The following is a 72,089-nucleotide window of genomic DNA, read 5'->3' as shown; positions in this document are numbered from 1 at the left end:
AGAACTCTTCAGTGGGATCTGCTGGACAAATGGTCCGGATCGCATCTTTAGATGCATCAGCGGATAACCCTATATCCAAGGACAAGGGTGTCTCTCCTGTGGTGATTACAGAGTGCTCATCTTCTAGAGGGCCGCAGATTCGGCATTCAGGATTGGATGCTCGTGACCACGGAGGCCAGCCTGAGAGGCTGGGGAGCAGTCACACAAGGAGTGTGATCAAGTCTGGAGAATTCTCTCCACATAAATATACTGGAGCTAAGAGCAAATTTATAATGCTCTAAGCTTAGCAAGACCTCTGCTTCAAGGTCAGCCGGTATTGATCCAGTGGGATAACATCACGGCAGTCGCCCATGTAAACAGAAAGGGCGGCACAAGAAGCAGGAGGGCAGTGGCAAAACTGCAAGGATTTTTTGCTAGGCGGAAAATCATGTGATAGCACTGTCAGCAGTGTTCATTCCGGGAGTGGACGACTGGGAAGCAGACTTCCTCAGCAGGCACGACCTCCACCCGGGAGAGTGGGAACTTCATCGGGAAGTTTTCCGCATGATTGTGAACCGTTGGGAAAGACCAAAGGTGGACATGATGGCGTCCCGCCCGAACAAAAAATGGGACAGGTATTGCGCCAGGTCACGAGACCTTCAGGCGATAGCTGTGGACGTCCTGGTAACACCGTGGGTGTAACAGTCGGTGTATGTGTTCCCTCCTCTGCTTCTCATAACCAAGGTATTGAGAATTATAAGACATAGAGGAGTAAGAACTATACTCGTGGCTCCGGATTGGCCAAGAGGGACTTGGTAACCGGAACTTCAAGAGATGCTCACAGAGGACTAATGGCCTCGGGAGCTAAGAAGGGATTTGCTTTCAGCAAGTACCATGTCTGTTCCAAGAGGAACCGTGGCATCGGCCTTTAAGAAAGGACCTGCTCCAGCAGGGACCTTGTCTGTTCCAAGACTTACCGCGACTGCGTTTGACGGCATGGCGGTTTGAACGCCGGATCCTAAGGGAAAAGGCATTCCGGAAGAGGTCATACCTACCCTGGTCAAAGCCAGGAAGGAGGTGACCGCACAACGTTATCACCACATGTGGTAAAAATATGTTGCGTGGGTGAGGCCAGGAAGGCCCCACGAAAAAATTTCAACTAGGTCGATTTCTGCACTTCCTGCAAACAGGAGTGTCTATATGAGCCTCAAATTGGGGTCCATTAAGGTTCAAGTTTCGGCCCTATAGATTTTCTTCCAGAAAGAATTGGTTTCAGTTCCTGAAGTCCAGACGTTTGTCAAGGGAGTATTGCATATACAGCCCTTGTGTGCCTCCAGTGGCACCGTGGGATCTCAACGTAGTGTTGGGATTCCTCAAATCATATTGGTTTGAACCACTCAAATCTGTGGATTTGAAATATCTCACATGGAAAGTGACCATGCTGTTGGCCCTGGCCTCGGCCAGGCGATTGTCAAAATTGGCGGCTTTGTCTTACAAAAGCCCATATTTGATTTTCCATTCGGGACAGGGCAGAACTGCGGACTCGTTCCCAGTTTCTTCCTAAGGTGGTGTCAGCGTTTCACCTGAAACAACCTATTGTGGTGCCTGCGGCTACTAGGGACTTGGAGGACTCCAAGTTGCTAGACGTTGTCAGGGCCCTGAAAATATATATATATATATATAATTCCAGGACGGCTGGAGTCAGAAAGTCTGACTTGCTGTTTATATTGTAGGCACCCAAAAAGCTGGGTGCTCCTGCTTCTAAGCAGACTATTGCTCGTTGGATTTGTAGTACAATTCAGCTTGCACATTCTGTGGCAGGCCTGCCACAGCCAAAATCTGTAAATGCCCATTCCACAAGGAAGGTGGGCTCATCTTGGGCGGCTGCCCGAGGGGTCTCGGCTTTACAACTTTGCCGAGCTGCAACTTGGTCAGGGGCAAACACGTTTGCTAAATTCTACAAATTTGATACCCTGGCTGAGGAGGACCTGGAGTTCTCTCATTCGGTGCTGCAGAGTCATCCGCACTCTCCCGCCCGTTTGGGAGCTTTGGTATAATCCCCATGGTCCTGACGGAGTCCCCAGCATCCACTAGGACGTTAGAGAAAATAAGATTTTACTTACCGATAAATCTATTTCTCATAGTCCGTAGTGGATGCTGGGCGCCCATCCCAAGTGCGGATTGTCTGCATTACTTGTACATAGTTATTGTTACAAAAAAAATTGGGTTATTATTGTTGTGAGCCATCTTTTTTAGAGGCTACTTCATTGTTATCATACTGTTAACTGGGTTCAAATCACAAGTTGTACGGTGTGATTGGTGTGGCTGGTATGAGTCTTACCCGGGATTCAAGATCCTTCCTTATTGTGTACGCTCGTCCGGGCACAGTACCTAACTGAGGCTTGGAGGAGGGTCATAGGGGGAGGAGCCAGTACACACCATGTGATCCTAAAAGCTTGCTTTTGTGCCCTGTCTCCTGCGGAGCCACTATTCCCCATGGTCCTGACGGAGTCCCCAGCATCCACTACGGACTATGAGAAATAGATTTATCGGTAAGTAAAATCTTATTTTTCTACATGCATGCTGGTATATAGAAGTAGTCCCTTCGGTGATGGGTATCCGGTCTATAGATCGATGGTAACTAGGTTGACCACTATTGGACGACAGTAACTAGGTTGACACAGTTTCTAGATCGACAGGGTCTCTAAGTCAACATGTTGTAGGTCGACAGGTCAAAAGGTTGACATGAGTTTTTCACATTTATTTTATTTTTTTTGAACTTTTTCATACTATACGATGGACTATGATTGGGAACGGTAACCTGTGCAGAGCACAGCGGTAGCAGAGCGAGGCACACTGCCCGAAACTTGGTGAGCAAAGCGAGCCATGCGAGGGGACACAGTGCACTAATTGGGGTTCCTGGTCACTATACGGCAAAAATGACACCAATTTTTTTTAAACTCATGTCGACCTTTTGACCTGACCTGTCAACTTAGACCATGTCGACCTAGAGTCCCTGTCGACCTAAAACCCCTGTCGACCAATAGTGGTCGGCCTAGACACTGTCGACCTAGTTACTGTCGACCTTGCATACCACACCCTTAGTAATATGAGACCTTATGTGTTTGGTACAATTGGTGCAATGATCTTCTATGCCCCACATTCAGTTACACCCCAACATTCTCATATAGTTAGCGGTATGCACATATATACATTTAATATAAGAGGTCACTCTCGATCATATTCCCATCATTATATAGTTAGTTTAGTTTAGTAGTGACAGCACACGGCTAGACCACCGATGCGCATTTTGCTTTATATTAAAGCTTTCTCAGGGCTCTAGCATGCGGCGCCTGCCTCTTTCGACATATAAATAGGGTAAGGGAACCAATCAGAACATCTTTAGTGCTCTAAGTCTAATCATGTTGATGGGCGGGAGGTTTTCAAATTTCCCGTCTGTTGATGCATCAATTAGCAGCTTAGCTGTGTGCTCATCAGTAATCTACATGGAGATCATGTTCCCCAGGTGTATTAATTGATCTACCAACCCGTTGGTTCTTTCCTTGTGACTAGATAGGGTACCCTGTAACCTGTATATGCACTGATTAAAGAGACTGCAGTATGAGGATTTTATTGTTTAGCCGTTTCCTTGTATATCCTTGAAAGTGTATTTGGTATCATAAATGGAATATGTATACAAATATACAGGACTTTATCATTTGTTACAGTTTTAATCTATGATTTAAAAATCTTATATAAATCTATATGTAATATCTTTGATTCTAGAATGTATATGGATATGTGAAATGTATGCATCAATGATAGTATTTCCTATTCCTTGTAAATTAACTCTGTCATTTAAAAAAAATACTTTTGTATTTTAAGTCAAAGTGCAAAACCTAGTCATATAAAATTATTGTCATCCTTGTGTACAAATATTTTATAATTAAAAATTGTAACAGAGCTCAATAATCTTATACATGCATACAATTACATTACTACAGATAGCCTGAAGAAGGTAGTACTTCTCAGATACAACTGTTTTAAAAAAAAATCTCAGAAGTTGATTTAAACAATAAAGTTCGACAATAAATTTATTGGACCGTGTAGTAAAATACTGTACAGTGATCTTAGAAAAAGAATACAACAGGCTTTCAATTGAATGAATATCACATTATAGAAGCATGTCATAATTGCACAGAAAATAGTTACAATTAAGTAAATAATAAGTGACTCTTAATATCAACTTTACTTCACTTGTAAGAAGGGAGATCATTTCCTAATAAGAGAAATATCAGGGACATCACAGAATTAAAGATGACAGACATCCTTGTTTTTAATATCTTTTTATTACTTTTTCACACAGGACAGATCCTTGTCAGAACATTTTCTTATCACATTTTTCTATTTTCTTAAATTTTATATACTTCGCTTTGTATGACCTTAAATATAGGTCATAATGATACAACATGTGGGATATAAAAAAAATCATTCATTGTGGGTATTGGTATTCTTTAATATTTTAAAATTATATAGAAATAAAAGGAAATGATTTTACAAATAATTATACATTATTTAATGTGAATAGGAATGAGTGCACCCAGATAAAAACTGATTCCTGTCTGTCTACTATTTGTTCTTCATTTACTTTTTGGATCAGTGGGTAGCACCGATGTATTAAAAGACATGTGGATACAATAAACATATGAGGTAATAAAAATATAAAACATTTATTCCCTAGAACTACAAACAATCATAAATAGTTTTAGTGCAGGATTTTCCTTCCTTCCTAAACAGAACATATTACACCAGATAACCCCTTATCATACCTCCCAACTGTCGCGATTTTCGCGGGACATTGTAATATTTTTGGGACTGTCCCGCTGTCCCACCCACGGGGCAGTTGGAAGGCTAATGTCACTCACTGCTCTGCTAAAGCAGCGGTAAATAGACATTGTTACAGGTGACAGAGGGAGAGAGGGCATGCCAGCAGCTCACAGAGTGCTGGGCATGTCCCTTCAGTGACAAAAACAGGGGGTATGGCTCGCAATTGTGGCACTCCTGTGAAGCCACGCCCCTTTCACATAGGCCATGTCCCTTTATACAGGTGCAGCTTTCCCATGCAGTTGTCCTGGACAGCAATTCACAAATGTTATACACATTACACCAGGCAGCCCCTACACGAGAGAGAGAGAGAGAGAGAGAGAGATAGAGAGTGTGAGTGAGAGACTGTGTGTGTGTGTGTGTGTGTGTGTGTGTGTGTGCAGTGGCGGATCCAGGGGGGGGGGCGCTTGGGCCCGTGCCCCCCCTGTCATTTGTGCCTCCGTCCCCAGTCCCTCCGTCCCCCGTCCGTCCGTCCCCCCCGGCGCCGCACAGGGAGATGACGGGCGCCCGCTGAGATTGTGTTACCAGCGGGCGCCCGTCTCCCTGCACAGCGGCAGCCGGAGGCAGGAGCTCAGTACTGAGCTCCTGCCTCCGGCGCTGTCACTGTGCGGCGTGCGCTATGGGAGAGACGTCAGTCATAGTGCTGAGGAGAGGATGCCAGGAGGAGGAGTACTGCAGCGGTCTGGAAGTGGGAACGTGGCTTGGTAAGTATGTTCTCTTTTCTCTACCTCAGTGCAGTGGGGGCATCTACTGGGGGCAAACTAGGGGGGGACATTACTACTGGGGGCATCAACAAGGGACATTACTACTGGGTGGGGGGCATTACTACTGGGGGAGCATCTACTGGGGGCATTACTACTGGGGGGCATCAACAAGGGGCATTACTACTGGGGGGCATTACTACTAGGGGCATTATTACTGGGGGGGCATCTACTGGGGGCATTACTATTGGGGGGTCATCTATTGGGGGCATTACTACTGGAGGCAGCTACTGGGGACATTTTCATCCACTAGGGGTCACTGGAGTACTATTGGGATATGGACGGCTTCCACAGGAAGAAGGCACTGAATAAATTAATTTTGAAACTACTCCTCCCCTCCATATCCCAGAGTACCTCAGTGTTTTTTCTGTGCTCGACACAGTTAGAAGGCTTGTGGAGTTTGTCAACATTTCATTGGAATTATTGCCGCTTCGGGCTCCCTCTCCACCATAGCCCGGCTCCGTGTATAGAGAACGGTACACGGAGCACGGGGGGGGGGGCACACAAATGAGAGTTGTAAAAGGCAGGCTCCATAGCCTAGTGAGTAACTTTGCTGCCACAGTGATGTTCCCTGCACACAGAAATGTCAGGGTCACTGGATAAAATCTCATGATTCAACTCTTATTGATAAAGGGAATACAGCAGCGCTGCATATGTATTACAATAGGCTATGAAGTCTTTGTTAAACAGGATACAAGTTATATGTGCAGGTTTGAATACAACATAAGATGTTTATTAAATCTGCTTACATAATTATAAGTCGGCACTTTGTGTTATACTGTGAGCATGGGGACATATTAACCATGCTTCCTTTTGTTTTTCCTGTTGTATTTCCAGAATTTCCTGTGTTACATCTCTCCTCCATTGAAGGCGCAGGGGTGTTAAGGGGAATTTGGATCAGGCATATTGCTGGCGTGCACTGCACTTGGCCAGATATATATTTATAGAGACACCTTAGTGCTATTTACTGAGTCGCGCAAGTTGTCTGTCTTTGTATTTTTTTGTATTGTCTGTCTGCATAATGAGTAAGACATCAGCAATTACTAATAAGCAGTTTCCCTGCCATGTCTAAGAGTGAATTGCATGGATATACACTCACTTCTCTTACTATTATTTATATCATAACTGTTTATAATGATATTATCCTAAAGACTGCAAATCTAAATCATAGCCGTGGCAGCCAAATACTGGCTTTGTTCACTGTTGTAAAGTAAGATATGTTATAACAATTGGTCAGCACATGGTGCTTATAAAACAGTATCTGTGGAGCACTGCAAGCATTGTGAGTTCAGGTCTCACCTGCAGCAGCTTTGGCTTAATTCACTTGGCCACACCACACTGGATACGCCCAATCTCATCTGATTTTGGAAGCTAAGCAGTGTTGGGCCTGGTTAGCCACCTGGGAGTACAAGGTGCTGTAGGTATTTTTAATCTACAGCCACACCACACTGGATACGCCCAAACTCATCTGATCTTGGAAGCTCAGCAGTGTTGCATATTGTTTTGCCATCTGGGAGGAAACTGGTGATCCAACTAGATTGCATACATACATTCTGGTTAGCTCAGTTTGGGCTTACACTATCAATATAAACCTACCATAGGTTTTACAGTCATGATAGCTCCCCAGAGTGTGCTCCCGGCGCCGGCCACTAGATAGGGCCCATTAACTAAGCTGCGGTTAAGCAGCAGTCATCTCAGGTTTTAAGCCTGTGTGAGGTCACATTTAGTTTCAGAATTCTAAGAATTATTATACCTCTGTATCAGGATATATCTGGATATATGTATATGGGTATATAATATATATGTGTATGTATGCATATATGGAATATATATATATATTTATTAAGGTCTGAGTATGTGTGAATATACATTGTTGTATGTATGAATAAAAATAAACTGAATCATCCGGCACTAGCATTTAGAAAGCTGTATTTGCTCCGGTTCCCTCCATAGGGATTTGTTCCCAAAGCATATGCTGGCAGGGTGGCAGCACTCAGAGTCTTTACTCACGTGAGTAAAGACTCTGAGTGCCGCCACCCAGTCAGCATTTGTTGTATGTATGTGTATATATATATATATATATATATATATACATATATATATATATATTTATATATATAATATGCTGACATTAAAAATCTATTTTGCATTAAGCAAGACTAATTGGTCAGCACACAGTGCTTATTAAACAGTATCTGTTGAGCACTGCAAACATGGTGAGTTCAGGCCTCACCTGCAGCAGCTTTGCTTATTGTTTTTACAGGTGGCTCTGTAGCCAAGTGGTTAGGCTTCCCGGCCACAGTGAACATTGTGATTGCATGGACACTGGTTCAGATCCTGGTTTAACAGGTGTTTAAAAAAAAAGAAAACATGGTAGGACACCATTTTTTAACGTTACTTCCTGGTTCTTTCCCGGAGGTTGCTGCCCTACAACACTCAGCCTCTGGAGGAGCGGGGTGTTGTTAGGAATTTAATTTATTAATTGTTTTTGTACAGCATGACTCTACAGGAATATTCACTATTGCTGGTAACCACATGCACGGTAATGCAGGTTTATACACACGTTACTTCCGTGGTGTACTTACTGGTTGGGGTACATGATCACTAAGTCTAATGCATAGTCAAACAAGCAGCTTCGCTGCAAAGTCGGTCACACAGTGTGTCGGACAAATACGAATCTGGGCCAGTGGCGCAATGTATAACGCATCTGACTACGGATAACAAGATTGTAGGTTCGTCTCCTACCTGGTTAGTTTAAGTTGCCGTGATCGTATAGTGGTTAGTACTCTGCGTAAGAACTGCACAGACAGACCCTTACCGGTCCTCTTTGGGGGAATGCGGGGGCATGTACTGCCTGAGGAAAAATTTTTTTTTTTTTACTGTTTCAGTTAGAGTGTTGCGGTTGATTCGCCGCCAGCCCTCATAGCACCAGGCCAGTACGTCAGGTTCTCAGCGAAGGCTGAACAATTTCCAATGAGAGACAATTGCAATTATTGGGCGTTTAACTACCTATCGGAGTGTACCCTACACAGCAGTAGGGCTGTTGCTTCGCCCTGCTTTGGTAAGGGTTTGAGGTAACAAGGCTGTAGTGGCAGGGCACTCCAGTTCAGGTTTGCCCTAAATAAAGACCACCTTACACTTCTTGCTGCCTACAGCTTCTCTGGACGTTGGTGGTTGGTTCTTGCGTTTTCAGCTTCGCTAGTGGCGCATAACGTCCACTTTGGCTACGTTCCTAACAGGCGGAGTCGGATTCCAAACGAGATAGATCGCAGACCAAGTGGGGGGGGAAATCTGATTTCCTACCATTGTCTACGCAAATTCCTGAATGATTCCGTCTCAACGACTTCAATTCCTAGGTATGATTCTCGATACGGTAAATCAAAGAATTTACCTACCCGAACAGATAGTACAGGTCATTCGTCATCTGGTACAATTAGTGCTCAAGCCATGCACAGTCTCGGTTCATTTGTGCATTCGCCTATTAGACACAATGGTGGCGGCTTTCGAAGCGCTTCAGTTCGGAAGACTTCACTCACGTCCTTTTCAATTGGATGTGCTAGCACAGTGGTCGGGCTCGCATCTGCAGATTTACCGCAGGGTGAGGTTGTCTCCAAGGGCCAGAGTGTCTCTACTCTGGTGGCTCAAAGTACAGAATCTAACCTCAGGGAAACGGTTCGGCGCCTGGAATTGGATAATTCTCACGGCGGACGCGAGTCTCAGAGGTTGGGGAGCTGTAGTTCAAAATTATCAGCTCCAGGGTCTCTGGGCGGATCACGAAAGATTGCTGTCTATAAATGTCCTGGAACTCCGGGCAATTTACAATGCGCTACAACAAGCAGTGCACATGCTGCTGGCTCAGGCTGTTCAGGTGCAGTCAGACAATGCGATGGCGGTCGCATACATCAACAAACAAGGAGGAACGAAAAGCCGTATGGCAATGCGGGAAATGTAGCTTGAATCCTCTATTGGGACGAGTATCACCAAATGATATTGTCGGCAGTATTCATTCCGGGAGTGGACAACTGGGAAGCGTATTATCTCAGCCGTCGGAATTTCCATCCAGGAAAATGGGCATTAAATCCAGAAGTGTATCACATGCTGGTCCAGAGGTGGAGTTACCCGCAGGTGGGCCTGATGGCATCTCGCCACAATCATCAAACGCCCCAGTTCGTGTCCAGAACGAGAGATCCAAAGGCAGTGGCGGTGGATGCTCTCACAATCACGTGGCCATACAGTCTCGTGTATCTGTTTCCACCGTTTCCGCTGCTCCCTCTGAGGCTAAAACGGATCAAAGGAGAGTCCGTCACAGTCATACTAGTGGCGCTTCTTTGGCGGATCTCCGCGGTCTACTCGCAGTCGGTCTTTGGCCGCTCCCACTACGTTCGGACCTGTTACAGCAGTGTCCGTTCCTTTACCCCGATTTAGCGCGGCCGCGTTTGACGGGGTGGCTGTTGAGACAGCCCTCTTAAGAAGAGAGGGCATTCCAGAATCGGTTATACCAACCATGTTACGAGCTAGGAAGCCGGTTACGGCAGCTCATTATTACAGAATTTGGCTTGCCTATGTAGGTTGGTGTGAAGCTCGGAAGTTTCCGACATCATCTTTTAAGTTATCCCGTCTTTTGTTATTTCTACAGATGGGGTTAGATGGAGGTCTGAGTTTATCCACACTAAAAGTGCAGATATCGGCGTTGTCAATTTATTTTCAAAGTAGATTAGCCCTATTGCCGTCGGTTCACACCTTTATGCAGGGTGTCCTCAGAGTTCAGCCTCCATTCACTCCACCTACTGCGCTATGGGACTTGAATCTGGTTTTAGATTTCTTACAGTCTTTTTATTTTGAACCCTTACAACAAGTGGATATTAAATTTCTCACTTGGAAAACAATTTTTCTTTTAGCCTTAGCGTCAGCAAGGCGTGTTTCAGATTTGGGTGCTTTGTCGTGCAAGCCACCGTATTTGGTGTTTCATGATGACAGAGCGGAACTTCGGACGAATTCCGCTTTTCTACCAAAGGTAGTGTCATCTTTTCACATCAATCAACCAATAGTAGTTCCTGTGTTAACAGGAGACTCTGTTAGGTTGGATGTGGTACGCGCATTACGTATTTATGTATCCCGAACATCGACAGTTCGTAAGACGGATACGTTGTTTGTTCTCTATGATGCTGCCAAGATGGGTTGGCCAGCTTCTAAGCAGACCTTATCCAGATGGATTAAACTGACAATACGTCAGGCTTACCTTCATGCTAGGTTACAGCGGCCTACATCAGTAACAGTTTATTCCACACGTGCTGTGGGAACGTCATGGGCAGCGAGTCGTGGAGCTTCTACGACACAGCTTTGCCGGGCGGCTACATGGTCTTCGGTGCACACGTTTGTGCGCTTCTACAAGTTTGATATGTTTGCGGCATCAGCATCTAGCTTTGGCCGCCTAGTGTTACAGGTGCCAAACAGCTCTCCCGCCCACGGGGGAAACTTTGGTACGTCCCAAGAGTACTCCAGTGACCCCTAGTGGATGAAAAAGAAAATAGGATTTTGGTACTTACCAGGTAAATCCCTTTCTTTGAATCCATAGGGGGCACTGGACGCCCACCCAGAGTAGTTTACCTGGTTTAAGGTAAGTTCAGTAGATCTTATGGTAACACATTTTCACCGACTGGTTCAGATTAACAAGTTCTAATCGGTTATGGTGTCAACTAGTTGTCAGTAATGTTGTGTCAACTTTATTGTTGTCCGTTATGTTATATGTAATTCTCCATTGTCAACCTCTCTATCGCTCCTGTTCGGCTCAGTAAAAAACACTGAGGTACTCTGGGATATGGAGGGGAGGAGTAGTTTCAAAATTAATTTATTCAGTGCCTTCTTCCTGTGGAAGCCGTCCATATCCCAAGAGTACTCCAGTGCCCCCTATGGATTCAAAGAAAAGGATTTACCCGGTAAGTACCAAAATCCTATTTTTACTGGGGGCCATCTACTGGGGGCATTATTACTGGGGGGCATCTACTGGGGGCATTACTACTGGGGGGTCATCTATTGGGGGCAAACTCCTAGGGGGCATTACTACTGGGGGCAAACTACTGGAGGACATTATTACTGGGGGGGCATCTACTGGGGGCAAACTACTGGGGGACATTATTACTGGGGGCAAACTACTGGGGGACATTATTACTGGGGGCCAACTACAAAGAAGCTAACTACTGGGGGTATACTACAGGAGGGCATTACTACTGGCGGCGTAACTACAGGGGCATTACTACTTGGGGGCTAAACTACAGGGGGGCCAAACTACTGGGGGCATAACTACAGGGGCCAAACTACTGGGGGATAACTACAGGGGCCAAACTACTGGGGGCATTACTACTGGGGGCTAAACTACAAGGGGGGCATAACTACAGGGGCTAAACTACAAGCAGGCAAAGTACTGGGGGCATTACTACTGGGAGGCTAAACTAAAGGGGGGGTAAACTACTGGGGTCATAACTGCAGGGGCATTACCACTGGGGGCATAACTACTAGGGCGCTAAATGACTGGGGGCATTACTACAGGCAACATTACTACTGGGGGCAATACGGGCATTGCATAAGGGGCACCACTACTATGGGGTCTATATAAGGGGCACTACCAGTACAGTGGACATTGCATAATGAGCGCTACAACTGTGGGCATTGTATAAGAAGCGCCACCTCACATGCACCGAAGCTGCACGCAAATGTACTTGCCCCTTCCATGGTGCCCCCCCTATCATTTTCTTCTGGATCCGCCCCTGTGTGTGTGTGTGTGTGTGTGTGTGTGTGTGTGTGTGTGTATATGTGTGTCACATACACCATGGTATACAGCATTTCTTCAGCTCAACCCACAGCTCCTCCTCTGCGAGCAGCACCAGAACCCACCGCTCCACATTGGGGATTACAATCAGTTTGCCCAGCACTGCCTGCTGTAATATACACAACAGGCAGCACTGCAACTGTCAACAGCAATGCAGACAGAGCTGACCAAAAAGAGTAAGTGCAGATGGTGCACATGCATGAAAACTGCTATGTGCAAAGCTCCATCTGCCCTACCATTGTTATGGCCCTGCGCATTGCTGTCACCATCCCCCATCACCCACTTCTGTCATCCTTTCCCTGGCGTCATCCTCTCTGTGTCAACCACTGCTTGTCACTTTCTCTCTCTCACTCACTTCCTGTCACCCTCTTCCCGGTGTCAACATCTCCTTGTCAAACACTGCTGTCTCCTTCTCTCTGTCACCCACTTTTGTCACCGTCTCCCTGGTGTCACCCACTGCTGCCACCCGCTCCCTGGCATCACCCTCTCCCTGTCACCAACTGCTGTCACCCTCTCCCTGTCACCCATTGTTGTCACCCTCTTCCTGGCATCACCCTCTCCCTGTCACCCACTGCTGTCACCCTCCCCCTAGCATCACCTTCTCCTTGTCACCCATTGTTGTCACCCTCTTCCTGGCATCACCCTCCCCCTGTCACACACTGCTTTCATCCTCTCACTAGCATCACCTTCTCCCTGTCACCAACTGCCCGTCACCCTCTCCCTATCACCAACTGCCTGTCACCCTTTCTTCAGCATCAACCTCTGCCTCTCATTGGTATTGCCCTCTCCCTGTCACCAACTGCCTATCCCTGGCATCCCTTACTGCCTCTTCCTGTCATCCTCTGCCTGTCATACAGTACGGTCACCTTCTCCGTCACGTTGTCTTTCCCTGGCACCACCCACTGCATCTCCCTGGCATTGCTCACTACCTATCTCCATCACCCTTTCTGTCACCCCCCCCCCATCACTCTCTCCCTGTCACACACTGCTTGTCGCCATCTCCCTGGCACCCACAGTCTATCTGCCACTCTTTCAATGTGACCCTCTCCCTTCACCCACTGCCTCTCCCTGTCACCCTCTCCTGGTTACCTACTTCTTCTCCCTGGCATTGCAAACTGCACCCTGTCACTGACTCCATTACTCTCTCTCTGACACCCACTGCATCTACAGTCTGGCACTCTACGCAGCCACGTACTCTGCATATGCGTCGGGCCAGCCCTGGGAATTGGATCCCAGCATATGACACAAGTCTGCAACAGAGCATTTGCATGTGTTCTCTTTCTGAACGCACACATTATGAAATGCTGCAAATAAACCCTACTACTTGGCATTGTATTTACTTTGCATCAGACACTGGCCCCGATTCAGACCTGACCGGTGTTGAGTGAAATCGCACAGCAGCCAATAATCAAATGACTGCGCATGCACCGCAATGTACAGGTACATCACCAAACAGAAACATAATGGTGTGAATATTTAGATTGCAAGGCATTTGCAAGGTGATTGACAGGAATAGGACGTTTGTGGGTGGTAACTGGGCATTTTCAGGGAGTGTCAGAAAAAACGCAGGTGTTCCCAAGCATTTTCAGGGAGAGGGATGTCAGCTCCAAACCCAAACAGCCTGTTTGTATCGCACTGTATGAGTAAGTCCTGGGCTACGCACAGACTGCACAGACTTGAAAAAAACATTAGATGGTGAGTGAGTTGTGAAAGGGATTTGCAGCTGTATGCTGTCTGGAGGAATATTTGCACGCCGTACACACGCATTTACACACTTGCACGGGGCGGGTTATCACTCTCTATGGGTGGTGGCTATCTGATCTCAGACTACTGCAAAAATGCACAACAGTAATCAGGTCTGAATCAGGCCCACTATGCGCCAAATTCTGAGTCACAAACAATTTGCATACAATGCCAATGTCCATGTATATGAGAGATCATTTGCAACTGTGCACGTGCAAATATTTCTGGAGACCCCTACTGCACATGCATTACACAAAGTGTTTGCACAGAGTGTGATTGAAGCACACCGTATCAGAAAGGTGGCAGAAATGTTATGGGTGCTCCTGGGTAGTGGTTGTGAGGTTGCTAGTAGTGCATGCAAAAATGTTGCAAAAGAGTCAATGCCAGCAGCTGCATTAACAGACACACACATGCAAACATAGTATGCAGTAGACAAATGGGTAAACCGCACATGCCATAGGGCTAGTGCAATGTTCAAGGATGCACTAATTGGTATTACAGCATGCACAGGAGCTAAAAGAGGGTGTCTCAGTCATTGCACATTTGCCCGCATGGATGCACACAAGTGAAGGAGATTGTATCCTATTTGCATAAACTCGCAGATGGGTGGCAGTCAATACATGTTGCTGTGTTTACTTTTTATTCAGACTCAGAATCAAACCCTACTGTATGTGTCATCACTATGCAAAGTAGAGATATGCACAAACTCCTACATTTTGGATATTATTCTAAAACCATCTTTATATTTTGATATTGGTTTTAGCAAAACTTCCTTATGTGTTTTGTTTTAGATCTGAATTTAATGCAAAAAAAAAAAAATGATAAAGAAAACCTGGCAAAAGCATGTTCTATTTGTCCCTACTGTACAATAGAATGTATAGCATTATCATTAATTTACAGTCATTTAGAGCCAATATACTAAATGAACTGAGGTGTTCATTTACTGTTCATATTTTCCCCCAAGAGCTGGCTGGAGGCTTTCAGCCGGGGCTGCAAACACAAGCAAGTGGCCCTGGCTTTTATATAAGCACATTGTAATGTGGGCTTGGTTTATCTAAAGTGGGTGTGGTCAAAATAGCCAACACAATGAGGGATGTCCTGTGTTACATTAATAAGGAGATAGTGGTGGTCATGGTCATTCCGAGTTGATCGCTAGCTGCATTTGTTCGCGGTGCAGCGATGAGGCAAAAAAACTTCTGCGCATGCATATGCGGCTCAATGCGCACGCGCGCCGTACTATTACAACGAACGATGAAGTTTCACATAAGGTCTAGCGATCCTTTTCAGTCGCACTGCTGGCCGCAGAGTGATTGACATGAAGTGGGCGTTTCTGGGTGTCAACTGACCGTTTTCAGGGAGTGTTCGAAAAAACACAGGCGTGCCAGAAAAAATGCAGGCGTGGCTGGCCGAACGCAGGGCGTGTTCGTGACATCAAAACAGGAACTGAACAGTCTGATGTCATCGTAAGCACGGAGTAGGTATTGAGCTACTCTAAAACTGCACAAAAAAACTTTGCCGCCGCTCTGCGATCCCTTAGTTCGCACTTCTGCTAAGCTAAACTAGACTCCCAGTGGGAGGTGGCATAGCGTTTGCACGGCTACTAAAAACAGCTAGCAAGAGATCAACTCGGAATGACCACCAGTGAGAGAGACTGAAGGACAAAGGGGGACTGTGGGAAACTACCTGAAGGGGAAAAGAAGATAGTGGCAGAGTCTGCAGGGTAAATGGAGTACCTCTGTGCTGTGTGCAGCTACAGACTCAGCCATCTGCTGTGCTTGCAGTGTCAATGGAAGTAGGACTGAGGAGAAGAGAAGAGGAAAGTTAGAGGCAGAGCTACTGAAGAGCTGAGGAAGGATAGCTTGTCTGATGGGGTCCTGAGGAAGGAAGGTACCTGTCAGTGAGAGAGGTTTCCCTGGCCAGGATCCTTCATCATAAGCTGATGGCACCCTGCACACCAGCCCAGTCTGCCACTGTTTTCACCAGTATTGAGTAAAGGCTGAAAAATGGCAGTTTAATACAAGAAACATCACTTAGCAAAAATTCAGGCAGGTACTGATTAAATTATATGATTTAATAAAAAGAAATTAAAAGTAGCAGCAGTAAGAGGTCACTTGAAAAGAATGGAAAAATATTACAGTGGGCCTTGCCAAGAATTAAAATGGTTTGAGAAAAAGAAGAAATGTCTTTCAATCCTCATCATGATGCAGCATGTGAAACATGCAAAGAGATATAAGTACAGCAGCAGTATGAAAAAGAAGGTTGCTTCAAAATTAGCAACATCATGGTAGGACTTGCCAAGAATTAAAATGGTTTCTTGACATTCTCAACACTATACATAAACAGTGCAAGGGAATAGAGTTGAGGAGTCAAGAGGCTAGGGATTAGAAGACTTAAAAATATAAATTAGTTTTAATGGCATGTTTGAAGGCTGGGAGGCTACAGGCAAGTCTGATTAGGAACATAATAGGAGTTTAATGGGGTAAGGAAAGGCAGAGGGGAAGTCCCAGAGATGAGAGTGGGAAGAGAAAATCAGGGAGTAGAGGCGGTGGTAGTTGGCAAAGAGAAGTGGGCAGAAATGTGTGTGAGTGAAATAGAGGCTGGATATGTGGGAAGGAGCACAGTGGTTGAGTGCTTTGTATGTGTGACAAAGGCGTTTGAATTTGAGTCTAACTGGGATAGCAGCAGCAAGAAAATGAAGAAAGAGGTCAACTGTCAAAATAAGAAACACCATAGTGTGCATTTAAAATAAATTAAATTATGTGAGAAAAACATTGGATGTAATTCTCAGCAAATGTGTAGCATGCAGATCATTGTGTTATACACCAACCTGTCTGGCATACAAACAGAGATATAGCAGTGGCAGAGTGATTATTTAAAAAGGAAAAACAATATGCTGTATCTGGCATGCAGACAGTGGCTGACAAATTAACATGTCTTGCATACAAAGTGATGAATTCATAGCAACAGCAAACTTCTCATTTAAAAACCATTAGATATTGGGCCAAGCTTTTTGGCAAAATAGATTGAATGAATTGACTCTTTCTTGTTCTAAGTATCATACAGTCTCACATTGCAATTCAACTGATGGCTTAAATAGGCTAAATTGAAGACATCCCCAGGAAGCTGGTCCGGATCAATAAATTGAGTCCAAAAGAAAATGAAACTCCATCTCACTTTATCCTCCTGTAATAGTTGCAAAAGCTTGACCCGTTTTCCATGACTTCATCAGAAACATGTTCAAAATGCAACATACACAGATACAGTATCTCCCCCCTAATCCAGCCCATGTATGGGCCACACATGCATTCGAATTGCGATTGTGACTAGCCGTGGCAGGCTGCAACCCGTTCACGGGAGTGTACACAACCATGCAATGCCATGGATCACTGGTGCATGAGCTGCTGGCACACTATTCACATCACACAAACCATGCAGCCATGGGTTAGATGAGGAAGTACCCATCTGTACTGTACATTTCCAATCTTATCACTTGATCCACAAATGCTGTAGTAAATATCAGTAACACATACTGTATTATGTTTACCGCACAGTGGTGATCGACTTACTACTAAATACTGCACAGTGTAAGAGAGCGATGGTGACGTGACTATTTTATTCTCCCTCCAAGGGGGGTTGTGGACCCCCACGAGGGAGAATAGCTGTCGGTATGCCGGGTGTCGGGCTCCCGGCGCCGGTATACTGTGCGCCGGGATCCTGACATTCGGCATACTGAAGACCACCCGGTGATGTACTGTACTTAGTCAGTGGAAATTAGGCATCAAATGCTACAATATGCATTTACAGTCTTCAAAGAGAGGATTTTGTGGTTTCCCTCCCTTCATTCCTTCACTATACCATAGATTAACCATAGCCATAATTACAGGAGCTTTTGATTTTCAGACCGACACTGCTTTGTATTTTGATTGTGCACATATATTTATTCTAAGATTTATCACACATGTATGAATGTGTGGGTAAAATGTAAGGATAACTGGAGAGTCAGGACTTAGTGAATAGATTTTGATATGTATTTCAGGACTCCGCCGGTCACAATACTTCCCCCTACATACCACCCCCTTAGAATACTGACAGTCGGCATGTCGACTAGCAGGGATTATTCCCACTTGTGGGTGTCCACAACACCCATAGAGTGGGAATAGAACCTGTGGTGAGCACAGCTCGCCACCGAGCCCGCAAGGTGCTTGTTGCGCTCGCCCCCCTGTTGGTCATCTTGATGCCGGGATCCCATCGTCAGTATGGTGACCGGTGGTCTCCTGACCGCCGGTCATGAATACCCAAACCACCATGGGGTGCCTCAGGACACTTGCAAGGGTACCTTGGATTGGTGGTCTAGGGCCAATTCAAATTTTTTACGGTAAATGTAATAGGCAAAACAAGTGCTGATGACTGTCTATCATATTACATGTGGGCAAACAGAAGTGAATCCTGTCCCTCAGCGCATGACCCAGAAAGTGCATACACATGGTGAGATATTGACTATGGGGTCTATTTACTAAGGCTTGGACGGAGATAAATTGGATGGAGATAAAGGGGCTCATTCTGACCCGTTCGCATGCAGCGGTTCTTCGCTGCGATGCGAACGGGCCAGAACTGCGGCTGCTTGGCGCCCGCATTGCGCACCTGCATCATTGCCCAGTGACGTAGTCGCTGGGCAACGACGTCAGGACTGAAGAAAGTGATCGCATGCCCAATCGCAAGAAGATTGACAGCGGGAAGGAGGATCGGGGTATCTAGCTAGTGATGAGCACCGGAAATTTTTCGGGTTTTGTGTTTTGGTTTTGGGTTCGGTTCCGCGGCCGTGTTTTGGGTTCGAATGCATTTTGGCAAAACCTCACCGAATTTTTTTTGTCGGATTCGGGTGTGTTTTGGATTCGGGTGTTTTTTTCAAAAAACCCTAAAAAACAGCTTAAATCATAGAATTTGGGGGTCATTTTGATCCCAAAGTATTATTAACCTCAATAACCATAATTTCCACTCATTTTCAGTCTATTCTGAACACCTCACACCTCACAATATTATTTTTAGTCCTAAAATTTGCACCGAGGTCGCTGGATGGCTAAGCTAAGCGACCCAAGTGGCCGACACAAACACCTGGCCCATCTAGGAGTGGCACTGCAGTGTCACGCAGGATGGCCCTTCCAAAAAACCCTCCCCAAACAGCACATGACGCAAAGAAAAAAAGAGGCGCAATGAGGTAGCTGTGTGAGTAAGCTAAGCGACCCTAGTGGCCGACACAAACACCTGGCCCATCTAGGAGTGGCACTGCAGTGTCACGCAGGATGGCCCTTCCAAAAAACACCCCCCAAACAGCACATGACGCAAAGAAAAATGAAAGAAAAAAGAGGTGCAAGATGGAATTGTCCTTGGGCCCTCCCACCCACCCTTATGTTGTATAAACAGGACATGCACACTTTAACCAACCCATCACTTCAGTGACAGGGTCTGCCACACGACTGTGACTGAAATGACGGGTTGGTTTGGACCCCCACCAAAAAAGAAGCAATTAATCTCTCCTGCACAAACTGGCTCTACAGAGGCAAGATGTCCACCTCATCATCATCCTCCGATATATCACCGTGTACATCCTCCTCCTCACAGATTATCAATTCGTCCCCACTGGAATCCACCATCTCAGCTCCCTGTGTACTACTTTGTGGAGGCAATTGCTGCTGGTCAATGTCTCCACGGAGGAATTGATTTTAATTCATTTTAATGAACATCATCTTCTCCACATTTTCTGGATGTAACCTCGTACGCCGATTGCTGACAAGGTGAGCGGCGGCACTAAACACTCTTTCGGAGTACACACTTGTGGGAGGGCAACTTAGGTAGAATAAAGCCAGTTTGTGCAAGGGCCTCCAAATTGCCTCTTTTTCCTGCCAGTATAAGTACGGACTGTCTGACGTGCCTACTTGGATGCGGTCACTCATATAATCCTCCACCATTCTTTCAATGGGGAGAGAATCATATGCAGTGACAGTAGACGACATGTCCGTAATCGTTGTCAGGTCCTTCAGTCCGGAACAGATGTCAGCATCAGCAGTCGCTCCAGACTGCCCTGCATCACCGCCAGCGGGTGGGCTCGGAATTCTGAGCCTTTTCCTCGCACCCCCAGTTGCGGGAGAATGTGAAGGAGGAGATGTTGACAGGTCGCGTTCCGCTTGACTTGACAATTTTGTCACCAGCAGTTCTTTGAACCCCAGCAGACTTGTGTCTGCCGGAAAGAGAGATCCAAGGTAGGTTTTAAATCTAGGATCGAGCACGGTGGCCAAAATGTAGTGCTCTGATTTCAACAGATTGACCACCCGTGAATCCTTGTTAAGCGAATTAAGGGCTCCATCCACAAGTCCCACATGCCTAGCGGAATCGCTCTGTGTTAGCTCCTCCTTCAATGTCTCCAGCTTCTTCTGCAAAAGCCTGATGAGGGGAATGACCTGACTCAGGCTGGCAGTGTCTGAACTGACTTCATGTGTGGCAAGTTCAAAAGGTTGCAGAACCTTGCACAACGTTGAAATCATTCTCCACTGCGCTTGAGACAGGTGCTTTCCACCTCCTATATCGTGCTCAGTTGTATAGGCTTGAATGGCCTTTTGCTGCTCCTCCAACCTCTGAAGCATATAGAGGGTTGAATTCCACCTCGTTACCACTTCTTGCTTCAGATGATGGCAGGGCAGGTTCAGGCGTTTTTGGTGTTGCTCCAGTCTTCTGTACGTGGTGCCTGTACGCCGAAAGTGTCCCGCAATTCTTCTAGCCACCGACAGCATCTCTTGCACGCCCCTCTCGTTTTTTAAATAATTCTGCACCACCAAATTCAAGGTATGTGCAAAACATGGGACGTGCTGGAATTTGCCCAGATTTAATGCACACACAATATTGCTGGCGTTGTCCGATGCCACAAATCCACAGGAGAGTCCAATTGGGGTAAGCCATTCTGCGATGATCTTCCTCAGTTGCCGTAAGAGGTTTTTAGCTGTGTGCGTATTCTGGAAAGCGGTGATACAAAGCGTAGCCTGCCTAGGAAAGAGTTGGCGTTTGCGAGATGCTGCTACTGGTGCCGCCGCTGCTGTTCTTGCGGCGGGAGTCCATACATCTACCCAATGAGCTGTCACAGTCATATAGTCCTGAGCCTTCCCTGCTCCACTTGTCCACATGTCCGTGGTTAAGTGGACATTGGGTACAACTGCATTTTTTAGGACACTGGTGAGTCTTTTTCTGAGGTCTGTGTACATTTTCGGTATCGCCTGCCTAGAGAAATGGAACCTAGATGGTATTTGGTACCGGGGACACAGTACCTCCAACAAGTCTCTAGTTGCCTCTGCAGTAATGATGGATACCGGAACCACGTTTCTCACCGCCCAGGATGCCAAGGCCTCAGTTATCCGCTTTGCAGCAGGATGACTGCTGTGATATTTCATCTTACTCGCAAAGGACTGTTGGACAGTCAATTGCTTGGTGGAAGTAGTAAAAGTGGTCTTACGAGTACGACTTCCCCTCTGGGATGACCATCGACTCCCAGCAGCAACAACAGCAGCGCCAGCAGCAGTAGGCGTTACACGCAAGGATGCATCGGAGGAATCCCAGGCAGGAGAGGACTCGTCATAATTGCCAGTGACATGGCCTGCAGGACTATTGGCATTCCTGGGGAAGGAGGAAATTGACACTGAGGGAGTTGGTGGGGTGGTTTGCGTGAGCTTGGTTACAAGAGGAAGGGATTTACTGGTCAGTGGACTGCTTCCGCTGTCGCCCAAAGTTTTTGAACTTGTCACTGACTTATGATGAATGCGCTGCAGGTGACGTATAAGGGAGGATGTTCCGAGGTGGTTAACGTCCTTACCCCTACTTATTACAGCTTGACAAAGGCAACACACGGCTTGACAAATGTTGGCCGCATTTCTGTTGAAATACTTCCACACCGAAGAGCTGATTTTTTTGGTATTTTCACCAGGCATGTCAATGGCCCTATTCCTCCCACGGACAACAGGTGTCTCCCCGGGTGCCTGACTTAAACAAACCACCTCACCATCAGAATCCTCCTGGTCAATTTCCTCCCCAGCGCCAGCAACACCCATATCCTCCTCATCCTGGTGTACACTGACATCTTCAATCTGACTATCAGGAACTGGACTGCGGGTGCTCCTTCCAGCACTTGCAGGGGGCGTGCAAATGGTGGAAGGCGCATGCTCTTCACGTCCAGTGTTGGGAAGGTCAGGCATCGCAAACGACACAATTGGACTCTCCTTGTGGATTTGTGATTTCGAAGAACGCACAGTTCTTTGCTGTGCTTTTGCCAGCTTGAGTCTTTTAATTTTTCTAGCGAGAGGCTGAGTGCTTCCATCCTCATGTGAAGCTGAACCACTAGCCATGAACATAAGCCAGGGCCTCAGCCGTTCCTTGCCACTCCGTGTGGTAAATGGCATATTGGCAAGTTTACGCTTCTCCTCCGACAATTTTATTTTAGATTTTTGAGTCCTTTTTTTACTGATATTTGGTGTTTTGGATTTTACATGCTCTGTACTATGACATTGGGCATCGGCCTTGGCAGACGACGTTGCTGGCATTTCATCGTCTCGGCCATGACTAGTGGCAGCAGCTTCAGCACGAGGTGGAAGTCGATCTTGATCTTTCCCTATTTTTGGAACCTCAACATTTTTGTTCTCCATATTTTAATAGGCACAACTAAAAGGCACCTCAGGTAAACAATGGAGATGGATGGATACTAGTATACTTATGGATTGATGAGCGACTGCCGACACAGAGGTAGCTACAGCCGTGGACTACCGTACTGCGTCTGCTGCTAATATAGACTGGATGATATTGATATAAAAAATATATATATATCACTACTGCAGCAGGACAGGTATATACTATATAATGACGGACCTGCTGGACACTGTCAGCTCAGCACTGCAGACTCCTAAAGTAAGCTACTAGTAGTATCAAGAAGATAGAAAAAAAAAACACCACAGGTAGGTGGTATACAATTATGGATGGACTAGCGACTGCCGACACAGAGGTAGCTACAGCCGTGGACTACCGTACTGCGTCTGCTGCTAATATAGACTGGATGATAATGATATAAAAAATATATATATATATCACTACTGCAGCAGGACAGGTATATATTATATAATGACGGACCTGCTGGATACTGTCAGCTCAGCACTGCAGACTCCTAAAGTAAGCTACTAGTAGTATCAAGAAGATAGAAAAAAAAAAAACACCACAGGTAGGTTGTATACAATTATGGATGGACTAGCGACTGCCGACACAGAGGTAGCTACAGCCATGGACTACTGTACTGCGTCTGCTGCTAATATAGACTGGATGATAATGATATAAAAAAAATATATATATATCACTACTGCAGCAGGACAGGTATATATTATATAATGACGGACCTGCTGGACACTGTCAGCTCAGCACTGCAGACTCCTAAAGTAAGCTACTAGTATCAAGAAGATAGAAAGAAAAAAAAACACCACAGGTAGGTGGTATACAATTATGGATGGACTAGCGACTGCCGACACAGAGGTAGCTACAGCCGTGGACTACCGTACTGCGTCTGCTGCTAATATAGACTGGATGATAATGATATAAAAAAAATATATATATATCACTACTGCAGCAGGACAGGTATATATTATATAATGACGGACCTGCTGGACACTGTCAGCTCAGCACTGCAGACTCCTAAAGTAAGCTACTAGTAGTATTAAGAAGATAGAAAAAAAAAAAACACCACAGGTAGGTGGTATACAATTAAGGATGGACTAGCGACTGCCGAAACAAAGGTAGCTACAGCCGTGGACTACCGTACTGCGTCTGCTGCTAATATAGACTGGATGATAATGATATAACAAATATATATATATATATCACTACTGCAGCAGGACAGGTATATATTATATAATGACGGACCTGCTGGACACTGTCAGCTCAGCACTGCAGACTCCTAAAGTAAGCTACTAGTAGTATCAAGAAGATAGAAAAAAAAAAACACCACAGGTAGGTGGTATACAATTATGGATGGACTAGCGACTGCCGACACAGAGGTAGCTACAGCCGTGGACTACCGTACTGCGTCTGCTGCTAATATAGACTGGATGATAATGATATAAAAAATATATATATATCACTACTGCAGCCGGACAGGTATATATTATATACGTATATACTGGACACTGTCAGCAGAATGCGTTTATAGAATAAAAACACCACACGACGATTACAATATACTGGTGGTCAGTGGTCACTGGTCAGTCACACTGGCACTGGCAGTGGCACTCTGGCAGCAAAAGTGTGCACTGTTAAAATATGTACTCCTGCTATAACTGCTCCCCAGTCTCCCCCACAATTAAGCTGTGTGAGCAGTGAGCACTCAGCACAGTCAGATATACAGTATTACATAGATGATGCAGCACACTGAGGGCACACTGAGGCTGAGCACAGATATGGTATGTGACTGTGTCACACTGTGTATCGTTTTTTTTCAGGCAGAGAACGGATTAATTAAACTGGTGGTCACTGGTCACACTATCAGCAAGTAGTAGTGGTCACTGGTCAGTCACACTGGCACTGGCAGTGGCACTCTGGCAGCAAAAGTGTGCACTGTTAAAATATGTACTCCTGCTATAACTGCTCCCCAGTCTCCCCCACAATTAAGCTGTGTGAGCAGTGAGCACTCAGCACAGTCAGATATACAGTATTACATAGATGATGCAGCACACTGAGGGCACACTGAGGCTGAGCACAGATATGGTATGTGACTGTGTCACACTGTGTATCGTTTTTTTTCAGGCAGAGAACGGATTAATTAAACTGGTGGTCACTGGTCACACTATCAGCAAGTAGTACTCGTCCTAATATGCTCCCCAAAATTAGTAAATCAAGTGTCTCTAGACTCTCTACTCTCTACTCTACTCTAAACGGAGAGGACGCCAGCCACGTCCTCTCCCTATGAATCTCAATGCACGTGTGAAAATGGCGGCGACGCGCGGCTCCTTATATAGAATCCGAGTCTCGCGATAGAATACGAGCCTCGCGAGAATCCGACAGCGGGATGATGACGTTCGGGCGCGCTCGGGTTAGCCGAGCAAGGCGGGAAGATCCGAGTCTGCCTCGGACCCGTGTAAAAAGGCTGAAGTTCGGGGGGGTTCGGTTTCCGAGAAACCGAACCCGCTCATCTCTAGTATCTACTCACCATTTCCTGGGCGTGGTAAGGCGAACGCAGGCATGTCCAGACGTTTAGAGGGGGGATGTCTGACGTCACAGCCGGGACCTTCATCGCTGGATCCGTCGCACAGGGTAAGTAGCTGCAGGGCTAGACTTGTTCTGCATAAAACTTTTTTAGCATAGCAGGGCTGCACAAGCGATCGCAGCCATGCTATGCTAAAATACACTCCCCCATAGGCGGTGTCTAGTTGATCGAATGAGCAGCAAAAAGTTGCTATATGTGATCAACTCGGAATAACCCCCAAAGTACGAGCCAATCAGCTCCTAACTGCCATGTTAGTGGCTAATAATGACAGTAGAAATTAATAATGACAGTAGGCGTACCATCTCATTGGCTGGTACTTTATCTCCATCCACTTTATCTCCAACCAAAGCTAAGTTAATAAACCTTTAAGTGCCAATTTTGACTTTGCGATTTCCCTTAAACTCCCTGGAGCCCAGAACCACCTATTTTGACTATCTTTACTTGTGATTTTGACTATATACAATTTTGACTTTACTAGAAAGTAGATTGTACACAATATAGTCAAAATTGCCTCACCTGCACAGTCTATTTTTTCTTGCGATACCAACCCAACAGGAGCGCGCATCCGTAGTGCAAGCTGTGTACACATGGTGCATTATGTGCTAACTTTTCTTACGATTTTGACTATTTAGTCAAGGTCATAAGCAAACATTGCACCATGTGTATGCACCTTAAGTATGATATACAAACACAATTTACTAAATAATATTTATTTCTAAATTTCTCAGTAATAAACTTTTAGCCTAGGATGCTGTGTAAAAAATTCTGATTCTCTAGGGCGCTGATTCAAAAAAGTTTTGGGACCACTGGTTTAGCATATAGATATATTGGACTGTAGATGTAGCACTTTAATCAGCCAAAATATGTGTTCAGGTATGTGGGAGATTGGAAACTGAAAACAAAATAGCACCTGGTTATGACAGATAAAAATGTCACAATCCCAATATATTGCCTATAAGGTAGATGATGCTGTTTGTGTCGCAAGTTAGAAAATGCTAGATAGTATGTATTCTTTAAGTTTGTGCAACAAAAAGTGGCTGTAGAGGTTGTGAGATAGGGTTAAACAATTGGATTTATAACTGATTAAAGCATCTGTTTAAAAAAAAAAAATGATGTTAAACATATGCAGTCACACATCCGCAGCAGCTTTTTTCTAACAGAGATGTTATGATACTGCCTCTCACACAACAATGCAAGAACTAAATCATTTTTTGGGGTTGGTGCTTTATTATAATAAAGAATTGCAGTATTTAGTTGTTTTTTTTTTTTCTTTTGGATGCAAATATAAATTGAAAAATGCAGCCAAAGGGAAAAGTTGAACTTTGCAATTTATGAGTTGGCTGCAGATGCGAAATGAAAGGTTCCCGGCAAAATGAAAGGAGAGTGTTCCTGGCTGAACTTGGACGTTTTTTTTTAAGTTATTCAGGGAACCCGCACCTTCGACCAACTCGAACTTAGGGCCTAATTCAGCTAGGCTGAGTAGAGTGAAGTATTAAAGAAAATAAATAGAAAGAAAAATTGTGACAAGATTAGTGTGATAAAGAATATATGTGTATTAGTGAATAAAGTATTAAAAATACACTGCTCAAAAAAATAAAGGGAACACTAAAATAATCCTAGATCTGAATGAATGAAATATTCTTATTAAATACTTTGTTCTTTACATAGTTGAATGTGCTGACAACAAAATCACACAAAGATTATCAATGCAAATCAAATTAATTAACCCATGGAGGTCTGGATTTGGAGTCACACTTAAAATTAAAGTGGAAAAACACACTACAGGCTGATCCAACATTGATGTTATGTCCTTAAAACAAGTCAAAATGAGGCTCAGTAGTGTGTGTGGCCTCCACGTGCCTGTATGACCTCCCTACAATGCCTAGGCATGCTCCTGATGAGGTGGCGGATGGTCTCCTGAGGGATCTCCTCCCAGACCTGGACTAAAGCATCCGCCAACTCCTGGACAGTCTGTGGTGCAATGTGGCGTTGGTGGATGGAGCGAGACATGATGTCCCAGATGTGCTCAATTGGATTCAGGTCTGGGGAACGGGCGGGCCAGTCCATAGCATCAATGCCTTCGTCTTGCAGGAACTGCTGACACACTTCAGCCACATGAGGTCTAGCATTGTCTTGCATTAGGAAGAACCCAGGGCCAACGCACCAGCATATGGTCTCACAAGGGGTCTGAGGATCTCATCTCGGTACCTAATGGCAGTCAGGCTACCTCTGGCGAGCACATGGAGGGCTGTGCGGCCCCCCAAAGAAATGCCACCCCACACCATTACTGACCCACTGCCAAACCGGTCATGCTGGAGGATGTTGCAGGCAGCAGAACATTGTCCTTGGCGTCTCCAGACTCTGTCACGTCTGTCATATGTGCTCAGTGAGAACCTGCTTTCATCTGTGAAGAGCACAGTGCACCAGTGGCAAATTTGCCAATCTTGGTGTTCTCTGGCAAATGCCAAAATGTCTGCACGGTGTTGGGCTGTAAGCACGCACAACCCCCACCTGTGGACGTCTGGCCCTCATACCACCCTCATGGACTCTGTTTCTGATCGTTTGAGTAGACACATGCACATTTGTGGCATGCTGGAGGTCATTTTGCAGGGCTCTGGCAGTGCTCCTCCTGTTCCTCCTTGCACAAAGGTGGAGGTAGCGGTCCTGCTGCTGGGTTGTTGCCCTCCGACAGCCTCCTCCATGTCTCCTGATGCACTGGCCTGTCTCCTGGTAGCGCCTCCATGCTCTGGACACTACGCTGACAGACACAGCAAACCTTCTTGCCACAGCTCGCATTGATGTGCCATCCTGGATGAGCTGCACTACCTGAGCCACTTGTGTGTGTTGTAGACTCCGTCTCATGCTACCACTAGAGTGAAAGCACCGCCAGCTTTCAAAAGTGACCAAAACTTCAGCCAGAAAGCATAGGAGCTGAGAAGTGGTCTGTGGTCACCACCTGCAGAACAACTCCTTTATTGGGGGTGTCTTGCTAATTGCCTATTATTTCCACCTGTTGTTTATTCCATTTGCACAACAGCATGTGAAATTGATTGTCAATCAGTGTTGCTTTCTAAGTGGACAGTTTGATTTCACAGAAGTGTGATTGACTTGGAGTTACATTGTGTTGTTTAAGTGTTCACTTTATTTTTTTGAGCAGTGTATATAGCTTGTATTCTAACAGGAGCCAGAAATGTTATTAGGGAATGTTATAAATTAATAATATTCACAAGAACGAACAGAATTCAACCTAGCAATAGGCTGAACAGTCAAAAATATATAAGCCCCACGGGTTATCTGAAAAGGGTGGCATGTTAATACATAGATTTTAAAATAAACCTAATAAACTGTATTTTAAACAATACACTTTAAAGGGACGGAGTGCACCCACCTAAACCCGATTCTTTTTCTTGTAAAATTTCTCCAACCTGTTGTTTAATTGGATGGTAGCACCCACAAAAGTGGTCATAATCAATAAAAGATCATAACCCTATAAAATAGGACCACCATTCCCTGAATTGAAAATTAGTAACATTGTCTCTGGTGCAGATGAAATTCTTTCTTTTTGTTCTCAGCCACAGATATACCTAAAACCTGGACCGTTAGGGTGCCTTGAGGACCGTGTTTGAGAACCTCTGTCCTAGGGTGCTGCATGTGCATGTTACCTATATAATAAAAAGTACATTGTAAAGAGACGCACATGCACACTAAACAAGGAAAAATAAAAGAGCCATAACTTCAGTTTGGAACTCTGAACAAGTTTCTCTGTTTCTCTCTCACCATACACTGCCTGTCACTTACACAAAACTGCTCCTCACTATTAAACCCTCTGCATACTTTATATAGTAAAATAGCTACAAACAGCAATAAAGAGAAGTATACCTGTATAAAGAAAGCTCACAAGGTACAAGATTTGTGGTTCAGTTATTTTTTGCCTCACTTTGAAATCCAATTATTCAACCCAGTTCCCAAAAGTTCAGTTCTGCTGGTTCTGTCTGGATCCACACTGCCAACATTTATACAAAGCATCTTGGAGATACATTTACTAATGTTTAATTAGTAACAAATGCATAATTCTAAGAGCTGTTCAACTCATTAACTTAAACTTTTCAGTAAAATTGCAAGGGAATCTTACTGCAACTTCTTTTTTCCCCACTGAAAATAGAAAAAGCATAGTACGTGGAACATATTACAGTACAGTACATTTCATAAGCGCAACACTTTGACCAAGACTTGTTCTAATGGACTATTTCCAAAGGGCACATTATAATAGTAACATGACTTATCTTTCTTTGTTAAGAACGTATAAAAATTGCAAGAACACATTTATCATGTCTGTATAACAATCTTGAATGTGTGTCTAATTTCCAAAGATATAATTAACTTTAAATAAATTGTACAAGAGGTGACTTAATTTATGAATATAAGGTTACCAACACCTAACTTGTAAGGAGCATTGTGATTTACTGCCAGGAGTGCTGAATCACCATTTTAATAAATACACAAACCATAAAACAGACCAAGTTGCTGTAGTCATTAGCAGGACTTTTATGCTTAGTATAGTACAGTTAGTATATGAGGGAGAATGGAATAATAGGAAAGAAACCTACATAAAGGGTAGATTAAGAAATTCAACAGAGAGATTTAAGTATTTAGGATATGCTGAGTTACAAACTACGGGGGAAATGTAATAGGTTGTGAGAATCAGAAAGTGAGAGATTTTGGGAGATTTCTCCTGTTTTTTTAAAGTGGCAATCATTTACATGGAAAAACTAGGTTGATTTTGCCATGTAAATGATTGCCACTTTAAGAAAACAGGAAAAATCTCCCAAAATCTCTCACTTTCTGATCCTCACACTCTATTACATCCCCCCTTTCCCTATGTGTGAGTCTGCAAGAAAGATATAAACCAAAAACAGTCAGCGCTAAACATAGTTATTTGTGGTAATTCAATAAAAGATATACATATACCAGGAGTCAGATTTCCAAAGCTAAACATCTTATTTTAGTAATATGGAAAACTAACTACTGTAACTGCACTCCATTGTTCTTATAATAGATACAATAGCAATCTGTCGCTATATTAAAGATGAGATTTTATGTAGAGACTTTGCTATTTAATTATTAGAGAAACTATGTCTTTCTGGTTTGGGCTTAATTTGTTTTTTGCATTCTGTATTCCTAAACACGATATCCCGCCACCTCTGCTCGATAATCTGCTTTTGATGTCAACATAGTCAACGTGGCACTCTGTGCGCAATAAATGTAATATCCGTACCTCCTATTCAGTACACCTCCCTTTGCTGGGTAATAATACAGTAGCTTTCAGAATGGATTGGCTGCTAATACATTCCAAATGTGGGATGCTCAGGGACTTCGCACTGTCAGACATTTCACTAATTCCTCACTTAAACATCCTTAACATTTGAGCAGGCTCACACACAAAATAGGATTGTCTAAAATCTTGTGATTTAGCATTTTTATAGGCACAACACTATACTAGTAAGGGTCTATCTTTTCTATCTCCTTTGGGCTAGGACAATCAGTTGGATGCTGCTTTCTTGTCCACTGCCTATTCATACAGAGCTGTAGCTTTTTTTTAATTATTGTATGCTAAGAATTCCTTACATTATGGGCATGTTCACCACAGGCATCACTAAATGGCAGACATGCTATCCAGATTTGTCAGAGGCTACTATTTTTTGGACTTTCTCTGAACGCTTACTGCTTCCACCGATAGAGAAATTATCTCTAGACTCTTTTATAGAGGCTATCATTCCACCAATTGCTGCCACATGGTAGGCATAGCAAAATCATCAGCGTGTCCAAAATGTTCCCAGGTGGAAGCATCTTTATATCATTTTCTATGGGACTGTAATGTCATTAAAAAATTCTGGATTGAGGTTAAAGATTTGCGTGAGATGAACTAGTAACTATCTTCCACTGACCCCCAGAATGGGTGGTTCTGGATAATCTTCTGTAGGGCTGTGATAAACTATTATTGGTCCTCTCAGCTGTAGCCAAAAAATTAATTCTTAAACAGTGGATTCATCCTACCCTCCCTTCTTTAGCTATATTCAAAGAGAAATTGTTCTTTTTATATTTTTAAAATGGATTGGGTAGAATCTTCCCTATATTAAGAAGACAGAACAGTTTTTCTCAATTTGGGAAAGCTTTTTTTTACACTTTAAATATTTATATAAAAAGATAAGCATTGTACAACATTGTTTTAAATCAACACAATGGTACAAAACAAGACTGGTATTACAAGACCTCCCAATTGTTTACACTTGAGATAGTGTTGGTGCTGGGCCTAGGCATACATGGCTCATCTTTTTTCCCCCATTTTCCCTTCTTTTTTCCCTCTTCCTTCTTTTTCCTGCCACTCCTCCATCCCTACCTTTCTTTCTATTTCTTTTCTTTTTATTATTGAAATTGTTACTTAATTTTTGCATATTGGTTGGAAAATTTGAAAATAAGTGGTGAGGTCTCTGCCTTAATGCCTCAAGATGGGTGTATATACCAGCTTAATTGATGATGTTGATGGAGCGCGAAGACAGATAACATAGCCTTTGAACCTCACTTATTCACATTTTACCATTTCTCAAGATACAGTAATTCGGTTTTTCTGGACACCTACAGTATATTGCTATCATAGAATAGCAATCTAATAAAATTTTGATGACATTTGTATTGTAGTAATTTGCCTCCTCTGACATCAATAAAAACATTTAAGAAAAAATTATGTTAAGCTCTTGTACTGAAGAAAACAACCTTGTACCTTCAGTAATTATTAATGGAATGGAAGACAGCAGGAAGTAAATATAATAATAGCAATCAGGTTTATACAGACCAAGCAGTGTAATATATGCTCAAAATTATCCAAAATTCAATTGATGGTGAATGAGTCAAATGGTCCACAATGGGGCTAATTCTGTAAGGATCGTAAAAAGTACAAATTAGCAAAAACTGCGACCAATCGCAAAATTGCAAAAGCACGCCCAAACGGAAAATCTGCAACACTAATTTAATGTTACAAAAAAAGTGGACTTGTCAAATTTGAAAATTTTGCGATTAGATTTAAAAATCTGCATCTTTTGCAAAAAAAACTTACACTTAGTCGCATTCTTTGCGTAAAGGTTTCTGATGTCACAATTTAACATCAGCCACACATAACATTGAGCCAACCGTGCCTACTGACAGGATGCTTCAAACAACAAGACGAGCTATTTCCACTGGTGAATCCACAAACGCAGGCGGAAAAAGGGAAACAAATATTTTTTTTATGTTGAAAGTTTACATACATGACATATTAATGTTTCTTTGTTATTATTAACATTCCTTATGTTATTGTTTAATGTGAAAATATTTTAAAAAAGTGCATAATTAAAATGTCCACAAAATCACAATTATTGTAGTGATGGTTATTGAACATAGGTTTCTTTGTCAAAGGGGAAAAAAAAACAAAAAAACCTTACACATGTATGTGGGTATGATTTTTGAAGATAATAATTGTTTGTTGCTTTAAATCATAAAAAAACTCAGCTTTTAAACAAAAAGCCATTAACCAAACAAAAAAAACAACTTGCTTTTAAATGTTATTGTACATGTTTGTAGGAAAACAAGTGTGTTCTTGACAAACCTGCATTGTTAGTAACTTAAAGACTTATTAGGTTCCTACTAACATATATTTTAGAGTAATACATGTGTTAAATAGTTTAAAGCTCCCTTACATGTTGATAAATTTCAATGCAGCTGAATAACCTGAATTGTGGTCAGCAGCGTGAGCTGCTTCAGCTGGGTGTAATAAAGCAATGATTGCAGTATACATTGAACATTCTACAACTGAGGTCAGCTTGTGCAGATTTTAAGGTTGACCTGTAGTCACTCAGAAACTGCACACCATAAATGTGCGTTTAGTTGCAAAAAATGCGTATGCTCCGCCTATCTAAAATCTGCATATGCCCACAACACGCCCCTGCTCGTAGTTTTTGTGAGTCCAGCCCTTCAGTACGCAACCTTCGCGCCTAGTTTTCGTCGTGCATATTCAGTTTTTGCTATGTCTCAGAAGTTGTATTTTTTGTCTCAGATTTTACATATTTTCTCAATTTTTGTGATTTTAGCAGTTTTGCGTTCCTTGTTGAATTAGCCCCAATTAACACTATTGTTCTGAAACAGTAGGATGTTCTAAGCATGCTATTCAGTTGGCAATCTCAACTATTCAGCTAGGATTAAACAAATAAAGATGGAGCAACTTGCACCCCCTAACTGCGGGTCCGTCCAGACACTCAGGGGCACCACTCTGTGATCAGCATGGAATACAAAAAATTATCAATCCTATAGTCTTCAGGAAAGTAGAATTGAAACAAGGAAACCACATATGTTAATCTTCACAGAAGTCAGACTGCCTCTAAACTCAGCTCTATACAGTGAGATGCATTCATCAAAATGTTTCTTTGGTGCTTCTAAATAGGCAAATCGCTTGCCTAATGAATAGCTGCTACGTTCCTCAAAGGGTATCTTTTATTCATAACCATATGTGAGAGCAGGTCCTCGTCCCCAGTATTATTGTAAAGATGATAATTACGTATCTTCAATACCAGCGGAAAGCATGGATATGCGCTGATCTAAATTGCTCAGGAGACACTGGCTAGCACCAGAGCCAGATGTACATGCCAAAGGGTACATCTGGGCATTATACACAGGTGCAGCAGTTTATACTTCTGGAAATTTGGTGAGTTTGATCTGAGATGTACGGAAAAGATAGGCAGTTGAGGCAGTGTCTCAGCTGCCATAGACTTTTTACTCCACAGTTTTGGCTATAAAAATGTTTAGAATAATGCAAAGAAGATATTTCAAAAATATTCTTTGTATTTTTCATATACTTTATACAGTCAAAATTCTGGCACAAATGTTAGTATGACAAGAAAGGCTCTGCCTCACTTCACTGCATGTCACTGGCGGAAAGAAGTCCAGATGTCAGTATATAAACAAAAGTGGTTTATTTACAAATAAAATAAAAACAATCCACACAAAGTAATCCACAAAAAAATAATAAAAATAAAAATAGCATCCCCCCGAAATGCAACATTTCTTCCACCTTATACCATAAAACCCAAAACCCAGAGAAAACCATTTTGATCCCAGGAAGAATGGGATAAAAGGAAATTGAGCAGATTTAAAACTTGTACCATAATTGTGGACAAAAACTTAGGGTGTCCTGATATCACTAGCATTTTTTGGATTGATTAATCCTTCCTCAGGATCTCACACACTGCTAACAAGCCATTCAATGGTTCTCCATAGTCCTTGCACCGATGGAGAGCTCCATTTGAAACCGGGAGCTTCACAAGCCACACTTCTGTGTGAGATGCTTAGCTGACAGGTGTCAATCACTTTTGGGAGGCAGTCGAGAGCCACTGCAGAGGCTGATTGGGACATATCAGATTAAAAACGGGTAGATGGTAAGCAGATAGATGTCTTTCCACATGAAAACACATTTCTCTGCTGAAAAGCACTGGACGTCTCTTCAGAGTAAATAGTCATCAATCCCATACTCCATATGTTGATCACACTAGTACACTGAAGGTGTATTTTAACCCTTTGTAGAAATAACATTTTTGTTTTTCTACAATTTTATAATTGATCATTGGTTAAACTAAGCATTTTTTTTTTTTTTGATGTTTGTCTATATAATCATTGGAGTGCAGCAATATACGTGCTTTTCTGTTCTCCATTCTCTTTAATCTGATAATTCTACAAAGGGTTAATACACACTTTCATTTAAGCATGCATTAAGGATTCAAGTACACTTTTGACTGCTGAGTTTCATCACTTGATCTATATACTGTATATTAGATTACTACTATTATATTTACTGCCTGCCATCTTCCATTCCTCTAATTGATTAGTGAAGGTGCAAAGTTGTTTTCTTATTCAGTACAAGAACTTCAGATACATTTTTATTTATTGCAATATGTAACCTATTAGCCCTATTGCTGTTTTTAGGATTTTGAGATCAATGCACACTACTGTATCTTTGTTACAGTGTTAGGTTTATATATGTTACTAGAATACAATTTTTATCTTTTGTATTCTGAGTGCTGGTATGTGATTTTTATTGTATATGTTCAGCACTTACTGATTGTTTTGGGTTAATGTCTGAACATCAAAACGCAACATACAGACTGGATGGAAGGTACAGTACAGTACAAGACAACTGGCCAAGATAAAGACAAAAACTGAGACTAAGAAAGTAATGCAACACATGCAGATTTAAGAATAAAGATCAATGGTGTATAAAGGGATACTGTATACCACAAAATGCTCCAGCAACCTCCAATATTTTAGTAGGCATTACAGTATGTACTCTTGCTGGCATTATGTATCCTATAGGTTGCAGGGAATTTACTAAGGCTGGGCTTGTTAGGACTCAGAATACAGATACATAATGAAGAGTGTGAGAACTGATGTCAGAATATCCAACGAGCAAGACTCCATCTTGATGCAAAATGGCGTATTTATTCATAAGTGAAATTACAAGAGAAGTTTTGTTTCAGAATAATGAATGTTCATAATATACGCCTAGATAAGGAATGTTCGGCAAAACACATTGGAAAAACATAGATAAAGGGAGCACCTGCCAATTAAAAATAATTAGGATAAGATAAAATATTTGGGATGTGCTCGACGTTTGGAAAAAGATTATATGACCTGAGCAAAGTTATAAACAATAGATAAGGAAATACTTAATTGCTTATTAAAAGTGATTGATGTAAACACACAAGATGACACGTATGCATGATCTAATATGCACTGTATGATCCTATAAAAGGGATAACTGGACACCCATTAAAGCCAGTGAATATTTGACAGACAAACGATTGACTTGTATTATTCACTACGATTAATCGTTAAACAAAGATGACTTCCTGAAATCATTCAACTTGGTATATTGAGCTTGTAATAACAAATTTGAGAGCTGAAGGTCCCACCAAGACTCCTGATAAAGCTTACTGGACGGAAGCCTGGACATTTGACCCCAGAGCTCAGACCTCAACAAACCCGTGCAAGCAGAATTTGTTTTCTGCAGGTTGAAACTCTGAATTTTGGGGTCAGATTGTCATTTCTATCTGGTGTCCTTAAGCATGGAGAACTACTGACCTGGTGATTTCAGGTACCATAGAAATGTTTGTTTGTGTAAACATTTATGTTGTGACTACTGCATTTGTCAGATAAGGGTTTTATTTTAGTTATTTTCTAACATGCCTCCACATCTTAGAAAACCTAGTAGCTTACCAGACCAATCTGTGCTTTGTATATATTTTGGAAAGCCCTGGTATACATACAAGAGAATTGTGATATTTAACCTCCAGAGTTAAATGTTACTGCAGATACAGTATGCTGGAACTGTTATGTTATTGCAGATACAGTATGCTGGAACTGTTATGCTGATCTTTTGTTCAAAACCTCCAATGACATCTCTTGTGTTTGTGCAAAGTTTAAACGTACTGTGTTTTTTACTTGCAAAAGAAGGGTAACATTGTTTCAGTCTATTAGTTACATTGCAAAGTGATTAATTTGTGTGCATTAGAAATTGGTTCCGATTTTGAACTTTGAACTTTTCAGGCTGCATGCATAGATACTTCTTGAGCTGGTGTGATGAATGCAAATGACCGTTAAGAGAGGTAACTATCTTTTTAGTTCCCCAGGAATTTCTGCAGTTCATAAAAGTTAATTTGACTGTCAGCTAGGAGAAACAGTGTGTGTCACGAGGTTACCGTGACAGGATTTATTGATCAAGAGGTTACATTGTTCAAAGAAAAAGAACATCAAAAGGTTACATTGACTTCCAAGATATAGGTATGAGACATACCAACAGATAGCACCCTTGATCCCCATGGAGATGTGTGCAGATTTGGGGGGGAAATAATGTCAAAGAGACAAAAAGGTCCCCCGCCCAGAATAAGTTTTGGTAAAACCTGCAGACACATTGGGTTTGGTAAACCCACAGACACATAGGGTTTGGTAAAACCTACAGATACATAGGGTTTGGTAAACCAACAGATAAATTGGGTTTGGTTAACACAAGATTCAGTCAGGGGGCACAGTTAACACTTTTAAAAGATAGTTCTTTTGACAAAGACGTGTCACACCAGAACACAAAAACGGACACAGAATGATTGCTGTTCAGGATATATTATAAGCACACTTGAATACAGAACATAAAATGAATTGAAATCTTTAACATGCAGCGTGAACGTGAGCTTAAGTCACATTAAATACAAAATTAATTTAATGATTCTTGCAACTGATTATGTGTTTTCAGTGCTAACTCCACGGATTTGATTTGATTTGAAAACACACACACTGACAAAGGTTTTGGTTTCTGTTTTGATAACAAGATGTATGTTGCTGAGGAAGGTGAGCTGTAAGCTCAGTGCTATCATTTAATCCTCTGAGAAAGTTTCTAATGGCTTAAAGTCTGTTGCTAAGTATATGAGTTATTTGTGATGTTTAAAAGTTATTTGGAACATTTCTGTGCATTCTGTAAGGATTGTACATTCTGCATGTTCTGCTTCTGCATTTACAGCTGACCTGCACCTAACAAACCAGTACTTTCAACTAGTCGTGTAATTTAAACAAATGTTTTTGTTGCAGCTTCAATACAAATACTTTTGTCACAGTCACAGGTGTTACCTCTTGGGTGATATCAGATGAGACCACACTCGCCCGTAAGAATAAAGATGGTCATGACTGTTCCTTGAATTTAGTGGGAGCTGATCCTTTATCTGCCTAAAGTGCTTGTATAATAGTTTCAGGTCTGATGATATATGTAACTAATCTTGAAGATGTGTGCAAACCCTTGTCTATTTCTTACTGGTCTTAAAGCTAAGAGACGATATGTTCTACCTCAATGTATAGTATGTCTTCCCAGGTAACAGTGGCAAATGCAGGATTTCTAGAGGGGGGTTTCCTAATGGCAGTCCACAATCTCCCACTTTGCGAACATTGGAGTATTAATGTAAATATTGGTCTTTTACTCTTTTTATACACTGTCTACTGTATGGAAACACTATAGATTGTCTTTAGTATAGGCTGTATCAATAAAGTGGTCAGGAAAAGGTAAAACATACCATAATAAATGCACAAACATAATTAACCCAGTACTACACTTTCTAAGCACACATTCTCCAGCCTCATGTTAAGACTTCTGTCTCTTCTTCCTGATCGCTGCTCTCTGGTTCAGTGCACTGATTGAGGGCTCAGATCCACACACATAGCAAACTTGGTAGAAGAAGCAGCTCCCACTGGCCATGTGCAGAACTTCTGCTCCGTTCCTTACACTGCATGATGTGGCGGCAACTCTAGTAATCGTATTACTGTATATACCATTGTTATTGTTGTCATAATGTGAGCCACTTGTCAAGAGAAGGGGAGTTTCTGGGCAACCAGAAACCCCTCCTGCGTGTGTCTATGGGTAATGACGTGTTGGATTCACATTAATGTCTAAGTATTCTGTTATTATTTAAACACATCAACTGCAATGTTTTTTTTTCATATGATTGATTTAACTTTCAATCCTTGTATATAAAAAATTGTCAGCAAGTCTCATTCTGTAGGCTGGGGCTGTGAGCTCCTGCGTCTTGTCAAACAATCAGCAGCTCTGACAGTACTGCCCTACTCTAGCAATGTTGATGATTTACTGTTGTGTATTTGCTTGATCTCACTGATAATATTGCTGTTCTGCACATGGTTAATTCTAATTTTTAGTTTAATATCACACTCATTTTGAGCTCAGCTGTATTGTACGGGTGTTGTACACTGTGCTCAAAGAAGGGAGAAGTGCTCAAAAAAATGATGTGTGTATAAGGGAGGGTGAAATACACTGATAAGTATGAAGCATGCAGTGGTGACTTAACAGCAGCAGCTCACAATTAGCTGAGGAAAAAAACACCTTTTTTCTTTTTCTTTGAAATTTTTGACTGCTGGTTTCTAAGAATTGTATACTAGGTGAAGGATGCTGTTTCTTATCTGCCCCTCTATGCCAGTTGTGGCCAAGGTCAGAGCACACTTGGGTGCAAACATTTCAAGAATACGGTCAATAATTTGGCTGATGTCCTGCAGAGCAGATAGCCATGTTATGGTTATTTGAGACACCCATCCATTAAGTGGACAGAGGGCCCCAAGCACTAAGGAGAAACAGACATGCTTGTCAAAATTCCCAACAGCAAAGCCTCCGAGTGAGAGGTAAGGTGACAAACTGAGAGAAATGACAAAGTGGTATCTGGAAGAAAGCACCTTGTCTGCCAACAGTCACTAGTAAATGGCCACATTATTCATAGTAAGACAATATGTGTCTGAAAGACAATAGATTGGTTGAAAGGTAATAAGACAATCCCTGGGTTTTGCATAAATTGTATAAGCCTCTGCATCAGGCTACATTAGATATGTATAATAGAACCTAGGAAAAGCTGTGAAAAAAGCCACCTGAGGGTACACCTTATACAATGTACCCAAATCTGAAAGAATTCAAAAACACGTGCGCTTTCAAAGTATTAAAAGCGGCAATTCAATTTATTCAAAAATAATATCATATAACCCACAGTTGACTGGACAGAAAACATATTAAAAACCCACATCATATAAAATGCTATATAGTAGGAGCTTTTGTATATAACACCACTCCCCAGGAGGCTAATTCAAGGATTTGTCCATATAGCAGCAAATATTAATCACATGCTGATTATGATGGTTCACTTGCAACTACAGCGCTGCAGTTTAATAACTCTGTGCACTGAGAGAATGTTCTTTCTGGATATCTCACAACATAGTGATAAATTAATAAAAGGCTCTTTATGTTGCAGTGTCCATAGGTACTACACATACTGTATACCTCTCCTTATTAGGATGCTCCCGGCTGCTGGTTGAATCCTTTAAGCACAGCTCTGGTTGGGGCTCCAGATAGGAACAGAGGGCAGAGGCTGTTTCTTGCACATGCAGGCTTTCTGTCGGTAGTCCAGACACTGTAGGGGCTGTAATGTTATACAATGTACCCACCTTTTCTGATTAAACAAGTGAACTACACCCAGTTGCCCAAAGTCTTGATATATGAATTTGCCCTTGTGTGAACTGTGAATACAGACTAATTATCCCACTGGCTAGAGAAGTGGCTTTACAAGTCATCATACTGTACACTGAGGTTGCACTGTAAAAAACTAATGCAAAGGTTATTTGCAGATATGGTGTGCCAGGAATAGAGGCACACATTTCACAGGTAAAATACTAGCTGATACCATATGAGACATAATTTGATTATCATTACAGGCTAGGGTGTCACTTTTTATCTGTTACTGTGATATTCATTTAGTGACATATCTGAATATGTGATTTGGTTGTTGTAGCAACCACTAACTAAAATCCACCATCAAGTCTTGTCCTCCATTCTAGATCCTAATGCAGATATAAGTACAAGCTGCAACTTAGAGACTGAGTGGTTATAAAGAAAATACTTCTGAAAAGTTCTTGAACACTGATTCAAAAGTCCATGCCAAGTTCTACTGATTGCACTAGCAAAAGTGGCAAATAAGGACACTGAGATACAAGAAAGTTTCAAAGGAAGTATTATCCAATCATTGTACTGTACCATGCATAGATACCATTTAATAGGCTTGAAATCTGACAAGGGTCTTTTGGGGATTTATAATGTGTTCTGCTATGATGTCAGTGATTATTGTGACCCTTATTTCATCATCAGTAGTTGATCCAGTGAAGTATGACAATTGTCAGAACTGTACATATGCAGGGAATACAATCAGTGACTGTAGAGTTAAGAGGGAGCTCTTTAAACCATGGATAAACTCTTTTGTACAGTCACACTGCAAAGCAGTCCAGATTTAGAGATTAAGGAACTCCTGGATTTGCACACAATCACAAGTAGCTGTTACATCCATGAATTGGGTTGGAGTTCACATTAAACTGAACTATTGAACCTTGATTTTGAAAAGGGAAAACAGTCCAATAAGGTATTTGCCCAGAGGTCTGTGCCACTTACGATCATTGCTATGGCACAAGATGCAGAATTTTGTTTTGAATTACTAACAACCAAAGCAAATTACACTCTTGAAAGAATGGGTAATATGAATGAAGAGCTGATAAGTTTAAAAGCAAGGGCCCTCATTCCGAGTCGTTCGCTCGGTATTTTTCATCGCATCGCAGTGAAAAATCGCTTAGTACGCATGCGCAATATTCGCACTGCGACTGCGCCAAGTAATTTTACAATGAAGATAGTATTTTTACTCACGGCTTTTTCATCGCTCCGGCGATCGTAGTGTGATTGACAGGAAATGGGTGTTACTGGGCAGAAACACGGCGTTTTAGGGGCGTGTGGATGAAAACGCTACCGTTTCCGGAAAAAACGCAGGAGTGGCCGGAGAAACGGGGGAGTGTCTGGGCGAACGCTGGGTGTGTTTGTGACGTCAAACCAGGAACGACAAGCACTGAACTGATCGCTGATGCCGAGTAAGTCTGAAGCTACTCTGAAACTGCTAAGAAGTTTGTTATCGCAATATTGCGAATACATCGTTCGCAATTTTAAGAAGCTAAGATTCACTCCCAGTAGGCGGCGGCTTAGCGTGTGTAACTCTGCTAAAATCGCCTTGCGACCGATCAACTCGGAATGAGGGCCAATATCCAGACAATTGGGATAAGTAAATTGTGCCCATTCCAAGGTAACTTTTACTCAGACCCGTGGCTATAATGTTTATAGCTGTGATAACAATAACAAAAGAACTACAATAGTAAGTGGAATGAATATCCAAGTAGCAGATACTGCCTTTGAATGTTAGAATAAGTTAAATGTAACTCACAAGTATGAACATACTACAGACCAAGCTGGTATAACTCGTGACTCACAGGTGGGAGAAAATAACTTAATGAGTTTATGGATGGTAGTGCATAACATTCCATATATGTTACCAGAAAATGTATATTATTTATGCAGGAAAAAGGCATACAAGTGGCTCCCATACGGAGGATAAGATCAGCACAGAGGACACGTGGACACTCGCTCAGGTTAGAGGAGAGGAGATTCCGCACAATACGGTGTAAAGGTTTTTTCACAGTAAGGACAATACGTGTTTGGAATTCCCTGCTTGAGAGAGTAGTAGTGGTGGACTCAGTCAACAACTTTAAGAATGGGTTAGATAAATTCCTAATAGATAAGGATATCCAGGGTTATGGTGCATAGTCGCGCACTATAGTTACTATGAAAAGGGAATAAAACACAACGGCTGACATCAGCAAGAGACAAAATTTAGACAAAAATAATCCTGCATAGGAGACCACAAATAGGTTGAACTTGATGGACAAATTGTCTTTTTTTAACATTAGATACTATGTTACTATGATATGGTAATTATACTTTAGGCCAGCTAGTGCCTATAACCTTTTATAGAGATTTTCTCTCACCTGATGATATACAAAAGCCACAACATTGGCCAAGGAAAGCTGCCTCATGAAATTTAACAAACATACCATTGATTAACAGGTTTTGCATAAAGAAAGCATTTTCACCTGTTATAGATTTGGCTGAACTATTACACAATACTACTAAATTGTATGACAAAGCTTTTGAGTTTGTGGGATGAGTTAAAAATGATAAAGCATAAGGTGTAGTCTCACAGAATGTTTACAGACTTCCTGACAGCAAAGGAAGAATGTATGTGCATGACTAAAGGAAACTTGTTGTAATTACATTAATGACACATATAGAGTTGTTGAGGCCATTGAGGACCACCTACCCCAAGTTAAAGAGTTAAAGAGCCAAGTTGCACAAGCTCATTGTAAAGAAAAATGGCTCTCTGGGCTGTACTCATGGAAAAATCCAGTGACCTGGATTTAAGGTTTTGCAGAATTATTCTCCGGTATTTTGTTGGTAATTCCTGGAGGATTTACATTGTTTATAGTTATCTATGTTGTGATAAAAGTTGTAGTATGTATGATAGTCAAAATATTCACACTTAATTGTTGTTCCAGAGACAAGAAAAAAGAATCACAGCCTGTGATGTTGACAAGATTCGATCAATCGCATGAACTTTAATTATCGATGTGTTACAAAGTAGGGTCACCACAAGATGGACAAGAAGTTTGTGCTACTTGCAACCATGTACTAGAAGGACTGAGCATGTTGGACTATGATGGAAACCATGAATGCAAGAATATTGCAAAAGGACTATGCAATTAAGAATTATGGACAATCTGAATGATCAGGGATACTGGGATCATGGGCTCCTATGGGGAATGGTTGTGGTCTATGCACAAGTACTGGAAATAGGTCATGTGTATGGGCTTGTGTGTACAGTTCATGTAGTTTAGTAAGCTGTGACCCCAGTTAAGAAAGCTAAAGTAAGTCAGTTAGGAAGGTCACAGTAAATTATGAATAAAAAGAAGGGAAATGTGAGATCTGATGTCAGAATATTCAATAAAAAGAAGGGAAATGTGAGATCTGATGTCAGAATATTCAACAAGTAAGACTCCATCTTGATACAAAATGGCATATATATTCATAAGTGAAATTACAAGAGAAGTTTTGTTTCAGAATAATGTATGTTTATAATATACGCCTAGATAAGGAATGTTCTGCAAAACAAGTTTGAAAAACATAGATAAAGGGAGCACCTGTCAATCAAAAATAATTAGGATAAGATAAAATATTTGGGATGTGCTTGACATTTGGACAGAGATTATATGACCTGAGAAAAGTTATAAACAATAGATAAGGAAATAATTGCTTAATTGCTTATTAAAAGTGATTGATCTAAACGCACAGGGTGACACGTATGCATGGTCTCATATGTATTGCACTGTATGAGTTTTCCTATAAAAGGAATGACTAGATGCCCATTAAAGCCAGTGAATATCTGACACAGAAATGATTGATATGTGTTATTCACTCCGATTAATCATTAAACAAAGACGTCTTCCTGAAATCATTCAACTTGGTTTATTGAGTTTGCAATAACAGATATGACAAGAGAAAATATACACAAGAGTATAAAGTGTAAGAAATACAGATGTGTCCTTTTTGAGCCTATTTGCAGCAAATGTGACTGGTTTGCTGAAAATAATGTGCCCGTGGATGTGCATGGGCACATGCATATGCACCCGGAATACATGGTGTGGAAGCCCCCATGAATGGGTTGTGAGCTGCTATGGCTAGTTGTAATCACGATGAAGCCACGCACTGGTAAGGTGACAGAGGATATAACTGTACCATACCACTAAATCATAGATTCAATAAACTCACAGTACTTACTTTATACACAGTGGTTTGAAAAAATATTCATCTGCCTAAAAACAGATTTTTCTGTATTACAAGTGACAAATTATTCAAACAGTTTATTATTGCAAAGCAATAGGGTCTTAAAGTAAATATTCAAACTCCCAATTCATAATTTGTCTGCAGAATTTTTAAAAATAAACAGTGAAAATTCCTGTGTGCATAAGCATTCAATTCCTGTGCTGTATAAGCTCTAAGTTTACACAGATGAAAAGATATTACCAAAGCAAATGACTTCCAATTAGCCTCTGCCTGCGAGTCATTAAGAAAAGGTTAGGTATCCTGGCTAAGGGTTGGGTATGTGTTACCGGCGCAGGGATCCCGGTGGTCAGCTTCCCAATGCCAGGATCCTGGACGTAGAATGCCAGCGGGAGGGGCGAGTGCAACAAAGCCCCTTGCGGGCTCGGTGGCGAGCTATGCTTGCCACAAGTTCTATTCCCACTCTGTTGGTGTCATGGACACCCACGAGTGGGAATAGTCCCTTTTAGTCGGCATGCTGACTGTTGGGATTATCAGTGTTCGAGATGCAGGGGGTGGTAACATAGTAACATAGTTTCTGAGGTTGAAAAAAGACAATTTGGCCATCGAGTTCAAGAGGTATTGAGACTGGTGGTCTCCTGACCGCCGGTCACATAACTACATCCCCTGGATAATATACATTTGCTATAAAGGGATAACTACTGTGTGGTTTAATTTGAATTTTAGGGGGAATTGGAAAGCAAATTACTGCCTTTCCCTTGGTGACAAAATTCCTAGTTTTGAGCCTGGTATAAAAGCACATCAAAGCACATCTATAGTTTGCCACAAAACATCACACTGGTTCAAATAAAAGATAGAATAAGGTTTTGTGGTCAGATTAGACAACAATTGAGCTTTCTACCCCCAAATCAATATGCTATGTTTAGTGCACACCTAACCGGGCTTCAGCAGCAGCGTCCAGGTCTGAATTAGGCCCCATGGCCAGATAAGCGATACCACTGTGGTCACAAGTTTAATCTGCCCTTATAATGTACAGTAACTGCAGTTCCAACAATTTCCAGGCTTTTGTTTAGGGGGTAGATCAAGTTAGGCAACCTATGAAACTTATAAATCACCTGATTACATTTAAGATGCATACCAACTTTGCTTTTTCAAGGATTATTGGTAGTTAGAGCATTATTATTGCATACACGTGAAGTACTGTAACCAAGTCCTAAATTACTTGAGCTTTACCAACATAATGATTGCAGCACATGAAAAATAAAGTGCGGTTGTCAGTGTTATCTGTAACTGTTATCACAGCAAATCCTCTGATTTAGCAGTTAGAAGTTTTAACAATGGACAGTCTCAAGTCATCTGTAACTGGTATTAGGCATATCCTCATAGTTCCACCTCCTTCTGTGCTTCTGATGGTGTAGACCATGGGTCTTCAACCTGCGGCCCTCCAGCTGCTTTGGAACTACACTTCCCAGCATGCCTTGCCTCAGTTTTAGCATACCTTAATAGCAAAACTATGGCAGCTTATGCTGGGATGTGTAGTTTCACAGCAGCTGGAGGGCCACAGGTTGAAGACCCATGGTGTAGACTGAAGAATTTGATAAACAGAACAGGTGTAGGAACCAGTGTTAATTACACTGATGAAAATTTAGACTAAAAGTATTCGTTGATAACGGTTTTTTTCATGACTAAATTATAAATGATAATGAAAACAGGAGATTCTTAATAATGAAAATTATGACAAAATATTAGTTCATGAAGTCTGGACCTGCCCGCAGGTCTCCCGATAGTAACTAACAAGGAAGCACTGCAGGACGTTGGACGTGGAATACGGGACTCGTGGCATGGTATGACTGCAGTGCAGTCTAGATTCGGAGTGGAGAAAAGTGAGTCACTGTGTGGTGGTCACATTGCAGTGTCATCATCACTGTGACCGGATGGACAGACGAGAGGTTGAGGCTGCTTTCACAGTTTCAGGCAGCAGCACAGGCGCCAGAGCACTGACCGGGAGTCAGACTCAGAAGTGGGACATTCTTTTAAGTTTAACATCATTTCAGGCCGGGTAAGAAACGAAAGGACTCAGAGGAAATTCTTTTACATGTATATGTATTACAGTGTTTTGCGGTGGCATGTATAATGTGAACTGGGGCGGGGGGGCATGATGCACATACAGTGTGTGGCATACAATATGGGGTGGGGGCATGCACAGGCAGTGTTGCATATTTAATATATATACTGTATAAATATTTATTATGTGGGGTTTTTCTTAGAGTGTTGGCCAAGTTTGGACTAGCTGACATGAACAACTTGATCACCGGGCAGCTTAACAAAATAATGTTGAATGATGCTGAAAATTCTGAAACTTTGCCTGCGACTACAGCACTGGCAGTGGGAAGGAAACGGAGGAATGATTTATGGGCACACTTTAGTTATTGTAAAACTGAAAGAAAGACATAGTGTATTATTTCCAGTGAGGATGGAGTGCTGTGTGGAATTAAGATGGCTGGAAAAAACACTACACATTTGAAGAGACACTTGAAGACACGCCATCCTTCTGTGTTTTCTAAGGTAAATATGACTTGTTGTATGTTGATTGATTGATATTTCAATATTAAATAACATAACATTGCCCAAGGAAAATTGTAATATATTGGCCTGCCTTGTATGTACTATGATCAATTCCAGTCGCACAGGCATAGCAGTATTGGCCAGGGGTCAGGAGGAGGAGAATGTGGAAGTGAAGAAAGAGAAAATATGTGTGGGGTTGGGAGGACTGTGTATGCTAGGTATGTAATTAGATAGCTTGTGAAGCGTATGTCAGTGGTTCTGGAATTTGATAACTTGACTCTTCAGGGCAGCTTTTCTGGAAATGCTTAAACTTGAAGGTTTGGAGTTGAGAGACTAGTAGGAGAGTCTTATTATGTGTGTGGATGACTGGAAGTAATCTGTGACAGATTGTAACATGATTTTGAGTCAAAACATATTGGATGTGGGGAACAAAAGGACAATTCAGAGAGTCAAGGATGACACCATCTAGGCAGCGAGCTTGTGGTATTTATTGGATAGAGTTAACAACAGTTCAGTTCAGGGCAACATTCAGTGATGTGGACCAATACAGATAGTAATAATAATTCTGGGGAGGAACATTGTCCACATAGACTGATTATGAAGTAATTCAATGGTCTCGGCTGTACCAATAATATAAAACACTTTTTTAATCCTCCAGAATCCGGAGACTATCGCTCTACAGAAAATAGGCTAGGAAAAAGATAAACAACAGACAACTCTTTCGAATGTGATTGCGTTGGCTTCAAAGTACCATCACATGCAAAAGAATAACAAACTAAAGAGAGAGATCTAGCCTTGTGGATAGGTCGTAGTGGTCTGCCAGCCAGCACAGTGGCTGTGCAACAACTCTTTGTCATGAGAATCATTCAGTTGAGCTAAAAGTCATTGTGTTTAAGTTGATTTCTAAATCCTCCTCGTTATTTGTAATCCTTTTGACTTGCAGCATTTGGGAAAAAGGAAGGCTATTTATCGTAGATTTAGGATGAAAGCTGTCTGCTCTTAGGACAGTATTTCTGTCCGTCACTTTCGTGAATAAGTGCGTCTGAATTTTATGGTCTACGATCTTGATAGTGACATCCAGATGTGAGATTTCTTCCAAGCTTCGGTTGTATGTAAAGTAGTGATGAGCGGGTTCGGTTCCTCGGAAACCGAACCCCCCCGAACTTCACACATTTTACATGGGTCCGAGGCATACTCGGATTCTCCCCCGTATGGCTCGGTTAACCCGAGCGCGCCCGAACGTCATCATCCCGCTGTCGGATTCTCGCGAGATTCGGATTCTATATAAGCAGCCGCGCGTCACCGCCATTTTCACTCGTGCATTGGAAATGTTAGGGAGAGGACGTGGCTGGCGTCCTCTCCGTTTATTAATTTTGATGCAAATATTTGTGCTTATTGCTTAATTGTGGGGACTGGGGAGCAGCTGTATTATAAAGGAGGAGTACAGTGCAGAGTTTTGCTGCCAGTGACAACCAGTATACGTTGTCTGCCTGAAAAACACTCCATATCTATGCTCAGTGTGCTGCATATATCTGTGCTCACACTGCTTAATTGTGAGGACTGGGGAGAAGCTGTATTATATAGGAGGAGTACAGTGCAGAGTTTTGCTGACAGTGACCACCAGTATACATTGTCTGCCTGAAAAACACTCCATATCTGTGCTCAGTGTGCTGCATATATCTGTGCACACACTGCTTTATTGTGGGGACTGGGAACAGCAGTATTATATAGGAGGAGTACAGTGCAGAGATTTGCTGACAGTGACCACCAGTATACGTTGTCTGCCTGAAAAACACTCCATATCTGTGCTCAGTGTGCTGCATATATCTGTGCTCACACTGCTTTATTGTGGGGACTGGGGACCACCAGTATATTATATAGGAGGAGTACAGTGCAGAGTTTTGCTGACAGTGACCACCAGTATATATAGCAGTACGGTACGGAAGGCCACTGCTCTGCCTACCTCTGTGTCGTCAAGTATACTATCCATCTAGATTCTATACCTGTGTTGCATTTTAGTTTTGCAGTTTGCTGACAGTGACCACCAGTATATATAGCAGTACGGTACGGAAGGCCACTGCTCTACCTACCTCTGTGTCGTCAAGTATACTATCCATCTAGATTCTATACCTGTGGTGCATTTTAGTTTTGCAGTTTGCTGACAGTGACCACCAGTATATATAGCAGTACGGTACGGAAGGCCACTGCTCTACCTACCTCTGTGTCGTCAAGTATACTATCCATCTAGATTCTATACCTGTGGTGCATTTTAGTTTTGCAGTATGCTGACAGTGACTACCAGTATATATAGCAGTACGGTACGGAAGGCCACTGCTCTACCTACCTCTGTGTCATCAAGTATACTATCCATCTAGATTCTATACTTGTGGTGCATTTTAGTTTTGCAGTTTGCTGACAGTGACCACCAGTATATATAGCAGTACGGTACGGAAGGCCACTGCTCTACCTACCTCTGTGTCGTCAAGTATACTATCAATCTAGATTCTATACCTGTGGTGCATTTTAGTTTTGCAGTTTGCTGACAGTGACCACCAGTATATATAGCAGTATGGTACGGAAGGCCACTGCTCTACCTACCTCTGTGTCATCAAGTATACTATCCATCCATACCTGTGGTGCATTTCAGTTGTGCGCAGTATATATAGTAGTAGGCCATTGCTATTGATACTGGCATATAATTCCACACATTAAAAAATGGAGAACAAAAATGTGGAGGTTAAAATAGGGAAAGATCAAGATCCACTTCCACCTCGTGCTGAAGCTGCTGCCACTAGTCATGGCCGAGGCGATGAAATGCCATCAACGTCGTCTGCCAAGGCCGATGCACAATGTTATAGTAGAGAGCATGTAAAATCCAAAAAAATAAAGCTCAGTAAAATGACCCAAAAATCTAAATCAAAATCGTCTGAGGAGAAGCGTAAACTTGCCAATGTGCCATTTACGACACGGAGTGGCAAGGAACGGCTGGGGCCCTGGCCTATGTTCAAGGCTAGTGGTTCAGTTTCACCTGAGGATGGAAGCAGTCATCCTCCTGCTAGAAAACTGCAGTGCCACTCCTAGATGGGCCAGGTGTTTGTGTCGGCTACTTGGGTCGCTTAGCTTAGTCACACAGCTACCTCATTGCGCCTCTTTTTTTCTTTGCATCATGTGCTGTTTGGGGACTATTTTTTTGAAGTGCCATCTTGTCTGACACTGCAGTGCCACTCCTAGATGGGCCAGGTGTTTGTGTCGGCCACTTGGGTCGCTTAGCTTAGTCACACAGCTACCTCATTGCGCCTCTTTTTTTCTTTGCATTATGTGCTGTTTGGGGACTATTTTTTTGAAGTGCCATCCTGTCTGACACTGCAGTGCCACTCCTAGATGGGCCAGGTGTTTGTGTCATCCACTTGTGTCGCTTAGCTTAGTCACACAGCGACCTTGGTACGCCTCTTTTTTTCTTTGCATCATGTGCTGTTTGGGGACTATTTTTTTGAAGTGCCATCCTATCTGACACTGCAGTGCCACTCCTAGATGGGCCAGGTGTTTGTGTTGGCCACTTGGGTCGCTTAGCTTAGTCACACAGCTACCTCATTGCACCTCTTTTTTTCTTTGCATAATGTGCTGTTTGGGGACTATTTTTTTGAAGTGCCATCCTGTCTGACACTGCAGTGCCACTCCTAGATGGGCCAGGTGTTTGTGTCGGCCACTTGGGTCACTTAGCTTAGTCACACAGCTACCTCATTGCGCCTCTTTTTTTCTTTGCATCATGTGCTGTTTGGGGACTATTTTTTTGAAGTGCCATCCTGTCTGACACTGCAATGCCACTCCTAGATGGGCCAGGTGTTTGTGTCGGCCACTTGTGTCGCTTAGCTTAGTCACACAGCCACCTTGGTGCGCCTCTTTTTTTCTTTGCATCATGTGCTGTTTGGGGACAATTTTTTTGAAGTGCCATCCTGCCTGACACTGCAGTGCCACTCCTAGATGGGCCAGGTGTTTGTGTCGGCCACTTGTGTCGCTTAGCTTAGCCATCCAGCGACCTCGGTGCAAATTTTAGGACTAAAAATAATATTGTGAGGTGTTCAGAATAGACTGAAAATGAGTGGAAATTATGGTTATTGAGGTTAATAATACTATGGGATCAAAATGACCCCCAAATTCTTCGATTTAAGCTGTTTTTGAGGGTTTTTTGTAAAAAACACCCGAATCCAAAACACACCCGAATCCGACAAAAATTTATCAGGGAGGTTTTGCCAAAACGCGTCCGAATTCAAAACACGGCCGCGGAACCGAATCCAAAACCAAAACACAAAACCCGAAAAATTTCCGGTGCACATCACTAATGTAAAGTTGATAGGGGTATCTCGAGCATTGATGTCTTCCATCAGTATGTTGAATTCCTCGTAGTTGCCTTTCCATAACAATAAGACATCATCTATGTATCTTGTATAATAAATCATTTTATCTCTTACAACTCGTGTGAAAAATAATTCTTTCTCCAGTTTGCCATGTATGAATTCGCATACGTTTGTGCGACAAGGGAACCCGTTGCACAACCGGAGACTTGGACATAATATTTCCCATTAAAATAAAAATAATTTAGCTCCAAAACTACTGTAGCTGTAACATCTGCAAGAAGAACGCTGGTTTGGGTCCCGTATATAAGATTTTATCTGAGATCAGATATTTGATCGCCACCAGTCCTCCAGTATGTGGAATATTGGTGTATAAGCTAGTAATGTCCAGCGTGCACAACCATGTATTAGAGGAGGTCTGTGGTATCCTTAAGATAAGTGTCACCAGCTTGCACACAAGGTTGTAACAAGAAATGCAGGTAAGTGGAGATGTTACTGAACAAAGAATCTCTTGCTGATATAATTGGCCTCCCTGGTGGATCCGAGAGGCTCTTGTGGATCTTTGGCAAAGTATAAAGTATCAGGACCCTAGGGGATTACACTTTAAGAAATGTACCTGTATCCATATCTATGATCATGGAGTTATATTCATTATCCAGTAACCTGTCTACCTCCACTTTGTATACATCAGTAGGATATTTTGATAGTAATTGATATACTGATTCACAGGATAGTTGTTTATATAATTCAGCACAGTATTTCTGTAAATCCAAAATCACTATTCCTCCCCCCTTAGCGGAGGGTCTGATCAAGATATCCTTGTAGCCACTTAACTTTTTCAGTGCCTGCCATGCATCGGGATTCAAATTATTTCTATATGTCATGGCTTTCCTTTATTTGGAGTCCACCTGTACATCCAAAGCTCGCATGAAGCCATTAATTGAAGTATTAAACGTCTGTGGGTCGACACCCGACTTTCTCTTGAATGGATGCTGCAATGTTTGAATTTTCAGTTTCTCTTTATCTTAGAAGAATTCTCTTAATTTCAGTTGACGGTATAGATAAAATTGGTCTATCTTCCAATCCAGTGAATCAAATTTATTCGTTGGGACAAAGCCCAATCCCTTGTTTAACACTGTACTTTCGGTTGTGGCAAGGATTCGACTGGAAAGATTAAATGCTGTGTTTACTTCTGACGACCTCTGCCTTTGTTCTTTGTGGAGGTGACATTGCCCCCCTCTCCTTGTGTTCCTCTTCCTGCATCTCATCCTGTGCGGATGCGTACCCCTAAAGGGGGTTTCTGGCCAGAGGTGGATGGAGCTGATGTAGAAGTAGAGTCTTCGCCCGATGATGATAAAGCTTCGCTGGAAGATCTATTATCTTTGGGTCCCCTATATCTGTTTTTAAACCCCCAATGTTTATTCTCACTCTGTCCAGACAGCCATCTGTATACCTTCAATTTGTTGTAATCTTTATTAACCACATCCAGTTTCCTTTTTTGGAAAGCAATCAGATCTTTCTTGTAGATAGCTACAGATCTTGTTCGTAAGCTAATTGAACATTGTTATTTATCTGAAAATGATTGATTTTCTCCCTAATTACTTTCAGTTCACGTTCAGATTCTTCTATTACTAGTGTCATGAGGTCTAACGAACACTTGTTAAGGACCGCAATCCAGCGCCGGATGAACTCTTTATTGTATCTTCCAATTCTGGGTGAATTTTTCACCCTAAATCCCCTCGAGATTTTCTTTACTCTCACATACTACGAAAGAGTGATTCCATGGAGGAGAAAGTCAACCTCTTTTTTTCTTTAATGTAAGCAGAGTGTCATGAATTTCTTCATAGGTGATGTCACTGCTAGAATCCTTCATCCTTTCCTCAAATAATAAAGCTTCCGTTTCATTTTCAGAGAATTTCAAAGTCTCTCCCATAGTTACATCCATGCAACTAAATCCGCTAGCTTCATCCATATTGGTTGTAACTACTTGCAAAGTTACACCTTACTTGGGCATATGGAGATATGTTAGTTCAATAAAAGAACATCCACCAGTCTCTCTGTGAGGGAATAATCGTCCTCACAGCCAAGATGACATCCAGATGGTGGTAAATGTATGTTGTGTCCTTCCCTCTATGGAGAAAAAAAGTCAGGCCAGGGTGCACATACCAATGGTGTGTCCTATAGAACTGGATGATTCCAAATAGTAGCACTAATACAGTTCACGAGCTGGTGGGCACTCCCATTTAAAATCCACATCTGCCATGGTGCCAGTAATCAATTGGCAATGTATATTAACAAAAATATGGCACTTGTGGACTTGTAGCTCATCAAAGAAACTCACAGCGGAAACATCTGAGCTTGCAACATTTCGGGTTATAAGGATCACAGCATTTATCATCCATACCTCCTGCAAGTGAGAATATCCTCAAATAGGACCAAATGGACTATGGGGGTAATTCAGACCTGATGTCTTCTGTGCGTTTTCGATCAGATCTGAACTGCACATGCGTATGCACCGCAATGCATAGGTGCGACAGACTGCATCATCGGGCATCGGTGCCTAGTGACGGGATGGTGTGAAAAAAGCAATCCCACGGACGATCGCAAGGCAATTGACAGGAAGTGACTGTTTGTGGGTGACAACTGACCATTTTACAGGACTGTCCGGAAAAACGCAGGAGGGACCAGGCGTTTTCAGGGAGGGGGTCTGACGTCAGCTCCGGCCCCAGTCAACAGCAAACAATCACAGCACCAGAGTAAGTCCTGGGCTGAGTAGAGGATGCACAAACTGATGTTTGTGCAGTTCTGCTACAAAAGCGATCACACACCTGCACAGCACTTTACCCCTCTCACTGTTGGTGGCGACTATCTGATCACAGGGCTGCAAAAAACTTACCCTAGTGATCAGGTCTGAATTACCCCCTATATACCTCTGACTGGGTAGTAATCTCTACTGCTGGGTAATATACTGGATTTATTTGGCACCACTATTACATTAAATGAACTTATGTTCTGATGTCCAGAAATGGTTCAATCTCTTTTATCATCTCTGAACAAAGAACTGAAACCTTTTCAAACCAATTCACTTCTCATTAGAGATCAGAATCATACTATTAAAATTAACCGGCCCTATATCACTAGAATTTGCTACAAACAATACTAATTTTATGCATTTTTAATTTCAGAATGTTTTTCTATATTAAAACATTGCCTTTTAAAATTGAACCGCTGTATACTTGGTTTCTATCCCCAAACCCAAAGTGCTACTTCTTTTTGGATTTACATTTTAACTTTACATTTTATTATTTTGCTGTATTTTATGATCTACAGAATTTTGTTTAATAAAAATAAATTAAGGTTCTTTTTTAAACAGTTTACTATTTCAGACACTTTTCTTTCTCTTTTATTTTAAATACCTTATGAGTGTATGTTGTGTGCAATATATGAGCCACTCATAACCCTATTGGTTGCCCATAGATGTTATATGATTGTGATAAGATACTGCTGTTGGTCTCCAGCATCCTAATGTTTGATCGACTGCTTCAACCAATCAGAAGGATACAGCAGGATACAGTGGTCATGCCGACATTTTGGATGCTGGCTGTCAGAAGCCAGTCATCAGAATCCCGACATCTCGGATATACAGTAAATATAAAATAATAATTACAGGGAAGTAACTCCCTGCAAAAAAGTTTAAGAAAACTAACAGCCTCAATTTAACTATTACCAACCTAATAAGTTCTTATTGGACATTACTAATTACTAATCTGCATGAGTTGGATTAATTTAATGCATGTTATATGGTGAAAGCCTCATTAAAACATATGATTGAACTTAAGTTTAATGTCATGTCTAAGATGTTTTGTTTAATGTAATTTTATTCTATGCTGCAGCATTACATATACTGTATATACTTTTTTAATGAATATCCATTGATTAAACATAAAAGTGTTTTTTTTTTTTAAATAATGTTAAACTGAGTGGTCTCCATTAATTGGTTCAGGCAGCGCTCCTATTTTTTGCAGGGAGTTACTTCCCTGTAATTATTATTTTATTTGTAATCATAAGGAATGCAATTATCCTTATAATTAGGAGCAGCAGCTTTAACCTTTTATTAGATTTCCATCTTTTAGTGGATACTGGCGCCTGATCATACAGTATGTACGTATGCTTATACACTTAATAGTGTGTAGGCATTTGTATATATAAAATCTGTTTCTTTCAGATATAAATATGCTGGAGAGGGTTAGGATTAGCCTGTGGGGCAGGGGTGGGGGGTGGAGGGGGGGAGGGAGACAGGGGGAGGGCGGTTAGGAGAGGGTTAGTACACTTACCCACTAGGTGTTAGGATTCTAAGTGCTGGGATGCTGCTGCCAGTCATGTGACCCCTGACAGTGGCAAACGCAGGATTTGCATGGGGGGGGTTCCAGAACTGGGCGGAGCCAATCACGGGGTTGGGGACTGAGATGACCCAGTGTATGCTGGGTCCGTAAAACTAGTGTGTCTGTGTGTGTGTGTGTGTGTGTGTGTATATATATATATATATATATATATATATATATATATATACATATATCTACATATATATATATATATATATATATATATATATACATACACACACACACATACATATACACATATACATAGCATATTAAACATGCATACATATATATATATATATATATATGTGCACACACATACAGTACACACATATATATATATACACACATGTATATATATATATATATATATATCTCATATGTGTGTGTGTGTTTATATGTATATATATATATATATATATATATATATATATATGCACATGGATATATATGTACTATAATTAAAATAAAGTAAACTTTTATTGCACTTACAAGTGCCACCAGGAAGACAGCAGGCTGCAGAGGATGCTAGACAGCCATTAATAATACTCATGCAGCTAAAAAAAAATATATATGTATATATATATATATATATATTTTTTAGTGGAGGGGGGTTTCTGGGTGCTCGGAAACACCCCCTGGGTGCGCCACTGCCCGACATTCTGAGTGTCAGTCTCTCATACAGTTGGTCTGTCTTCACATAGAAAAATGTATATCCTGATGCTTCTTAAACCACCTATTTCATTATAATAAAGAGGGTGTTAATGTGCCAGCAGCTTATACAACCTATGCGGTACTGTATGTCATTATTCATGCAAAAAAAAAAAAACCCAACATACAACAGATTTTTCTTGCAGATCTAGAAACATTAGCAAACCCACTAAAGATGCATAATAATTTAATAATATTAAAAATACACAGTACACAATATATAAGGCTATAATGGTCAATTCTCCCGGGAGTATTATCTGATCTTTAGCATAGACTATAACAATAAAAGTCACATTTAAAGCTTACTGTAACTCCCAGAAAGGGTTACATTACATAGAACTGGTTTCACAGTAATAAAGTAAATTGTTGCAGTTGTCAATGTTGTAACAATATTCAGCAAATAGAGCTAGAATGTAACAATGTTCAGCTGCTAGAATAGTATTATAAATTAATACTGAATTCAAGCATGTATGATTGCAGCAGCTATATTCCAAAGTTAACTAAGAACAAAAAAAATTAGGCGCAAAATTGATCATAGAAAACTAAATATAGGCCCTCATTCCGAGTTGTTCGCTCGCAAGGCGAATGTAGCAGAGTTACACACGCTAAGCCACCGCCTACTGGGAGTGAATCTTAGCTTCTTAAAATTGCGACCGACGTACGCGCAATATTGCGATTACAAACGAGTTAGCAGTTTCTGAGTAGCTTCAGACTTACTCTGCCTGTGCGATCAGTTCAGTGCTTTTCGTTCCTGGCTGACGTCATAAACACACCCAGCGTTCGCCCAGGCACTCCCACCGTTTCTCCGGCCACTCCTGCGTTTTTTCCGGAAACGGTAGCGTTTCCAGCCACACACCCCTAAAACGCCGTGCATCCGCCCAGTAACACCCATTTCCTGTCAATCACAATGCGAACGTCGGAGCGATGAAAATGCCGTGAGTAAACTTACTTTCATCATAGTAAAGTTACTTGGCGCAGTCGCAGTGCGAACATTGCGCATGCGCACTAAGAGAATTCTCACTGCGATGCGATGAAAAACTCCGAGCGAACAACTCGGAATGAGGGCCATAGTACAGTATCTACAAGTTGTTCACTCAGTGAGAGGGGGCTGACCCTCCTTGGTATGAAACCAACACCAGCAAACAGGGAAAAAGTATACTGGGAGTGCAAACAGATACATTAAGCAATTGAATAATAGAGGGTAGATAATATAGAAACACAATAATCAATATATAAATGAGGAAGGACGTAAAAGCATATAAACACAATTAGCTTGCTTATCAAATATTTGCTGTAAATTAAAGAACTTTTTAACTCTCATGCAGAACACAAGTTCCAAATTGCTGTATAAGTCCAGCAAAGAAAGAGAGGAAACAATGTTTGCAGGGGATGCAGTTAATTTGCCGGCATTTGGGATCCCGGCGTTCAAGATACTGCTGACTTACTGACAATGCCGCCAGACAGAAATCCCAGCTCACAGGGACTATTCCCACTTGTGGAGAGTGCAGCGAGCCCACAAGCGGCTTTCTAGCGCTCGCACCACTGCCTGCATACTGATTGTCAGGATGCCGTTCTCTGTATACTGATGCAGAATGTTATTGTAGCAATCCAGCTGTCATTCTGTTAGAAAAAGGAGAGAGATGACTTTCATAGTCAGTGTAGTTTATATATAGACATGCTTGAAGCATTAACACCCACCGTACCACTTACTTACCCTTACCTCCTTACCACCTTACCACTCTGCTGTGTCTGTACTTATTTAACAGAAAAATTAAGGTACCAGGATGATATAGAATTGTTAATATTCCATTATGTAAGTAAACAAGTGCAGCCATTGGGTATATATATATATATATATATAGCCCTTCCTACATTTGAAGCCCCATCAGTGCAAGGACTGTGGAGCACTGTAGCAGACCTTGCTAGAAGTGCTCATACCTGGGGGATATGTTTAATTTACCAGCTGTTTGTATCCCGGTGGTCAAGATTGCGATGCCGGAATCCTGACAGCCAACAATGCCTTCAGCCGGAATCCTGGCAAAACAGGGCCATACCAACTATTGGGGGTCAATGACACTCATAGGGATAAATTTACTATCGTTCGTGTTTTTGCCAATTTCAGCCGAGAGACATCAGCCGTTTCAGGATGCTACTTTGGGGAAAAAACATGGAAATTTACTAAACTACTGTGTTTTTTCAATTTGCACTCACTGATGTCAATGTCCTTCGTATTGTCTGGCATTGTTTTACGGGAGAGATTGGTAAACACTGCCAGACAACACACAATGAAGCCCGGCCGGATCAGTGAGATCTGTGCAGGGCTTCATTGTGTACAGTATTTAAATAGTTAAAACATAAATAAAAATGCGTGGGGTCCCCCTCCTAAGCATAACCAGCCCGGGCTCTTTGAGCCAGTCCTGGTTGTTAAAATACCAATGGAAAAAAGCACAGGGGTTCCCTAGTATTTATACAACCAGCACTGGGGTCTTGGACTGGTCCTGGTTCCAAAAATACACAAACAAATCCAAACCACATGGATCCCCTTTCCCTGAATGCCGGGACCCCTCATGTCTTCTGTCAGTTGGGGACCTGGCATCATAGCACTCTCCTGATTGACTATACGCTCCTGGCCTGTCAATCACAAGAGTGACCTCAATGTCTTTTGTTGTGGAACTATAGGTACCAGAGGGCCCGTTAATTCCCCTCATGCTGGTACTTATGGTTCTCCAAGTACCAGCATGCGGGGCAGGCTTGCACGGACTTGTAGTTCCACAGCAAAAGACAATATTCTTTTTTTACACTTTCATGGCTATCAGCCCGGCACCCGAAGTCCACTGATTTTGGGGACAGCCTTAGGCTTCATCCCTAGCCCTTTGGTGCCTGGAGAGGGGACCCCTTTATTTAGGGGTCTCCACTCCCCCAGGGAATCCCAGCCAGGGGTGACTATTTGGGGGGGGGGGTAATGCCACAGACGCAGGGACCAATATAAATGTGTCCCCCAACTGTGGCATTATCTCCCTGGCTAGTGGAGCCCGGTGCTGGTTTCAAAAATACGAGGGATGCCTACGTCTTTTGTCCCATTTTTTTGGAACCAGGACTGGTCCAAGAGCCTGGTGCTGGTTGTATAAATACTGGGGAACCCCTGTGCAATTTTCCCCTAGTATTTTAACAACCAGGACCAGCTCAAAGAGCCTGGGGCTGGTCATGCTTAGGCAGTGTCGGACTGTGGCATGAAGGGCCCACCGGGGGTATGCAGTAATAGGGGCCCATACTTAGGGGTGTGGAGTGCCTACAAAGGGGGTGTGGCCAGCTTCCATAGAGGCTTGAAATACACAATAGTCTAGTGCAGTGTAATGCAACATATCGACCATGTATAATAAAAGTGCACAGTCTGGAACCTGATCCCCAGAGGAAGGAGTGGGCACTCAGGCAATGGGTCCTACCGGTGGTTTCCCTGGTACCCCTGTGGGCCAGTCCCACCCTGTGCTTAGGAGGGGGGACCCCACGCAATTTTTTTTTTTTTTTTTTTAACTATTTCACTCACTTTTGGTCTGTGACACTCCCAGTGTCAGGATGGGGCATGATGGACCCACTGGGAAAATGCAGTGGTAGGGTTCCATGCAGAGGCGTTTCTAGAGAGGAGGAGGCCCGTGTGCAGGCTCTGGCTGGGCCCCCTCCTCTCTAGCCAGCAACGCTGTCCCAGAGTTTACAGCGCATGTGCAGATCTCTGGGAAAATGGCGTGGTGGCCATTTTCCCAGGGATTTACCTACTGCTCATGTGGGAAATACCAGGAAATTGGCACTGCAATTTTCCCAGTGATTTCAGCAGTGCTACTGCTGCGCCACGGGACTCAAGAGGGTAAGTATTTCTATTAATGGGTGCAGGATGTGCAGTGTGGGCACCGTACACACTGCACCCATTATAAATACGCTAGTGGTCCCATGCTTAGAGGCTTGGCTAAACATTAATGCATGGTCTGGGGCCCTTGATATACAGTAAATACAGCTAGTACATGTATGATAATGTACCATATTAATAACTGCAATGCTCTGAAGAAAATACACCATAGTCCTATACATTATAATGCAACATAAGCATAATGAATAATTCAAGAGCACAAATCTGGATCCTGATCCCTAGTAGGCGGTGGGGCCCACCGGTGGTTTCCCCTGTGTCCCTGAGGTCCAGTCTGACCCTGCACACTCCACATACACTGTAGGGATATCAGAAAGAAAAGTTGATGATTGAATATTACAAATATTCGCGCTTGAGAAGCTCTCACTCTAGAATTCTTCAAAAACAGACTCAATGTTTTCCTGTTTACTCAAGCATTCCCTTAATTTCCCTTTAGTACAGTATCTGCATGCTCTCTGTATTTTATAAAAACTTTTCCGCACTTCATTGTTTCTGTACTGTATTATGTTAAGTGCCTTGAGTCCTATTGGAGAAAGAGCACTATATAAATAAAAATGTATTATTGTTATTATTACTATTATTATATTAAGTGGTAACTTGAGTGGGCACTTTAAAGTTTCAAAGAAAATTGCCCTAAGTCTAAACCCATATAAAAGCAGTTAAGTTTAAGTTAAGAGGAGAATCGTTTTATAGCGGATATACGTAGTGGGAATTAGTATTTTTTAATCGACAGATGGTATGATGGCTGTCAGTATACTGACAGTGGCATCCCATATGTGGGAATACCAGCAACGAGGCATCAAGTCCCCTTGCGAGCTTGCTGCGCTTGCCACGCTTCAGTCCCGGTGGCTCACTTCACTCGCCACAGGGTACATTTGGAGATATCAAGGTACAAAATAAATGAAACCAGCTTGAATAAATCTCACATAAAGGTTTTGCCTATCACAAGCATAAAGGATATATAAAATGATAGAGAAATGTGGGCAAAATTACAGAGTGCTTTATATACATATACAGATAATACGGTGGGAGTTTTTTTTAGAACTGGTGATGTTGCTCATTGCAACCAATCCAATTCTACTTAACATTTATCTAGCTGCTTCTAGAACATAATAGATATAATCTGATTGGTTGCTATGGGCAACATCACCATTTCTAAAAAAAACTCCCACCTCAGTAAATTTACCCCTTAGAATGAGTCTCTCATAGGTGCTTCTTGTCATGTTTCTGGTCATCTCCTCAATGGATTGTTTATATGTAGATAAAAAAATGAGATACAACCCTTGATAAAGATCACAGCATCCAAACGCGTTGGTTTTAAGGACTTGCACTACCACACTGATCTTTTTGGGAGACACCTCACTACCTTAAGGTATATTGCCAAACCATTAAACTGTCATGGACTGTTTTTATGGATTTTGGACTTAAAAAACTTCAGTGAACATCAATACCAATTGTTTATGAGGATACTTCCATTTTAAAGATCAACATTTTAAACAGTGTGCAGTTGAGCCTCAACAAAGAAGCGTGGTTTATGTTTAACACTAATATGACAGCAATTGCAATGTTTATAACTTTGAGCAATAGAGTAGAACTGAACAGGTAGGGAAGATTTTGGTGCAGCTGGTCAGTTTAACAAATGTTGCAACAATTGTAACTTACATTCCCTGCAACATTCCCTGTTTATGAAGAACACAAATTTGAGCATCTACCATATGGAGTTAGTTCAGAGTTTAATATCTCCTATATAATAGCCCAAATCGGTGACTCTGTGCCTGTGTGTATAATGCTGGGCGCGTCTTGGAGCTCTCATTGGGTTAGCAGCAGGGTATCCGGACTCCAGGTCGACAACAAAAAGGTCGACACACCTTAGGTCGATGCCAATTGGTCGACACACCTTAGGTCAACATGGACACAAGGTCGACAGGAACAAGGTCGACGTGGAAAAAGGTCGACATGAGTTTTTCACAATTTTTTTCTTTTTTGGAACTTTTTCATACTTAACGATCCATGTGGACTACGATTGGAACAGTAATCTGTGCCGAGCGGAGCGGAGCGAAGACACCATGCCCGAAGCATGGCGAGCGAAGCGAGCCATGCGAGGGGATGCGGTGCACTAATTGGGGTTCCCGGTCACTCTACGAAGAAAACGACACCAAAAAAACATAAAAAAGCATGTCGACCTTTTTCCATGTCGACCTTGTTCCTGTCGACCTTTTGTCCATGTCGACCATTTCTCCATGTCGACCTAAGGTGTGTCGACCAATTGGCGGCGAACTAAGGTGTGTCGACCTTTTTGTTGTCGACCTGGAGTCCCAGACCCTAGCAGCAGGTCTATCACAACCAGTCCACAGCTGATTGGGCGAGAAATGCCCTCCCACACATGTTACATCCAATGGGAGGGTCTGCCCTTTGGCTGCTGTGTGTTCCCAGAGCAGGATTAACAATGGGGCTGATGGAGCTGCAACTCCAGGTCCACACCCCAAAATAGGCCCACTGCATCTGCAGCAACATACCCTCCAACAAATTACACATAAAAATTGCTACAAATTCAACAAGGGGGCGTGGCCACGGGTAAAGTGCCATGGCCACGGGTCAAGTGCCGTGGCCACTCCCCTTTTTCCTATACTTTCAATGGGAGTTTAAGGAGCCAAAAATCGGTACAGGCCATATAAAATAGGCACTTTACCTCCCAAAAAGGTACAGCTGGAGGATATGCCACTGCATCTGCCGCAAGTTTCTGTGCTGTAGATAGGGGAAATTTTTTTTTTTTACTGCAGCGTCCTATGGGGGTCATTCCAACTTTTTCGCAGACATGCAAATGGGACAGAACTGCGCATGCACGCGGGCGGCAAAGTGCAAGCATGTTGCTTCCTGCCGACGGCCATCGCCGGGCAGTGACGAGAATAACAAAGAAAGTGTTCGCAGTGGTGAATGCAAGAAGATTGACAGGAAGAGGCTGGCCGGAGGCGTCAACTGTCCGTTTTCAGGGAGTGTCCACGCGAACGCAGGCGTGCCCAGCTGTTTCCAGGGAGGGATCCTGATGTCAGCTCTGTCCTGCATGATCGCAGCAGGTGAGTAAGTTCTGAGCTGTGCAGAGACTGCAAAAACTTTTGTTTGTGCAGCTCTCTGCAAAGGCGTTTGCAGCCCTGCACAGCGATTTCCTCCTCCCCTGTAGGTAGATACTACCTGATCGCAGCAGTGCTAAAAGTAGCCTGCTAGAGATCAGGTCAGAATGACCCCCTATGTCCTGCTGCCAGTCCACCTGCCCCCTCTGGCATCAACAATCCCCTCTCCCTAGCCGCGGCACAGGTGGAACAAAAGCTGCTGCGGCCACCGGCATAGATGTGTATGAAAGCGGCACAGCGGAAGGCTTTCAGAGCCCTCCCTGCATCGCATACTCTGAGCCCCGGAGCCTATGCTGCGTGCGATGTCACAGAAGTGCCTCCCAGCCACAGCCACGCCCAGATCCCCAGAGTCCCTGACTCTGCAACACAGCATCTGGGCTGCTAGCCTGGAAGCCCCAAGATGGCTAATGTAACAGATGGAGTGGGTGATATCATGGAGGGTAATGTCTGGACGCTGAATCAATGTAAAAGGTGACAGTGCTGTGCAGTGCAGTGGGTGTGCAGTGTCACTGACACTGCACAGCACTCTCACCTTTTACATTGATTCAGCGAGTCAGTAAATTCTGCCAGCCAGTCACTATTGTTAGCGCCGGTGTCCCAATGCGCCGCATTACAGGGAAGTAGAAGCACTAAATAAACTACAGCTCCAAGCAGCCCTTAGCGCCAAAGCATTCCGGCGCTAAGGGCTGCTGGGAGCTGTAGTTTATTGAATTCATCTTCTTCCATGTGATGCGGTGCGTTGGGACATCGGCACTAACAATAGTGACTGGCTGCTTGCAGGGCCGGTGCAAGGTTTTTTGGCACCCTAGGCAAAACGACAGCAGCTTGCCCCCCCCCCCCCCCCGCGCCTCTTCCCAGTCCGTCAGGTGAAAGTATAGAGGTAGCTTCTTATAAGTTCCACTCCCAGCTACTTGACCTTCAATTCCTCCTCTCTGTACAGTCCACACATATCCTGATATATTTTGTCTTTTTTCACTTTCATATACTCCTGACCCTTGGTCAACATCACTGGGTAAAATAGTCTCACCCAGGGGCGGATCCAGAAGAAAATGATAGGGGGGGCACCATGGAAGGGGCAAGTACATTTGCGTGCGGCTTCGGTGCATGTGAGGTGGCACTTCTTATACAATGCCCACAGTTGTAGTGCTCATTATGCAATGTCCACTGTACTGGTAGTGCCCCTTATATAGACCCAATAGTAGTGGTGCCCCTTATGCAATGCCCGTATTGCCCCCAGTAGTAATGTTGCCTGTAGTAATGCCCCCAGTCATTATGCCCCCAGTGGTAATTCCCCTGCAGTCATGACCCCAGTAGTTTACCCCCCCCCTTTAGTTTAGCCTCCAAGTAGTAATGCCCCTGTAGTTAAGCCGCCAGTAGTAATGCCCCTGTAGTTAAGCCGCCAGTAGTAATGCCCCTGTAGTTACACCGCCAGTAGTTAGCACCTTTGTAGTTGGCCCCCAGTAATAGTCCCCCAGTAGTTTGCCCCCAGTAGATACCCCCCCAGTAATAATGTCCCCCAGCAGTTTGCCCCCAGTAGATGCCCCCTAGTAATAATGTCCTCCAGTAGTTTGCCCCCAGTAGTAATGCCCCTTAGGAGTTTGCCCCCAATAGACGACCCGCCAGTAGTAATGCCCCCAGTAGATGCCCCCCAGGAAAAATGTCCCCCAGTAGCTGCCCCCAATAGATGACCCCCCCAGTAGTAATGCCCCCAGTAGATGCCCCCCAGTAATAATGCCCCAGTAGCTGCCCCAATAGATGACCCCCCAGTAATAATGCCCCCCTACGAGTTTGCCCCAATAGATGACCCCCCTGTAGTAATGCCCCCAGTAGATGGCCCCCAGTAAATATGGCCCCCAGTAGCTGCCCCCAATAGATGACCCCTCAGTAGTGATGCCCCCAGTAGATGCCCCAGTTATAATGCCCCCAGTAGTTTGACCCCCTAGTAGTAATGCCCCTTGTTAATGCCCCCCAGTAGTAATGTCCCCCATAGTTAGCCCCCAGTAGATGCATTAAGGAAGAAAAATACATACTTACCGAGCCCCGTTTTCCGCGCCGCTGCAGTCCTCCTCCTCCTGGCGTCCGCTCCTCAGTCACTCAGCACTATGAGAGAGACGTCATGACTGACGTCTCTCCCATAGCGCACAGTGACAGCGCCGGAAGCCGGAGCTCAGTACTGAGCTCCTGCCTCCGGCTGCCGCTGTGCAGGGAGACAGGCGCCCGCTGGTAACACAATCTCAGCAGGCGCCCGTCATCTCCCTATGCGGCGGCGGCGGCGGCAGCACGGGGGGGTCACAAATGACAGGGGGGGCACGGGCCCGAGTGCCCCCCCCCCTAAATCCGCCACTGGTCTCACCCCCACACTATTAAATATATTTAATGAATTTCTCACCCTCAATGACCTCAGTACTGACTTGCGGGTCCCAGCTCGGTCAGGCAGATTCAGAATCCGATTCCAGTCTCCCGAGTCCCACTCATCGTCGCCTTCTTGCGGGATGAGACGTCATTATGTCTCATCCACAGTGCCAGTAGCACACGGTCATCTACCAATCACTGGTCCCGCCAGAAGGGGAGAACAAGCAGCACTGCGGGTTTATAGACACAGCTGCGCGAGTCGGAGATTATTCTACTTCTCTCCCAGCCAGTGTTAGATTAAGGCTTGTAGGGGTCCAAGACAACCAAGTTGTGGGAGACCCCACTAATAACATTGATGTGAAACCACATTACCCCCCCCCCCACCCGCATAATAGTTATACTCCTTTTTCACTAGCTCAAAAAACATGGATAAATGCACGGGGGCATTTTGCTACTGTGAACGGGAGACGTGTCGCATCGACACGACTTCCGTTTACACTGCACAGCTTACCGAGTTGAACTCGTGTTCAACCCGGTAAGCTACCCGAGTAGGATTCCCGGATCACTTGATCCGGGAATCCTACTCGGGTAGCTTACCGGGTTGAACACGAGTTCAACTCGGTAAGCTGTGCAGTGTAAACGGAAGCCGTGTCGATGCGACACGTCTCCCGTTCACAGTCTATGGAAGGACGGCGCTGGGAGCACAAGTGTCAGGCTCCCGACTGCGACCCGTGTTTTAGACGTGGAAAAGGGGTATTAGAGGTACATTGGGGCGGTGGGTGCCACAGACGCACGCCCCGCACACCGCCGGCGAGAGACAGAGCAGGGAGCCGCTGGGTGAGGGCACGGAATCCCCTTCATGCTTCTTCTTCACACGAGACTAACCTGGGCAGTGTGAGGAGATCATCGGCATCCAAAGAGGGGGGTAGAATGGGGAAACAACTAAATGTTGTGTTCTGATTTTACTTGAAGTGCTGGTAGCTGATTCGGGAGAAATTGTGTTAGGGCCCCAGGACGACTGTCCCTGTTGACCTTTTTATAATCTAGCCCTGGTCCCAGATAATAGATATATTGTGTTACATATATTGGGAGTGCTGTCTATTTGGAATTATATATATATATATATATATATATATATATATATATTTATTTATTAGCAGTTTCTTATATAGCGCAGCATTTTCCGTTGCGCTTTATATCCACACACATAAACCCAGAGCCTAATATTGAATTGTAGTTGGTAACAGAAAAAAACCCATTTAATACAGCCTGTCTTTTTCTTTGCTGTCGGCAAAGACAGGCAGTGATGATGACACATGCACAGGACAGAGAGAGCCTGCACATTCCTCTCTGTCTGTGCTGTAAACAAACCTCAAGACTCATGCAGCCTGCGTGCAGGGGCAAACGCAGGATTTTCAGGAGGAGGTTTCCAGAGGGGGAGGAGCCAAGCACGGGGGTGGAGACTGAAGTAACTCAGTTTATGCTGGGTTTGTTAAACTATTGTAGATAGACAGACCTAGATAGATATAGATAGATAGATAGATAGATAGATAGATAGATAGATAGATAGATAGATAGATAGATAGATCAAATATATTTTGTAATAGTCATAGACATAGAGCAATTTCAATTCTAAAATTGCAATCGAAAATCACGGGTCTTCATACCGAATGAATAAAGGACTACCAAGCCAGTTGCTCTTCATAACAGTGGCAACACCGAAACATTGAACTTGGAACTGGCTTGGAAGTCCTTTATTCATTCCGTATGAAGACCTGTGATCTACACTGCTTTACATGGGGCTCGAATAACCCGGGGTGGCACCAGGGCAAATATTTTTTATGCAGTTCCGGAGTGCCTACTATGGGCCAGATGTAATGACGTCTGAGTGGTCCAGAGGTGCGGGTTCCCAGCCAACAATGGATATTTTTTTAAAGTGGCAATCATTTACAAGGCACGGTTTTGCCTTTTTTAAATTGCCGCTTTAAAAAAAAACCTCAAGAGTTTAGCCAGGAACCCGCACCCCTGGCCAACTCAGACTTCATTACATCCGGCCCTACATTAAATATATATGTATATACACACAATGCAATTTGACCAGCAGTGGCACTGCACATAACTTCATAATACCTGGGTGCCTTCCCATGAACCATCAGGGAGCTATGCAGTATATAGAGAAGATGGGCAGCAATACAGACAGCTACACAAGCTTTGCTATTGTTTCAGGTGCGTTTTATCCTAACGAAAGGTGCTAATAAAACGCACCTGAAACGTTGATAGCAAAGCTTGTGTAGCTGCCTGTATTTCTTACAAAACCGTGAAATGACGCCCGTTTCTCTATATACTATATATATATATATATATATACACACACAAACACACACACAGATGGAGCCACGCTAGTCGTGGCTCCGTCTGTGACTAGGTGCGCCCACCTGGGTGTGCCTGGATGCTGTGAGCATCTCCGTCTGGGTGGGTGCGCGTACCCGGACGGAGCCGCACGCCCAGACAGAGACGCTTACAATGGGAAGTGGCTCTGTGCAGTCCCGCTGTGAATAGGCGGACGGATCGCCTAGTCACGCTGGGAGTGCACGCCTGCGATCTGGCAGGCAAAGATAAGGGAGGCTCCATCTGTATGTGTGTGTGTGTGTATATATATATACACACACATATACATATGTGTGTGTGTATATATATATTATACATACATATGTGTGTGTGTATGTATGTATACATATATATATATATATTATATATATAATTAATGATACTGTAGGAGGAAAAAGATATGCAGCGATAATATATGCACTTACAATTGAGGATCATGCAGTAGGCTGTGGAGCAGCAGCCAGAGGAGAGGCTGAGGCAATCGGAAGCAGCTGCCATAACACACATCTGCACCACAGCGCAGGTAAGTGCACGACCCGCGATTCGCGGGTGTTTGAAGGGGCGGGGCCAAACCCGGAGGGGCGGGGCTTAAACAGCGGGTCGCGGGCGGCTTCGGTTTTTTGCTTATAAAAAAATCAACCACAACTTGGTCTGTCAGGGGGGGGTGTTTCTGGGTACTCAGAAACCCCCCCTGCATGCGCTAGTGGCAAGCCCAGCTAGTCACGGATCCGCAGGCTGCATGCACTAGATAAGTTACTTCTGAGCAGCTGGTCGGTCCATTCATTGCTCGGCAGCCACAATCACTGCCTGCGAAGCCAGCGGCTGTCAGCATGCAAGTGTATCGCGGATCAGATCTGTTATAGAGATCAGATCCGATCTGTGGTGGCTGGCCCATTCAGATGGGGTGGGGGGGGCAGCAATCATGAAGGGTGCGTGGGGGGGCTAAGAATATGAGGAGTACCAATCGCAGCCTAGTGGGCCAGGGGGTGTAATATGCAGGATGAGTGAGAGAGGGTGGGAGAGATCGTGCTGTTGTGGTGCAGGGCGGCAGTGAGGATGCGGAACAAGTGAGTTCATTACAGCGAGGGGGGGAGGAGAAAACTACAGGGAGCAAAGGGCAGCGCCGGCCAGTGGGAGGAGAGCAGTTGGAGAAGACAACGGTAGAGCAGAGAGGGGAGATTCTGCAGCAGGACAGCTTAGAACAATCCGCCCTCACACTGTTAGTGCCGGCTGATGGGAAGTGATGGGCGCCTGCAGCATCCTTGCTCCTCGTCTCTTAGGGAATGGAAGGAGCACACAGCTAAGGGCATAATAAAGGAAGCGTTCATTGGAAGTGTGCAGGGCCGCCCTCAAGTGGCCGGCGCCCATAGGCAGCTGCCTAAAGCTGCCTAGTGGTGGCGCCGGCCCTGGCTGCTTGGCTCCAGTGCAAGTCTCTGGGAGAGCCACTGCCAAAGGGAGGACAGCATCTTAGCTGCTTTCAGGAGGAGAAGCAGGAGAAGCATTACCCGCCCCTCCTCCACTCACAGTACCTCCGGGCCCCATCTGCGGCACCCCCACACACACCCTCCACCACCAGCAGTGGCTCCGTACCCCCTCCCCCACCCGCAGCACCCCCGCACTCACCCCTCCCCCACCCGTGGCACCCCATCCACGGCACCCCCGGACCCCCTCCCCCATCTGTGTCTCCCCCGCACCTGCTACTCCCCCAGCCTCAGCACCTACTAGGTGATCAGGCCCTGCATGCACTGTTCACGCCATTGCAAGGGGCTACGACCCCTTAACCATTGCACGCCCTTTGTCCGTGCAGGAAAACCAACACACAAGTGAAAACAGTGCCAAACAAACATTTAAATACCTTACCAGCACATGGAGTGCCAACCTCCGCTGCGTCGATGCCGGCCGGAGCCGCAGACCCCGCACTTCTGGATTCGGCAGCAGGACGTGACCGGAAAGTGACATCATCATGCGGCCGGACGTCATCCCGCAGCAGCTGTGGGCACAGAGGCATGTAAAGTAACCATGTCAGTATTACAACAAACATAAAAAATGTCAAAACATACATACATAGTAACATAACATATTAATTGAGGTTAAAAAGAGGCAAAATGCCCATCGCGTTCAACCTGTATTTTGTATTAAGTTGAGTTCATTTTACTGTACCTGCTGAAGAATGTTTTATGACTAGTTAACAACTACAAATCATGTTACAATCGGATTAACAACGTCAATATTTTAAATGTTGTAACCTTGGATATCCTTTTCAATCAGAAATTCATCCAATCCCCTTTTAAATGCATTTACAGAGTCCACCATTACCACCTTCCATGGCAAAGGATTCCAAATCCTTATTGCCCTAACAGTGAAGAACCCTTTCCTCTGTTGCGTGCGGAATTTTCTCTCCTCCAGCCTCAGCGAGTGCCCACGTGTCCTAAACAGAGTTCTTTTAATAAATAATTCCTCTGATAACTCTTTGTAGTGCCCCTTTACATATTTGAAGACATTAATAATGTCTCCTCTGAGACGCCTCTTTTCCAGTGTATACATATTCAACCTATTAAGCCTTTCCTCATAATCCAGTCCCTCTAGCCCTTTAATCAATTTAGTAGCTCGCCTTTGAACCCTTTCGAGATCACCGATATCTTTTTTATATAGTGGTGCCCAAAACTGAACACAATATTCCAGGTGTGGCTGTACCAATGATTTGTACAGCAGCAGGATTACATTCTCGTCCCTTGTCTCAATTCCCTGTTTTATGCATGCTAGCACCTTACTTGCCTTCTTTACTGCGCTTTGACATTGTCTACGGTTATACAGCTTATTATCAATGAGTACCCCCAAATCTTTTTCAAAAATTGTTACCCCTAGACTTTCCCCATTTTATATGTAGGATGCAAGTTTGTTTTTAGTCCCTTGCATTTTTCTATATTGAACCTCATTCTCCATTTAGACGCCCAGATTTCAAGTTTAGATAGGTCATTCTGCAGAGACTCCACATCTATTTCTGAATTAATTACCCTACACAGTTTAGTATCATCTGCAAAGATTGGCACTGTGCTTTCCAGGCCTATTTCTAGGTCATTGATAAATATGTTGAACAGTAGTGGCCCGAGTATGGACCCCTGTGGTATTCCGCTGACTACTGGTGTCCAGCTTTGGGACTTCCCTTTGACCACTACTCGCTGTACCCTGTTGTCCAGCCAGTTATTTATCCATGTACAAACAGTTTTACTAGGCCAAGCTCTTTAATTTGATGATTAGTCTCCTGTGATGCACGGTTTCAAAGTAGACCACATCCACTGCTTTTCCTTGGTCAAGGTTGTCGCTCACTTCCTCATAGAAGTTAACTAAGTTAATTTGACATGATCTGTCCCTCACAAACCCATGCTGGTTCTTGCTAATAATCTTAGTGGTCTGCAGATACTCCTGTATGCTATCCCTTAGATTTCCTTCCAATATTTTTCCCACTATAGATGTCAAACCAACCGGTCTGTAGGTATCCAGATGATTTT

At 43.2% G+C, this 72,089-nt stretch overlaps 1 long non-coding RNA gene across 1 annotated transcript; it reads left to right on the top strand.

The window, feature by feature from the left end:
* The first annotated feature begins 36,342 nt into the window (after window positions 1-36,342).
* Window positions 36,343-44,400, top strand: LOC134969056 (uncharacterized). Its single transcript, XR_010189394.1, has 2 exons — window positions 36,343-36,644; window positions 43,505-44,400. It is a non-coding gene; the product is annotated as an uncharacterized LOC134969056 (long non-coding RNA).
* Window positions 44,401-72,089: the final 27,689 nt, after the last annotated feature.

This window comes from Pseudophryne corroboree, chromosome 11 (assembly GCF_028390025.1).
Source record: "Pseudophryne corroboree isolate aPseCor3 chromosome 11, aPseCor3.hap2, whole genome shotgun sequence".
In the NCBI taxonomy this organism is placed as follows: Eukaryota; Metazoa; Chordata; class Amphibia; order Anura; family Myobatrachidae; genus Pseudophryne; species Pseudophryne corroboree.
The sequence above is the reverse complement of the archived record's forward strand: the minus strand, read 5'-3'. Positions and strand labels throughout refer to the sequence as shown.